This window comes from Pinus tabuliformis, chromosome X (genome assembly GCF_031772625.1).
Source record: "Pinus tabuliformis cultivar Carrire ecotype Pingquan chromosome X, CPIR1, whole genome shotgun sequence".
Classification (NCBI taxonomy): Eukaryota; Viridiplantae; Streptophyta; class Pinopsida; order Pinales; family Pinaceae; genus Pinus; species Pinus tabuliformis.
Genome location: NC_142308.1, coordinates 1,113,381,695 through 1,113,453,783, shown reverse-complemented (window position 1 = coordinate 1,113,453,783; position 72,089 = coordinate 1,113,381,695). Strand labels below are relative to the sequence as shown.

At 37.9% G+C, this 72,089-nt stretch overlaps 1 pseudogene; it reads left to right on the top strand.

The window, feature by feature from the left end:
- The first annotated feature begins 30,202 nt into the window (after window positions 1–30,202).
- On the top strand, window positions 30,203–44,183 carry LOC149143706 (cell division cycle 20.2, cofactor of APC complex-like; annotated as a pseudogene).
- The last annotated feature ends 27,906 nt before the right edge of the window (window positions 44,184–72,089 follow it).

The window sequence follows — 72,089 nt, the reverse complement described above, 5'->3', positions numbered from 1 at the left end:
TAGGTTGAATTAAACTTGCCTCTAGCATTCTGCAACCATACGCTCAATTTCACTCTTTTGGGAATAGGGATATCAGTAAGGTCTGAGGTTTGGCAGAACACTTCCTAGAATCAAGTGAATAGCATGATCATGATCAAAAATAGGTAGGATACCTTTGCGAGTCTCAAATACTTTGGAATGATTGTCTAGGACTCTTTGGAGACTTGGAGAAATGGATGTTTTCGATGTTTGAACATTAAGTTAAAGTCCATGATGTTTTCCATGTTTCATTACTTAAAATATGTACAAGATTTTGATCATGTGATTGATTGGTATGTATTTCAGGTGGAACGAGAGGGAGAGTTCTAGCCAGAGCCACAATGCATATTGCAGTGGAAACAACTCATGCTCCAGAACTGAGCAATAGAGAAAGTTAAAGTGCAGTGGAATCACTTTGGGACTGATGAAGCTACATGGGAGATGGTTGATTAGATGTGTGCATTATATCCTTCTTTATTTGTTGGTCGAAGAAAATGAGTTTTTAGTGTGTGTGTGTATTGTCTTTGTAAATATTTTATCAAGTTGTGTTATAAAGCTCCAATAAGCGGTATGTTTGTCATGTTTTGAGCAATTTTCATTGTAAATACATCATCAAGATGTATTTATAAAGCACTAATAAGTAGTATGTTTTGCTGGTCAAAAGTTTCATAGAACACCGAGGACGGTGTTCCCCCAAGGGGTAGGAGTTTGTAACAACCCCAAGTCATCTTATTCATGGCTGATAATGTCGAGTTATGGTATGTTCTATGCTTAGAGCAGTTTACTTCTTTTTTATTATTATTATCCACATATTAACAATCACATGTACAATAAGGAAAGTGAAGATAGAACATTAAACGATTGACAGAAAAAAAAAGCCAAGACAAGAGACACAAGATGTGGCAGCTAGCTAGGGACAAACCCCAATATGGGGAAACCCTTTGATCAAATCTTCTTTTATCTTCAATAATTCAGTAGAGAGAAATAGTACAAGAGTCTGATTTATATCAGTAGTAGCAAACCCTAGATCAGTGGCATCAACATCACCGGCATCAGTATCATCGGCATCATTGGCATCATCGACATCACTGACATCATCGGCATCACTGGCATCAGCATCATCGGCATCACCAGCATCATCGGCACCACAGGCATTAGCATCATCGGCATCACCGGCATCATCGGCACCACTAGCATCAGCATTATCGGCATCACTGACATCATCGACATCACCGGCATCATCGGCATCATCGGTATCACCGGCATCGTCGACATCACCAGCATCATCGGCATCATCGGTATCACCGGCATCGTCGACATCACCGGCATCATCGGCATCATCGGTATCATCGGCATCGTCGACATCACCGGCATCATCGGCATCAGCAACATCAGCATCAACGACATCATAGGCACCACTGGCATCAGCATTATCTGCATCATCGACATCATCGACATCACCGACATCACCAGCATCAGCATCATCGGCATCACCGACATCATCAGCATCAGCTCACCGACATCACCAGCATCAGCATCATCCTTCCTTCCACACGTGTGAGAGAAGAGTCCCTTTCTGCGTAGTAGGAGAAGAGCCTCTTTTCTGCGCAGGAGAGAGAGAGAGATGTGTAATGAGGAAAAGACCTCCTGTATTTATACACAAATGTTGATGATTGAATAGATGCAACTATTGCGCTTCTGAGCCTACATGAGTTGCTGGCCGACTTGATAATTATTCCATAATCAAAATAAACTCATATCCATAAATACTTATCGGAATCGGATGATCTTTAGATCAATCCTACACCTCTCGACAAGAGGAATCTAATAAAAATATTATCAGCCGTGAATAAGATGATCCACATGGAGTTTGGTGCTAGTTTCCAATTTTAACACTCCATCTCAACTAGGGAGAACTCCATCTATAATTCGTCTATTGGTCACTACTATTCATCCATCAAATGCACTGCCCTGTACAACTTGACCCTTGCTCTGTTCTACTCTATCCTGCTTGCTCTGATATGTTCTATTTTTCCCTATTTTGATCTGGTCTACTTTGCTATGTTTTGCTCTGCTCTGCCTTGTCTAAATTATGATGAAGAAGAAATGATCGAGGATGTATCATACTGACTCAAAGTCAGTCTCAGAGTTTGTACCACTGGTCCTAGACCAGTCCTCAACCAACCCGAAGTCAGTGTCATAGTGGGTACAACTCCTACCACTAGTCCCAGACCAGTCCTCCACTGACCCGAAGTCAGTCTCAAAGTATGTACCACTGGTCCCAAACCAGTCCTCAACCAACCCGAAGTCAGTGTCATAGTGGGTACAACTCCTACCACTAGTCCTAGACCAGTACCATTGATCCCAGATCAATGAAGGTCATCCTAGCATAGGGAGTATGGTAGATACAATGATGTGTCCATCGGTACTACTATGGTCCCTATCCTCATTTCCCTACTCATTGATCAGATGAGAGGTGCTTCCCATGAGTCCCAGACTGCATGGGTAGGATGCCTCGACAGGAGAACTAATCATCTTGTCCACAGGAGAGCGAATCAACCTGTCACACAAGAGAGCGAATCATCTTGTCCACAGGAGAGCGAATCATCCTATCCATATGAGAGCGAATCATCCAGTCCCACAAGAGAGCGAATCATCTTGTCCACGGGAGAGCGAATCATCCTGTCCACAGGAGAGCGAATCATCCTGTCCAGTGGATTCCACAGAGAACTAATCATCTTGGCCCACAAGAGAGCGAATCATCCTGTTCCACAATCACCATGGAGAACACATCATCTAGGCCTCACAGGAGAACTAATCATCCTGCTACACAATCGTCATGGAGAACACATCATCTAGACCTCATAGGAGAACTAATCATCCTGTTACATAGTCACCACGGGGTGTCACAGGGAAAGTTTTGATTCTTTTACCCTATACACGTACACCACCAGGGGATGGTGAGTCACCCTGTGGTCATATGTCACTCCAGTAAGAACCGCAAACCCCCAGAGCTCCCAGAGTTCGATGTATGCACCATGCAGGACCCTTTTACAAGGGTCTCTTGACGACTCCAAGTCGTTTGGGAAGATCACAGATTTGATCTTTCCCCGGGGCTTTGTCAAAATGTCAGCGACTTGTACATCAGTCTCAATGCGATGGAGATGCCTCGCTCATCGACTTACCATATCCCATATAAGGCAGCATCTGATGTTTATCTATTGGAGAAATCATTGAATATATGATTCCTCTATAATTGAATCCTCACCTCAAAATGAACTTGGTGTCCATCTCGGCAATGGAAGACAAAGGCTACAAGGTAATCTTCGACAATGGCAAGGTACGTATATGGAAAAATAATGTTAATGATGCCTTTACTCTTGGGTTTTGAGTTGATTCATTTATCAGGTCGGTGGAAGTCCTCTAGGTGTCATGTCTTGTGACACATCTCTTCAGTACGAACTTTGGCATCAGAGGTTTTCCCACCTTCATTATAAAGCTCTACCCGATGTAAGACAAATGGTGACAGGGATGCCCAAATTCCGAGTAGAGAAAGAAGGTGTTTTATATTGGCAACTAGGGCCAAACTCCATGTGGGTCATATTATTTATGGTTGATAACATTTTTATTAGATTCCTCTCATCGAGAGTGTAGGATTGATCTAAAGATCATCCGATTCCAATAAGTATTTATGGAGATATGAATTTATTTTGATTATGGAATAATTATCAAGCTGACCTACAACTCATGTAGGCTCAGAAGCCCAACAATCGCATCTATTCAAACATCAATAGTTGTGTATAAATACAGGAGGACTTTTCCTTATTTTCACTCACTGATCTCATCACATCTCTCTCTCTCTCTCCTCCGTAGAAAAGAGGCTCTTCTCTACTGCGTAGAAAAGAGACTCTCTCTCACAAATGTGGAAGGAAGGACACAATTTTGGGGCAGCGACTGTAGAACCAAAGTTTGACCAACGTTGACCAGAAGACTCCCTCCTCAGAACTACGTTGTAGGTCCATCTGGATCTCCTCTAAAGGCCACATTTTTTTGGTGGTGGAATCAAGTCGATTCGACGGTCGGTTTGCGAGATATTGTTTGCCCTAGTTTGGGACTGATCTAGGGTTTGTTGCTGCTGATGTAAATCCAATTTATGTACTATTTTTCTCTTCTGGATTATTGAAGATAAAGGAAGATTTGATCAAAGGTTTTCCCCACATTGGGGTTTGTCCCTAGCTAGCTACCACATCTTGTGTCTCTTGTCTTGGCTTGATTTCTGTCAATCGTTTAATGTTCTATCTGCACTTTACTTTATGTACATGTGATTGCTAATCTGTGGATAATAATAAGAAAGATAAGTAAACTGTTATAAGCATAAAACATACCATAACTTAACATGGTATCAGAGCTGAGGTGAAGACAAAGCCCGAGTAAGAGCAAGAGTAAGACAAATCATCGAAGAGAAGATTGGCAAGGCTATCCTAAAAGAACTATGGGGTCCTCATCACTCTTTCCTGTCGAGGACAAGCTCCGTGAGAAAGTTGACGATCACGAATGGAAGATGTCTATCGATCTAACCCTAGAAGATCAAGGAGTGTTGGACCATGTGAGAGGCAATATTGGTGAGCCTCCATCAAATGCATCCGCTGCTGCCAGGAACAAATGGAAAACCGTAGAAGTCAAAGCAAAGAAGATCATTTAGGACTCTATTGACAAGCGCTTGGTGGCCTACATCTCCGACCTGAACACCTCCAAGGAAATCTACGATAGACTGGTAAGTTTATTTAAAGTTAATGATGCAAATCAAGTTTTGTTTCTTAGAAATAAGTTGAAGGAAATTAAGAAGGGTAGAATTGAGAGTATGCAAGCATACTTCTTAAGAATCATCGAGATCAGGAATGATCTCCTATCTATTGGGGAGACTATTATTGATAGGAAAATGGCACTCATGAATCTTGGAGGATTACCATCTGAATGGTACGTGTTCAAGACTACTCTTCTGAACAATAATGTAATTCCTGGTTTTGAGGAATTAATGGCTAGATGCATCCAAGAAGAAACAAGGGTAGAAGAGCAAGAAATGCCCATGCCTAAAGGTCCTCCTGCTACCTTTTATTCTCATGCTAAGAAAAGAAATACTTTTGGGACTAAATCCAAAAGAAAGGTTGGACCTAAGGGTGGAAGAAAAGGATGATGTTACATTTGCGATAAAGCAGGTCAGTATGCAAGGGAGTGCCCTGATAGAAAGGACTCACACCAGGACGATGATCAAAATCCCTCTCATGGAAATCAAAGGAATGGCGAACTCAATAGCAAAGGTAAAAGGAGTGCTGCATGTCAAGGAAGAGGACGATCATTCAAGAAAGCTAGAAATTCCAGGTATGAATCCAACATTGTTGAAAATAAGCAGGATGAATATTATCTACCAGTTGCTCTATCTACCTCTACTCCTTCGGACTCAATGGGAATCTGGCTCATTGATAGTGGTGTCTCAAGCCACTTCATTGGTTACAAAGAAGTTCTCCATAATCTGATAGAGAAAGATACTAACCTAAAAATTGTCCTTGGAGATAATATGAAATATCCCATGAAAGGTGTAGGCAATGTCTCTCTCAAGTTGAATGAAGGTAATACGATCCACTTACAGGATGTATTGTATGTAACTGACCTAAAAAAGAACCTGGTGTCCATCTCGGCAATGGAAGACAAAGGCTACAAGGTGACCTTCAGCAATGACAAGGTACGTGTATGGAAAAATAATGTTAAAGATGCCTTTACTCTTGGGTTTTGTGTTGATTCATTATATCAGGTCGGTGGAAGTCCGCTAGGTGTCATTTCTTATGACACATCTCTTCAGTTCGAACTTTGGCATCAGAGGTTTTCCCACCTTCATTATAAAGCTCTACCCAATGTAAGACAAATGATGACAGGGATGCCCGAATTCCGAGTAGAGAAAGAAGGTGTATGCCCAAGATGTGCCGAAGGAAAGCTCAAAAGGGGACCATTCCCCTCAAGCCAAAGCAAGACCTCCAATATATTACAGTTGGTTCACTCAGGCATATCTGTGTTTGGTATTAAGAATGCGACTACTACACCACATACTCCTGAGCAAAATGGTGTGGCGAGAAGGAAGAACTGTACGATTGTCGAAGCTGTCTATGCCATGCTCCATGATCAAAGACTTCCCGAAGTTTCTATGGGAAAACGATGTAACAATTCCTATTGTGGAGGAACCCATGGATCCTATTTATCCACCTGAGCCTTCCTCTTCTAGGAAGAGGCCTTCATGGATTAGGGGGCTACTTGATGATGCTGAAGGACATGTTGCACCCCGAGGAACCTTCCGTGAAAGTAAGAAACCTAACAGGTATCAGGGATACCTAACCATCATGAGCATGATCATACAAAATGAACCTTCATCATTCTCAGATGCTGTCAAGCATCAAGTATGGAAGGATGCTATAATGAGTCTATTATGAAGAATGATGTCTGGGAAGCAGTTCCCAGACCCCAGGACAAGACAGTTGTCACTTCTAAATGGCTTTACAAGATAAAGCATGCAGCAGATGGAAGTACAGAAAAGTATAAGGCACGTCTTTTTGCTCGTGGTTTCTCCCAGAAGGAAGGTATAGACTATCATGAGATATTTGCACCTATTGACAGATATACGACCATCCACTCGATCATAGCCCTTGCGGCTTCACAAGGATGGAATCTACATTAGATGGATGTCAAGACCATGTTATTGCATGGTTCGATCAAAGAATAGGTCTACGTGGAGCAACCAAAAGGATTTGAGATTTATGATCGAAAATCTCATGTATGCAGGTTGAAGAAAGCTCTCTATGAGTTGAATCAAGCACCCCGAGCATGGTATAAGAGGATCAATAGCTACTTGATGAAGCTGGGATTAACTAGGAGTGAAGCCGATCCTAACCTTTACTTTAAGGTTGAAGATGACAAACCTATCATACTGGTGCTGTATGAGGATGACCTCTTCCTAACAGGTGCAAACCCTCTCATTCATAATGTAAGAGGGAGTTGGCTTCTGAATTTGAAATGAAGGACCTAGGAATTGAAGTGTGGTAGAAGCCAAGGGAAATTTTCCTAGCTCAAGGAAAATATGTGGTGAAGATATTGGAAAAATTCGGTATGGTGGACTGCAAGCCTGTAACTACCCTGATGGAGCTTGACTTCAAGAAGTTAAGTGGTAGTGCTTAGTGCTGCTGGACTTGTTTTACGAAATGCTATTAAGTATCCGCAACTCGTCGAAGCATTAATGTTCTTAGTGAACTCCCGTCCAATCTTGTCTACCTCCGTATTGCATGACCAAATATTTCATTTATTGTTAGTATTATTTCTAGATTTATGCAAAACCCTTGTGAAGGACATTGGTTTGCTTAGATATTCAAGGATAGATGACTTCAGTTTAATTGGATATTCTGTTTTAAATTTTGACACAAATAAAATGAAATGTCAACTTGAAGTTATCTCATGTGCCTTGGGTTAGCAATTGTTTCCTAGGGTCACGTAAACGATCAAAGATTCTGTGATAGAGACAGAATATGTTGTAGTTACATAATAAAAAAAGATACTGTGTGGTTGATCTGAAATGCTCATATGTTAAACTGAAGTAGAATTGATTAATGCCATCAGTGAATTGAATGTTAACTTAAAGTGCTTTAACCGTGAGAATTGTTTGAAAGGAAAGAATTTACGACAGATGAGAAACATAAGCAAGATTCAAACAGAAGTGAAAAATAGAAAAAACACAGCGATACCAGACAGAAAGATTGATTATAGAGTTCATCCCTGATAGACTACGTCTCCGAGTCCACTTTCAAGATGGGTGATCGATTTATTAGGATTGAATCCGAGGAGGTCGATTACATGGCAAATTAACCAGACAGATTATGCACGCAAGCAATTTTGGTCACAGTCACAAGAAACCTCTCTGAATTAGCTTTCCAACACCTGTCACAGTTCTGAATCCCGATGCTTCTGTTACACTGAAAACAAAACTGCTTATAATCTCCAGAATTTGAATACAAAACTCTAAAACCACTCTAATCCTTCATTGAACGAATTATGGATTTATAATGCTTTAGATGCATTCTCACTTCTTCTGTCATGGATTGGCATGAACTACTTCTAATTTGGGTCACAAATGCTCAGTCTTACCACTAGTGGACACCTTAGGCTAAGGGTTCATGGTGGTTGAATTAATGTAGAACAAACTGTAACTAAAAATACCCAAATCAAACTTTGGATTAGCACTGAACTGCTGGCAGTCAGGTAAAGGCGCAAAGTAGTTGAACTATTAACATGTAAACAATTAGGTTCTAACCACCATCGGACATCTGGTGGCTATCCTTAACACTGCGGTAATCACGCTACTCACATGGCACAACCTCTGCCCGACAGTTCCGTTCCCTGTGCGGTTTAGCTGCTATGGTTACACTAGACTGTGTGGTTACTTCCCTTGTTGTTCACATGTCACAACCCCGACACAGTTACAACTGATATCCGCTACAGTCTAAACTGCAAGCTCTGCCCGGTTAACGGTAACCCTTTTCCTGCTCACATGTGCTTGTGCCCGCTGCGGTCTTCTTCCTGCACGGTTAGAGCTCTGTGGGTTTATTTACAATGTTTTTACAATGTTATGTGTATTACAATGTTTTGCAATTGTTTTAACATGGCCCGAGAGGGTTTTGTGTTAGGGTTTTAGTATTTAGGTTTGTTCCTTAGCTTTTTAGGGCTAGGTTTATCATGTCTTACTATAAGCCTTTAGACTTTTACATCATTTTGATAATAAAACCCTTTTTACAACAAATTGTCACTATGTGACATCAAACCCCCACATGATGATTACCATAGACCACATAACTGAACCAAACATCATTGATGATGACTGAATGTTTCCCATGCACTACATGCTGACGATGAACTAAACTTGTGCAACTGATCTAACAAGATCCTCCTGGATCAATCCTCTCCACTTGAAAGCTTTTGGACCACAAAAGTTTGATTTTAAGCAGATACCAGATGAGGGTATAGTTCCCTCACTTTTTCGATCTCCATCCACCTTGCCTTGTTCGAATTCATTCCCTTGAGTACTACTCGAAGATATTCAACATCTCCACTGATCTAGGTGGATTTTGGTGGCCACCCACCTATCCCATTTGGACCCCCACAACTGTCTCTTTCAATTTTTCAGTTTCCTTAATTATAGCGCAGTTTACTATTTTTAGCAGTTTTTCGGGTCCTAAACTTCCGGAGCCGTTTTGAGGCCCTAAACGACGTTTTTTTGGGAAATCTAACACTGGTTTTCCGTCGTATTCCTCGGAGAGATATTTCCAACGGGCTATCATGCGCGTCAAACGGAGATCGTATGCCAAAGTTACGACCCCAGGAAGTTGATGTACCAATTTACCCAAACGGGGCCCATAGTTTGGCGTTTCATCTTCTAGGGTTAGGTTTTGGAATGTTAAGGGTTTTCCATTGTTTCTCAATAATAAATAGGCCTTCGAGCCTCATTGTAAACACAGTTCGAAACAGTTCAGAGGCATGTAGCCAACACATCTCTTCTAAGAGATAAGCTACCATCGCCCTAGCTGGGTTATTTCTATTTGTAAGCATATTTCAGTATTCTCCATTAATGAAATGAAGTATTATTTCCGTTGCATCTCTATTTTTATGGTTATCGCATCTCTGTATTTATGGTTATCTCTGTAATCTATTGCGTTCCTGCTTAAATCCGGATCAGTGGTATCAGAGCGTTCTGCTTTTTCTCTGTTTTTCTTTGCATGTCCCCAACGAGGTCGGGATATAAGGAGTTAGGGCTTGAATTGGTCGAACCTTTGCAAGACCAGCCTCGCAAATCTCGACGACCTCCCATGGCGGATGAGAAGAAAGACGAGGGGGTAGAAGATCCTATCAGAATCTTGCTCGAAGAAGCCCTCGAGCGGCAAAGGAACGCGATGATGGATAGCTTTGCGCAGATCCTTCAGCGGCTACCCAGAGGCAACGCATCGGCTTCCAACAGCTACTCTAGAAATGCCACATTGTTTAAGGTACAAGTTAATTTTGAAATCCCCATCTTCGAGGGTCAAATAAACGCAGATGCCATAGATAAATGGTTAAATCTGCTAGATGGGTATTTTTCTGTTCATGAATTTTCAAGTCGGGAAAAGATTGTTTTCGCTCTTCTCAAAGCAGCCCCCCACGTCAAGGACTGGTGGGAAACATACTGCGAGCAGAAGGATGAAAGTACAGGCTCACTGTTTTCAGCCGCCCCCACTTGGAATGACTTCCGGGATGCCATCAAGGAGCAGTACTACCCTGTCAAAAGCTATGAGGACAAATACATCAAATGGACCACACTGCGACAGGGACGAGACCAAGATGTACCAGAGTTCACAAATATTTTTCATATCCTTCGCACACAATTTGGTATCAAAGATTCTTAGCTGCATCTGGTACTCAAATACCGCGACTGCCTACACAGATACATCCAGGAAGAGATGGAGTTCTTGAACATCTCCTCACTCGGCACAGCATACCGATATGGTGTCAAAATCGAGCAAAATTTCAAACAAAAGAAGTGAGACTTTGGATCTGCAAATCCGAAGCCCAAAGGACAAAGCCAAGGCGGGGTGACCCAAGACAACCCCTCTAAGCTGTAAGAAAAGAACAACACCACGAAGCCGAAGAAGGACACAGGAAAGTGGTGTGAGTTCCACAAGAGTCCCACTCATAACACAAGTGAGTGTCGGACCAAGCAGTCGCTGGTGGCCGAGTTGAAGGCTTCCGAATCAAATGCATGTTCTGACTCTGAGCTGGAACCCGACAAGGGGGATGGCAAAGGGAAGAAAATCATTGATGCGGATCCTAGTGCCACTGTTGCCACTGCCAAGATCCAGAAGAATGAACCCGAAGAACCAGAGGAGGGGGAATGTCTTTTCCACTCATAGATGTAGATGAAGGGTTCGCCGCTGCAATTCATTGTCGATAGTGGCAGCCAAAAGAACCTCGTTTCAGCAGAGGTCGTGAAGCGGTTGGGCCTTCCAACTACGCCACACCCACAACCGTACAGTATCGGGTGGCTTCACGAAGGACGAGATCTCAAAGTTCACCAGCAGTGTCGCCTTCCCTACAGCATCAAGCCCTTCACAGATGAGGTATTGTGTGATGTTACACCTCTGGATGTTTGTGATGTACTATTAGGCCAGCCATACTTGTGGAGGCGACATGTTGTGTATGAGTCAAGGCCTTGCGCTGTCATTATTTCTTTGGATAATTCATTCTACAGGATACCAGAGGTAGCTCCACCTACCACCACCTCTTTGATCACTGCTAAGAAAGGCAGCAAGCTCATCTCACAGACTAGGAAATTTATTTTCTGTCTGGTTCGCTTCCAAAGTAAGGGGAAGATCGTTGCTACATCCATGACCCCCGCAAAGGGTTCCTCCACACAGCAGCAGCAACATAGGGATACAGTCATGACAGAACACAGGAACAACTTCTCCTTACCTAGAGGGGTACCACACAAGTTTCAGGTGGGCGAAAAAGTTTGGTTACATTTGTAGAGAGAACGCCTTACCAGAACCCATCAGAAACTCAGACCGCTTCGACATGGTCCTTACACCAGTAACAAGGTTGTGGGAAACAATGCTTTGAAGCACAACATTCCTCCATTCCTTCGCTTGCACCGATTGTTCAATGTGGACCATCGCCGACCATGCTTCCCACCATTTCTGGACACATCAGAGATTGCAGAACAGCTCACTGGAGACCCAGCTCAGCAGAAGCTTCCTCATCTCAAGGAGGAACTCAACGCAATGGGGACCATTGCTTCCTAAGGGGGGAGGAATGATCCAGGTGGATGTTGGTGGCCACCCACCTATCCCATTTGGACCCCCACAACTGTCTCTTTCAGTTTTTCAGTTTCCTTAATTATAGCGCAGTTTACTATTTTTAGCAGTTTTTCGGGTCCTAAACTTCCGAAGCCGTTTTGAGGCCCTAAACGATGTTTTGGTCTTTTTCGTCGTAGTCCTCGGAGAGATCTTTCCAACGGGCTATCATGCGTGTCAAATGGAGATCGTATGCCAAAGTTACGACCCCGGGAAGTTGATGTACCAATTTACCCAAACGGGGCCCATAGTTTGGCGTTTCATCTTCTAGGGTTAGGTTTTGGAATGTTAAGGGTTTTCCATTGTTTCTCAATAATAAATAGGCCTTCGAGCCTCATTGTAAACATAGTTCAAAACATTTCAGAGGCATGTAGCCGACACATCTCTTCTCAGAGATAAGCTACCATCGCCCTAGCTGGGTTATTTCTATTTGTAAGCATATTTCAGTATTCTCCATTAATGAAATGAAGTATTATTTCCGTTGCATCTCTGTTTTTATGGTTATCGCATCTCTGTATTTATGGTTATCTCTGTAATCTATTGCGTTCCTGCTTAAATCTGGATCATCCACACCTCGAAGATCGAATCTTCCTATCCAAGATGATATCTTCTTGCAACTCATTCATATACTCAGGTGCCAAATCATCAATAGTCGGAATCTGTGTATCTTCCTCGGGATCCATGATCATCGGAGGTTCATACAATTTTAGATTTTCCACATTTACAACTAAGTAAATTCGCATGTAAGGAGGTAAATTTAATCGAAATGCATTATTTCCAATCTTTTCCATAATCTTGAAAGGGCCATACCTGATAGGTTTCAGTTTCTTACCTTCTCCTTTCAACCTATCTTTACTGATATACAACCATACCTAATCGCCGACCTAAAAATGATGATCGACTCGATGCTTGTCATGGCACATTTTATACTTGGCCTGACTCTTCTCTAACTGATCCTGCACTGCTGCATGTATCTGTTGAATGAACTTAACTGCTTTGTTCGCATCATCATGTTCACCCACTTTATCCTCTTCACCGAACATGAAATCCATCGGTGACTTCGGTAGATACCCAAAACATGTTTCGAATGGCGATCAATTAGTTGACGAATGTAAGGCTCGATTGTAAGCATGTTGCACATAAGGTAAAGATTCATCCCACAACTTAGGATGTTTACTGCAATAACCTCAGAGAATATGTATGACTGTCCTGTTCACCACTTCGGTCTGTCCGTCGGTTTGTGGATGAAAAGTTGTGCTCTTTTTCAGCTTTGTGTCCATGAGTTCCCATAAAGTGGACCAAAATTCTCCTACAAAACGAGTGTCTTGATCAGAAATAATGGAAGTAGGTAACCCAAAATGAACCCATACCTGATCGAAGAACATCTTTGCAGTCTATTCAGTTGTCACTTGCTTTTTGCATGGAACAAGAATGCACATCTTGCTGAATCTGTCAACCACAACATACATGTAATCATGCCCTCTCTTGGACATAGGAAGCCCTCCAACAAAATCCATGGAAATATTGTCCCATGGTCGCAAAGGAACTGGAAGTGGCATGTACAAACCAATATTTCGATTGCTTGGTTTGTTGGTTGAACACATCACACATCCTTTAATGTATTTAGCAACAGTTTCATACATACGAGGCCAATAACAATACCTTTGAACTTGTGCCATTGTTTTGCTTACTCCAAAATGTCCTGAAATGCGAGAAGAATGTGCTTCCCGGACAACATGCGCTCTTTCTGTCTGTAGTATGCATAACTTACCCAGATGATATAATAACCTGTCATGAACATGATAATTGATTTCTTCCACCTGAGCACCATGAGTTAGTGATTCATAAATATCTTTGAAATCATCATCCTTACTATATTTTTCTATATAACTTTCATGCTTTAAAGAAATATTATGCAGCACTACTGAAGCATTCAAATATGGTCTAGACAACATATCAGCTACTTTGTTTGTGACACCTTTCTTGTACTTAATTACTAAGTGAAATTGCTGAAGAAATCCCATCCATTTGTAATGACGATATTGTTGCAACTTAGTTTGAGACTGAAGGTACTGAAGCGGCTGATGATCTGTGTGAATCACTATTTCCTTACCCATTAAATAATGTTTCCACTTCTTAACACTTTCAACCAAAGCAAACATTTCTTTATCATATGTCGGATAATTCATTACTGCCTTAGAAAAAGTTTCTGAATGAAAACAAATTGGTTTCCCTTTTTGAAGTAAGACTGCACCCATTGCATAACCACTAGCATCTGTTTCAATTTCGAATGGTTGTTGAATATCTGGTAAAGCTAAGATTGGTGTTGTGACTATTTTCTACTTAAGTGTATCAAAATCTTTTTGTTGTTTATCTCCCCACTAGAGCATGTAATGGTGAAGCAATCAAAGAAAATTGAGCAATAAATTTTCTCCAATATTGAATTGCACCTATAGAACTTCTAACTTCAGTCACATTCTGTGGTCTTGGCCACTTAACAATCACATCAATTTTAGCTGGATCTATTTTTAAACTTCCACCTCCAACTTTCTAACCAAGATAATTCAGTGAAGTTTTCCCAAACTCACATTTGGAAAGTTTAAGGTACAACTTTTCTTTGTGCAATACTTTGAAAACCTGCTTAACATGCCTAACATGCTCTTCCATACTGGAACTGAAAATCAGAATGTCATCTAAGTAGATTATGACACAATTATCAATGTATGGGTGGAAAACATCATTCATAACCTGCATGAAAGTTGTTGGTGCATTACACAAACCAAAAGGCATTACTAACCATTCAAATAGTCCCTGTCTAGTTCTGGATGCAGTCTTCCAGATGTCATTTTCTGCTATGCAGATTTGATGATACCCACTTCTTAAATCTAACTTAGTGAAATAGACAACATTTTTCAGTTGATCAAGTAAATCATCTATCCTGGGAAGAGGATACCTGTTTTTGATTGTTATCTTGTTTAAGGCCCTGAAGTCGACACACATTCTCCATGTCCCGTCTTTCTTAGGAACCAAAATTATGGGTGAGCCACATGGAGATGAACTAGGTCAAATAAAACCTTTTTCAATTAATTCTTGGATTTGTTTCTTTATTTCTTCGTTCTATATAACTGATAGGCGATACATTCCGATATTAGGAAGAGGGGCATCAGACATTAATTGTATTTCATGTTGTATTTCTCTTTTAGGAGGAAGATTTTGGTTCCTTAAATAGATTTTGAAAAGAATCTACCACTTTAACCAATCTATCTTTGAACTAAGATTCACAACTTGAAAAAACATCTCGTTGATCCTTATGTTGTTATTTTACAACCATAAGTACATATCTCTTACTTGAACTTATTAATCACTTCATCTGATTAACTGAAACTAAATCCAAGTGTGATTTAAGTTTATGTGCCCTGACAATAAATTCAATCCCATCTTTCTTAAGATGATATTTATGCTCTTTCCTATAAAACATTGCATCACGATCATAGAGATAAGGACTTCCTAGTACTACTCCACATATGTCTACTGGAATCACATCTAAATCCACTTCATCAATGTAATTAGTTGTTATGGCAAATTTTAACCGACACTGCTTTGTGACATTAATCTGAGTCTCTTTATTTAGCCAACCTAGTGGGTATGGTCTTGGATGATTATGTGTCTCCAAACCCAATTTCTTAACTAAATCTTCAGATATTAAATTTGCCTGTGATCCACTGTCAAATAATGTATCTATGTTTGTGTTCTTAGAAGTTATCCTTATGTGAAATAGTTCAACCCTTTTATCCTCCATTAGATGATTTCAGTTTGAAGAAGGTGCAGAAGTGCTAGAACTTGAACCAATATCAGAAGTTTTACCTGTTGAAACCATTGCGGTTATTTTGCCTTGATCACCTGAGTCGGAGCCCAAATCTTTTTGGATTGTTGCATTGGCCTTCTTTTCACCTTTCTTCTTCTGGAAATTTTTGGTATGAGTTTTGGTTGAAGTTTCCAACATTTGGACTCATCATGTCCAATCCTATGGAAATGGATACAAGTAGTTCTTTCACCTTCCTTTTAAGCTGTCGCCGATCTCTTTCCCTTCAGATTGTCATTCCTCTTACTGTCTTTGGAATCCTTGATTTCCAATTGTTTGGATGGTTTCTATTAAAACTTGAATGGTATGCCACGTGATTCAATATGTATGGCTTGAACCCACACTTCATCAAATTCATCCGGATTAAACATCAATAATGTATGTTGTAAATATGAATGTAAACTGCCGATGTATTTTAATAAAGTTTCACGTGTATCCAATGAATTACCAAGTGCCAATGCTTTCTTTCTAAACTCCTGAGTAAACTCCTTAACACTCTGCCCTTTACCTTGCCTCAAGTGTTGTCAATCAATAACATCTTGTTGCGTGTATCCTAAAGGATAGAATTGTATCCTAAGAACTTTTAAAAACTTAGACCATGAAGAGATGACTTTACCTTTCCGTTTACATCTATTTGAGTTTTAATTTCCTACTGGATTAAAGTTGTTCATCCCCATTCTAAGTGTAGCTAACTGAATTTTTGTTTTATCGTCAGAAATGTTCTGAATACGACAATACACTTCTAACTTCTTAATCCAGTTATCTAACTTTTCAGGATTCATTTCACCATCATAAATAGGTAACTCAAATTTTACATCAAGTTTCAAAAGAGATGTTTTCTTAGGTCTCTTTTCCGTTTCAGATTCTGAACTAGAAGAAGAAGAAGTAGAAGATGATGATGGAGATGATGGAGTTGTAGGAGGTTTATCAGCCTTGCATTTACTTTTGTCCTTCTTCGATGTCTTTGAAGAAGAAGCTGCAACTCTCGCCTTCTTATCTTCGTATAGTTCTCCCAACATCTGCTTCATACTCAAGAATGCTTGCTGAAATTGTTCCTCACTCATCTTAGTTTCAGGATTTTCACCTACATTAGATCCTGCCATGATCAACTTATGAGCGACTCTTCGCTTTCCAATCTCTAGATCAATCCCCTTGAGGATTCCTTCTCCATGTTGTGACTTCAACCTGGTTAACATTCACTGGAAAAATTCTACAAACACAACCTGCTCTTATACCAAATTATATGTTCTGAAATGATCATATGTTAAACTGAAGTAGAATTGATTAATGCCATCAGTGAACCGAATGTTAACTTAAAGTGCTTTAACCGTGAGAACTGTTTGAAAGGGAAGACTTTATGACAGATGAGAAACATAAGCAAGATGTAATATGAAGTGAAAAATAGCAAAAACACAGCGATACCAGATAGCGAGATTGATTATGGAGTTCGTCCCTGATGGACTACATCTCTGGGTCCTTTTTCAAGATGGGTGACTGCTTTATTAGGATTAAATCCGAGGAGGTTGATTACACAACAAATTAACTAGACTGATTATGCACGTGGGCACTTTTGGTCACTATCACAAGAAATCTCTTGGAATTAGCTTTCCAACGCCTATCACGGTTCCCAATTCCGACTCCCGATGTTCCTGTTACACTGAAAACAAAACTGCCTATAACCTCTAGAATCTGTATACAAAACTCTAAACCCACTCTAATCCTTCAATGAACGAATTGTGGATTTATAATGCTTTAGATGCATTCTCACTTCTTCTATCATGGATTGGCGTGAACTGCTTCTAATTTGGGTCACAAATTCTCGGTCTTACCACTAGTGGACACCTTAGGGTAAGGGTTCATGGTGGTTGAATTAATGTAGAACAAACTGTAACTAAAAAAACCCAAATCAGACTTTGGATTAGCGCTGAACTATTGGCGGTCAGGTAGAGGCACAGAGTAGTTGAACTATTAGCATGTGAATAGTTAGGGTCTAAGCACCGTCGGACATCTGGTGGCTATCCTTAATGGCGCGGTAATCACATTGCTCACATGGCACAACCTCGACTCGATGGTTCTATTCCCTGCACGGTTTAGCTACTGTGGTTACACTAGACTGTCCAGTTACTGCCCTTGTTGTTCACATGTCACAACCCCGACACGATTACAACTGATATTCGTTGCGGTCTAAACTGTGAACTCTGCCTGGTTAACGGTAACCCTTTGCATGCTCACATGTGCTTGTGCTTGCTGCGGTCTTCTTCCCGCACGGTTAGAGCTTTGTGGGTTTATTTACAATGTTTTTACAATGGTATGTGTTTTACAATGTTTTTCAATTGTTTTAACATGGATTGAGAGGGTTTTGTGTTAAGGTTTTAGTATTTAGGTTTGTTCCTTAGCTTTTTAGGGCTAGGTTTATCATGTCTTACTATAAGCCTTTAGACTTTTACATCATTTTGATAAGAAAACCCTTTTTACAACAAATTGTCACTATGTGACATCAAACCCCCACATGATGATTACCATAGACCACATAACTGAACCAAACATCACTGACGACAACTGAACGCTGCCCATGAACTGCACGCCGACGATGAACTAAACCTGTGCAATTGATCTAACAAGATCCCCATGGATCAATGGCTGAAGAAAATACTTGAAAAATTGCATGAGCAACAAGTGCATTCTACTCATCTTCTAGTTGACAACAATTATGTGATCAAGTTCACCAAGAATTCGAGACTCCATGATTGAACTAAACACATCAACACAAAGTATTATTTGATTTGATATTGCATAGAGGCCAAGACGATTCATTTAAGGCATTTTTCTACTAATAAAATAATTGCAGACATCTTCATCAAAGCACTTGAAATATAAAAATCTGAATTGATGTTTGAGCTTCAAAACACCCTTTCCACTTTAAAAAAATAATGTTAGACATAATTCTCTGAGATTTGTATCATTCAAATATAATTATAAAAAACATAAAAATGAAAAGACATTTGGAAAATGAAACACAACATCAATCAATTATATAAAATTAATTACAAACTAATTACACATTAATAAAACGAATCATTCACAAATTACTCTAACGCAATTAAATTTAACCACCTTGTAAAAACTTAAAATTAAAATTTCCAAACTCAAATATATTAATCACAACCTTTAATGTCATTTAATTAAAATAACCATGAATACGATCTTCATGTTACAAAATACGGTATTTCTTAATACTTAAGAATGATGGATAATGCCGGCTATGATACATGCATTTTTAGCTACAAAAGAATGGGACAAAAAGAGTGCAGGAAACAACACCCCACTCTATGGTAGTGCCTAACCCCACTTATTTCGAAATCTATCACCAAGAATCTCGACTTGACAGTTTAGGAGACTTTCAAGAAATTGATCTGAAAATCACTCGTAAGTGATTTTAGTTAATTAATTAAAGAATGAAGGTATTACAGACTCGTGTTGGTGTGTGTCTATGCTATCTTAGGCAACGGATTGATCAGATTACAAAATACACAAACACTGGAAAATGGAAAACAGTAAGAGAAACACAATAAACAAATACATGAACACAACAAATTAACAAGGAGTTCACCCAATCATCCTGGGTTACGTCTCCGGTCCAACTTTTAGTGGTGGCCTTTTCTTATTGTGTCTTTAAAGCAGAGTTTTTACAATGAGGAGCTCAATTTGGTCTCCTGAAATAGATGATGCTTAGTAGGGTGGTTCTTGGATTCCCCAAGCCACTAGAGTGCACACACTCTTTCTTCACCAAGTCTCAACCTCTCTGGTCTTTAATGGGATGAGTCCAATGTGGTGCTCAATTCCTGACAGATATTCTCACAGGGATTGTTTGAACCTCTCATGCTTGGTTCTGTCTACTCGATGCTGCCTTAACTCTGCAGGTCAGTGCGACTCTTTGTTTTCTGCTTCTTGCTTCACTGCCTCTTTCTCACTTGTCTTTGTTCTCCTCCTCTTTTGTTATGTTCTCTGTCTGTTCATGGCTTAAAGCCAATTTGTCTCATGACTGTTCGCTTCCTCTTCCGCCCCTTCGGATTGCCTGTTGTTGTTCGCTTGGAGTTCCTTGCCTTTGCGTCATCGCCAACGTCTCACAGGGAAGTGGCCACTTGTCCTCTCACGAACTGCGCCAGCTCTTCCTCAAACAGTTCGGTATTTTAGTTACACTGTGCAATGATTCATCTACCAACTCAACAGTCAAATCGGACTTCAAACTTTATGTGTTGTAGCTTATTTTCCCTTCAGATTCGGTTTCTCATCGGGCGCAATCTCCACCGTCAGATCTGGAGCCCCTAGATCCTATGGTGTTCGCTCTTATCGTGCGGTTTACTTGCTCGACCGTTAGCCCGCGATGAGAGGTGGTTTTCTCTTTCATCTGTTGGACACGCGTCGTGTAATGTATGGAATCACTTGTTCTCCTACTAAATCCGCTTACCGCACAACATGCCTCTGATATTCTGCCGGTTTTGGAGTGAGGGGCCCGCCTTTTGCTTTAGCGCTTTCCTTACAGTTTTCCGGCTTCCCATGCAACCGAGCGCTTCGGGGCTTTTCCTTCTCGAGGGGTTTTGCCCAGCGATGCATGATAAGCGCTAATCGCACATCAGAAACGACCTCCGTTTTCCGATCCGGACTTCCTAACTGCTAGTTTGCATCTTGCGCAGTCTCCATGGGCCTCGGTTAGCGCGCTTTGACCGAGGTCCTCGTCATTCCTTGCTGGCTACAAACTGCCACTGTCCAGAGGTCTTCCTGATAGCTCTTTGTTCACAAGTTTTGAAATCTGTCATGATTTTGATACAGTCATAACACTTTGAGAATTTTTTTATGGATCCAATTCGGATCAGAAATGCTTGCAAATGGTACTGGGCGAGCTCAACGTTGTATATTTATTAGATATTTTGACATTTTGGTTTTTGTCAAATTAGATGTTTAAGTGAATCCAATTGTAAAAAGTTCACAATTCAGAAAATGGTTAGAAAATCCACGAGAGAATGCGGGGATATGCATATATAAAGTTTCCTGGTCAAAGGTGTGAAATGTATAAATTCCACATATATATATATATATATATGGTCAATTAATGAATGCTTGTTGTTTAAGTAGAAATACAGAAACTGCTTCACTGGTTTTTCTTTGATCTCATTAGTCTTTATAGTCAGATTTTATCTCTTCACACTTCTTCATGCAAAACTGGATTTAAATCACAGAGAAAAGTAGAAGGGCTAAAACAACACTGGCCACGGGATATTTCCTGAAATCGTCCTGCTCCTTCTCTGGTCAAAGTGCCTATGGTCCCAGTTCATATTCGGTTACTCAAAGGTATATATATAACCAACTCGTCCTGTTCCTTCCCTGGTCAAAGTGCGTATGGTCCCAGTTCATATTCGGTTACTCAAAGGTGTATATATATATATATATATTCCAAAATAAAACCAAAAATATATATTCATTGCTATATCCAACAGGCTCAAGCAATTAATGGATGCTTGATGTTCAATTATAAATACAGAAACTGCTCCACTACTTTTTTCTTTTATCTCATCAGTCTTTATAGTCAGATTTTCTTCATACAAAACTTGATAAAAAGGAAGAAGGCTAAAAACAACACTGGTTTACTAAATATTTGTTCTATTAACATTATCAGAAATACATCAAGACAGAGGATTCAGTAATTATCTTCATCTACTACAAACACTTCCATCATACCTTCCTATATCCATAGTTCATTGAATACATATTGGAAGAAAACAGATCAGAATTGGGTTCTTACTGTTAGAAATCTGCAATTTCTAAATCTCAATGTGACCCGATTAAAGCATTAAAGCGTTAAAAGCGTTAAAAGCATTAAAGCATTAAAGCATTAAAGCGTTGAATTGGTATATGATAGACGTACCAGATTTAGTGTTAAATAATATAAAAAGGATTGGGTCCTCTCTCCCCCTGCCAAGAGTCGCATTCTTCTCCATTAAGAAGCGCATAAAGAAACAGGGCTAGAAAGAGAAACCGAATTCTGAGAAGAAGAGTAGGAGTCAGAAGAAAGTAGATGGCAGCCATTACATCTTCCGCTATTAATCAAGGTATGTCATCTTAAACAATAGATCATATTGAGTTTTGTTTGTGAAATATTCGGTATTGATGATCTTTGGGCTGTTAATTTGAATTGTTCATAATTAATCAAGAAAAATTTACATTTGGTATCAGAGCCACCAATCAATAACTGAATATTTCCTATGATTGCAATTGATATGTTCTGTGCTTTACTCATGATGTTAATCAAATCCTCCGCATGCCCACAATTTTCTGATCAAGTGATTTGCTTTCTTCGCGTATCTGCTTTAATTGATCCACCATCCACTGCTTTATTACTGAGTAAAATAATTCTGTCATTCCGTGATAAAATATAATAACGAATATGATACCGGCGATTGCTCATATCCGATTCGTTGGTGAAATGTAGAGCTTAGGAATTTTTTTGGTGGAATTTTGATTCATAATTCGATTCATAATTCTCCACGTATTCGCAACCTATTGCGATCAATTTAGTTTGAATATGCGGGCATGAATATTATCTCGAAAGTCTCTTTTAATAGAGGGATGAATCACTTTGTGCTTGTAGTATACCGGAATGCCGCCACTACGGTTGTGCTTGCTCCTTTCGCCTTCCTCATTGAAAGGAAAGTGCGAGCGAAACTCACTTTTCCCATATTCTGCCAGATTTTTGCATTGGGTTTGTTGGGGCCTGTAATCGACCAGAATTTTTACTTCGTGGGATTGAAATTGTTTTGCATAAAGTATGTGTTATAAATCATTTATGCACATGAGATTTATGATTTTGTTAATCACCAAAGTGGTCAAAATCAGAATAGTCATTTAGTGCATAAGTGACATAATGATTATTGATAGAAATTGCCAGTTATAATAATACCAATTAACACTGGCGTCACTAATGATAGAACCTGAGAGCTTACCCAAAGGAAAGTATTGTTCTATAACTAGTTGACATGATGAGGTTTAATAGATATTTTGATTAAATAAATATTGATCATCCAAAGATGTCAGTTCTATTTAATTGAATATATTTATTACCTACTTATGTTTTGGTATTTAATTATGTTAAGTATAAGATAGTATCTACCCAAAGGAGTGCTATATTATGCTATTATGTCTACATCTGAATCGCGTTAGTTATGAGCTTACAGTTATTTCATTTTTTTTAATTTGCAGGAGTTCCCATGAATACGCATGCTTCATCTGTTACATTGTTCACTGGTGTTAATTTTTCTGAATGGAGAGAACAAGTCAATTTCCATTTAGGTGTTCAGGATCTTGACTTGGCACTCCTTGAGGATAAACCTGCTGCTCTTACAAAAGATAGTACTGAGGCAGAAAAATCACACCATAAAGCATGGGAACGCAGTAACAGATTGAGCCTTATGTTTATTAAGATGACTGTTGCTAACAACATCAAGTCAACAATTCCACAAACAGAAAGTGCTAAGGAATATATGCAGTCTGTGGAAGAACGTTTTCATTCAGCTGACAAGTCACTCGCTGGTACTCTTATGGCAGAACTCACGACCATGAAGTTTGATGGGTCGCGAACTATGCAAGAGCACATTATAGAGATGACTAATCTTGCAGCAAGGTTAAACTCCCTGGGACTTATAGTAGAAGATTCTTTTCTTGTCCAGTTCATCCTGAACTCGCTACCTTCTGAATATGGACCTTTTCAGATTAACTATAACACTATAAAGGATAAGTGGAATGTTAATGAATTGGCCAGTAGACTTGTTCAGGAAGAAGGACGTTTGAAAAATCAAGTGAATCACTCAGTAAGTTTTGTGGGTAATAAAGCTGGTAAAGAAAAGAAAGGAAAATCAAGTCATTTCAAGAAGAAAAAGGCACCTGCTAAGAATGGGCAGGATAAGGAAAAGAAGGAACTAAAGGATGTTCAATGTCATTTCTGTAAAAAGAAAGGACATTATCAAAGTGACTGTCCGAAAAGGAAAGCTTAGTTCGAAAAGAAAGGTAATTATCTATCTTTCGTATGTTTTGAATCAAATTTAGTTGAAGTTCCCATTAATACATGGTGGCTTGATACTGGTGCTACAACTCATGTTTCCAATAATATGCAGGGATTTCTTATGATCCGAACCATAAATCCAAATGAAGATCGTTTTCTCTTTATGGGAAACGGAAAGAAATCTTCAATTGAAGGCATTGGGACTTATCGTCTAATTCTAGAAAGTGGATATGTATTAGACTTATACAGTACCCTTTATGTACCTTCATTATCTAGAAACCTTATTTCCGTAAGTAAGTTGGATAATTCTGGTTTTAGATGTATGATTGGATCTGGCTGTTTTGATTTATATAAGAATACTGATAATGTTGGTTCTGGTATTCTAATTGATGGTTTATATAAATTGAAACTGAATGACACTTATGTGAATTCCTTGTTGAATGTAGTAAATAATGTTGGATGTAAACGTAGCATGGTGAATGAAAATTCTGCTTTCTTGTGGCATAAAAGACTAGGTCATATATCCAAAGAAAGAATGATGAGACTAGTAAGTAATGAAATTTTGTCAAATTTGGACTTTAGTGATCTAGAATTATGTGTGGATTGTATTAAAGGTAAACAAACCAAACATAATAAGAAAGGAGCCACCAGAAGCAGCCAGCTTCTTGAAATAATACACACTGATATTTGCGGACCTATGGACACTCCAGCCTTTAATGGAGAAAAGTATTTCATCACTTTTATTGACGATTTTTCCCGTTATGGTTATGTCTATTTGCTTCATGAAAAATCTCAATCTGTGAATGTCCTTGAGACGTTTGTAAAGGAAGTTGAGAGGCAATTAGATAAAAAGGTGAAAATCATAAGGTCTGATAGAGGTGGTGAATATTATGGTAAATATAATGAGTCAGGCCAGTGTCCAGGTCCATTTGCAAAATTCCTCGAAAGTCATGGCATATGTGCGCAATACACAATGCCAGGTACACCACAGCAAAATGGTGTAGCAGACAGGCGCAATAGGACGTTAATGGATATGATTAGGAGTATGATGTCAGATTCTACACTACCTAAGAATTTGTGGTCGTATGCTCTCAAAACCGCTAATTATTTGTTGAATAGGGTTCCTAGTAAAGCTGTTCAAAAGACTCCTTTTGAGTTATGGACTAACAGGAAACCTAGCTTAAGACACCTGCATGTTTGGGGTTGTCCAGCGGAAGCGAGAATTTATAATCCACATGAAAAGAAATTAGATTCTCGAACGATCAGTGGGTATTTTTTAGGTTACCCTGAGAAATCTAAAGGGTACGTGTTTTACTGTCCTAATCATAGTCCAAGAATTGTAGAAACTGGTAATGCAAGGTTCATTGAGAATGGTGAAGTCAGTGGGAGTACTCGAAGAGAAATAGTAGAAATAAAGGAAACAAGGGTAAATGTTACATTGCCTAGAATAGTTCCTCCATCTACTATTACTCCAAATGTTGTTCCAGCTGTTGTAGAACAGCATGATGATAATGAACAACATATAAATGAAGAAGTACTTCCTGAAGGAAATGACTGACATAATGCTGATATGCATGAACCACAACAAGTAGCATTAAGAAGACCTCAAAGAAATCGTAGGTCAGCTATTTCTGATGATTATGTGGTTTATATGCAAGAATCAGATTATGATATTGGAATCAATAAGGATCCAGTTTCGTTTTCACATGCTGTAGAAAGTAAAGAGTCAAAGGAATGGATTAATGCCATGAAAGAAGAACTGAAATCCATGCAACAGAATGAAGTTTGGGATCTCGTTGAGTTACCACATGGCTGTAAAAGAGTCGGATGCAAATGGGTTTTTAAAACCAAACACGACTCTAGTGGTAATATCGAACGGTATAAAGCTAGACTTGTTGCTAAGGGTTACACTCAGAAAGATGGTGTTGATTACAAGGAGACATTTTCTCCTGTTTCGAAAAAGGACTCACTAAGAATAATAATGGCATTAGTAGCTCATTATGATTTGGAGTTGCATCAAATGGATGTGAAAACAGCCTTTCTGAATGGAGATCTTGATGAGGATGTTTACATGGATCAACCTGAGGGTTTTTCTATAGAAGGTAAAGAACAATTGGTGTGTAAACTTAAGAAGTCAATATATGGGCTTAAACAAGCATCCCGGCAATGGTATATTAAGTTCAATACCATTATTACATCCTTTGGTTTTAAGGAAAATACGGTTGATCACTGTATATACCAAAAGATCAGTGGGAGCAAGTTTATTTATCTGGTCCTTTATGTTGATGACATCTTGCTTGCTGCAAATAATTTAAGTATATTGCATGAGACTAAGGAATTTCTCTCAACGAACTTTGAAATGAAAGATATGGGAGAGGCATCCTATGTGATTGGAATAGAAATATTCCGTGATCGATCACAAGGAATATTCGGATTGTCTCAGAAAGGATATGTCGAAAGGATTTTAGAGAGATTTGGAATGAGTAAATGTTCACCTGGGACAGTTCCTGTACAGAAAGGTGATAAATTCAGTCTCATGCAATGTCCTAAGAATGATGTTGAACGAAAGGAAATGGAATCAATTCCATATGCATCTGTTGTTGGTAGCCTGATATATGCTCAAACCTGTACTAGACCGGATATCAGCTTTGCGGTCGGTATGTTAGGGAGGTATCAAAGTAATCCAGGAAGGGAACATTGGCAAGCTGCAAAGAAAGTTTTGAGGTACTTACAAGGCACGAAAGATTACATGCTCATGTATAGAAGATCCAATGAATCGGAGGTGATCGGATATAGCGATTCAGATTTTGCTGGATGCATCGATACTAGAAAATCGACTTTTGGTTACCTGTTTATGTTTGCTCAAGGTGCCATATCATGGAAAAGTGCGAAATAGACTATCGTTGCTTCATCCACTATGGAGGCAGAATTTGTGGCATGTTTTGAAGCCACAATTCATGCATTATGGTTGCGGAAGTTTATTTCAGGACTTGCGGTTGTCGACACCATTAGCAAGCCGCTGAAAATTTATTGTGATAACTCTGCAGCAGTATTTTTCTCAAAGAACGACAAGTACTCTAAAGGTGCCAAACACATAGATCTGAAGTATCTTGTTGTGAAAGATGAGGTTCAGAAACCAAGAGTGTCAATCATGCACATGAGGACAGAACTTATGATTGCAGACCTTTTGACGAAAGGGTTACAACCAAGACAATTTAAGGAACATGTTCAAAGAATGGGTCTTGGTTGTATTAATAATAATTGATGTGTGACATTCTGAGCTCTTTTATGTGTTTCTGATATACAATTATGTGTCTCTTGTTTTAATATAGTAGTACGTATTTTATGTAATTTTAAACAAGAAAGAGTCTTATAAAGATATTATGTTTAATCATTATGATATAAGACATTATGTGGACCATTATGCTGTTTTATATAAATTATGAGTATGAATTGATGGTTTGCTGGTATTGTAGTATATGGAAGGAAATGCATTGAATTAATAGTGCACAACCGCCATAACTCTCAGCAATTTATCATAGTATGATGTTCAACACTTAATATTATGAATAGTCGGGTCAAGTGGGAGAATGTTAGAAATTTGCAGTTTCTAAATCTTAATGTGACCCGATTAAAGCATTAAAGCGTTAAAAGCGTTAAAAGCATTAAAGCATTAAAGCGTTGAATTGGTATATGATGGACGTACCAGATTTAGTGTTAAATAATATAAAAAGGATTGGGTCCTCTCTCCCCCTGCCAAGAGTCGCATTCTTCTCCATCAATAAGCGCATAAAGAAACAGGGCTAGAAAGAGAAACCGAATTCTGAGAAGAAGAGTAGGAGTCAGAAGAAAGTAGATGGCAGCCATTACATCTTCCGTTGTTAATCAAGGTATGTCATCTTAAACAATAGATCATATTGAATTTTGTTTGTGAAATATTCGGTATTGATGATCTTTGGGCTGTTAATTTGAATTGTTCATAATTAATCAAGAAAAATTTACAATTACCTCTCTTTTCTATTTAATAACGAAACAAGAGCTAAAGTTTTAACTCTGGAATTTACATAGTATCCGATTACTTGTATAAACTGATTATTATTTTATATATAGTATCCTATTACTTAAATTATGGATTTAAACTTCATTTATTTATAAATAACCTTACACAGGGTGATCCTCGGCTGTAGTATGCAGTTGGCTTCTCTCTGCGCTACCAGAAACAAGTTCAGCTTCAGATGTCTTTGATGGCAACATCTCATACATCCTTGATCCAGGGACTGTTATCTTACTTGATATCAATCTCAATGCCTGACTCAGCGCCTGCTTATTCCATCTTTGCTGGATGACAATCACAATTGCAAGCACCACAGCAGTCACCGGAATAGCAATATCTCCAAACTTAGAATAGAAATCTGAGCTAGGATCTGCAAAGGAAGATTTGAAAACTGGACTTGCAAATTCATATCCATCTGCAAAGTAAGGATTGAAAACTGGAGGTCTGAAGTAATCATAGATGTGAGGAAGGAGCCGCAAAACAGTGATACCAATGTAATAAATTTTCCTAAGTGGTTTTCGTTCAAAATGCCAAAGAGTATTACCCACAATTTGAGGAAGCAGGAAGAAATCCTGTACCAGACCCACATACTCGTGAAGCTCAGTCTCCCAGTCCAGTTGGTTGTGCGCATGACGTGCTGAATACAGATACGCCGAGGACTGAATTGAGCGGCTACTGGTCTTCATATTATGAACAATCAGCACGATCAAAAAACCCATAGCATGCATAGCAAAGGAAATAGCAAGCACTCGTTTATCACTTGGGATTCTCCATGGCTCTAAAGGACTCCTTGTCAGCAAGTGAAAACGAGATTTCCAAACCTTTTGGAACAGTCTAAGTGTGAATAGACATGCAATCGACAGTAGCAGTTTAACCATGGACTCAATCTTGTCAGACCCTCGGCTCTGAACCGAATAGACAATAAAATTGTCCTGGGGTTGAGATTTCATACTTTGAAACAAGGCATCTGCACTTGTTATGAGAGGAATACTATATCCGATGGCTTGAAGTCCCATCATGACAAGAGAGATGTATGGAGCGACTTCTGTATTCTGTTGACTGTACAATAATTGGCTGAGAATGCACCCAATCATCAGTGATGTTGTCAATATACTCAACACCCCTTCGACAGTTTTGCGAGAGATATTGTCTTCACTCTGCCTCCAATATAGAATGGGAAGAGTCTTGATTTTGATCTGCTTGAAAAAATGTGGGTCGTCATCAGGTCGTTGGCTTTTCACCGAAATCTTCACGGTCGGATTTCTGAACCACCTGGCATTTGTAGGTGGATATTCCATTTTCACTTCAATGAGACAATCAAAACCATCCTGCAGATCCCCTGTTTCATGCAGAAATTTCCATGGAGCTCAAACATCTCTGCATCCTGTAAGGTACAGTATACCCACGCACAATGTCATCATTTTCCATGTACAATGTGATTTCCACGCACAATTTGATCATTTTCCATGTACAATGTGATTTGTTTGTGATAGTCAATTTTTTTTTTTCCATACCCATCAACATTTTGTAATAAAATAATTGAAACAGGCATAGATCAAATTCAAATTTGAAATTCCTACCCTGCCAGTGATATCCTCACCGAACGGTATTTGTTTTCCGGCGGTATGTTATTGGTGTCTTCTCCAAATTGTTCTCCGGATAGCACGTTGTCAACGAAAACGCCGTTACATGCTACGACACCGGCCTATCTCCGTAGAAGCCGTCGGGCATGGCTACGTCTTACCAGAATTTAACAAGACCTTTTGGGTAGAATTGTTTGGTCCATTTTTAATATTGGGAAAATTGTAATTTAAAGTTATTAGTGTTTTTACATTAACGTGTTTTAAAACATTTTTTTTTTTAATATTAAATTTTAATTTTATATTTAAAAATATAATATTAGAATTTCTGAAAATTAAATGGTACGAAAATATTTTCATTTAATTAAAAAAAGTTATTTATAAATTATAAAAAATTGTTGGAAACACATAAGATACAAAGCATAAATAATTCACACATAAAACATGAGAGGTAGCTTTTCTATTGATCGCACAATGTTTACAATGAACCAGGGGAAAGGTACTTAACCTTTTCCAATTAGCCACTTGTCTAAAATATATTGACATGCAACCACACACTAAAAGTCATCTATCATTTAACTGGACTTGACTCAACACTCAAATACTCAACGCTCAATCACTGACTCTCTATGTTTAGCCAACTCATACAAGAATAATTATCTACCTGTAAGCAGATCACTTACAAGGTGAATTATAAATCAATTGAAAGGTGAGTTGTGAGATATGGAATTAACTTACCAGGTGAGTTATAAATCAATTGAAAAGTGAGTTATAAGGTGGATTGTGAGATATGGAATTATTATATAATTGATGGCTTTACTTTTCTAGTTTTAATTTGATGAAAACTATATAAAAAAAAATAACGAGTGGGAAAATCTATCATAATTCAGTGGTTAGATCAGCACTGAAGACAACTATGTGAGATGGCTCTGGCCCTTGGGTTAACATGTTTCCTTAACTCCTAAAAATACAAGCTCTTAGCCAAAAAAAAACAGCTTTAAGACATACTCCAGGCCCAATAAAAATTATAATTTTAACCCTTATAAATTATTACTTTTAATCGATTTTAAAATTTTGAATTTAAGTAAATATTATTAATTTTAATAAATTAAAAAAACTAATGATTCAAATTAGTTTGGATTATTTACATCCATGTACCCAACAAAAATCATGTCAACTAAAATATATGGTTGACGAGTGTGGGCACTCCGTAGATGCGTTCAGGGACCATTTGTCTGTGAGATGGAGACCAAGTTTACTATGATCACTAATCAAGTAAATATATGAATATACGTGGAAGTTTACTTCCGTCCTCAACACGTGGATGCATAATCATTAGTAGATGTGAAGACTAGTTTAAATTGAATCTCTGCCATGAATTAAAAGTAAACATGTGGCCAACGTAGAGTTTTAGAGTTTTCTTCGTTGCATTACACATAGGTTTGGGTTATTATATTTTTGTTTGAACATTATTTTTTGAGTTATTGTATCTCTTTTTGCAGAGAGTATTTTCATTCTTATTAGTTAAATTAAGTTTCTAGTTTTTTTTAAATGCAATTTTCTATAAATCGATCTTTTGTTTTTTAAGAATGTATATATAATTTTTTATTTATAATTATGTCATAAGGTGTTTCTCTTTGAAATAAACTTCCCAAAATGCCTTTTTTGTCCTAATAGTAGCCCTTGGATCTATTGTTAGACGATTGAACAGAAAACAAAAATCAGCCATCTAATTTAATAAAAAATGTAATAAAACATTAAAAAACCTTAAAAAAAGTTAACGTATTAGTTATTAGTTAATATATCACCTACCGAATGAACCCGTCTTGCGCGCGGATATCTGCGTTTGATGTAGAGGAGGGCGGGGGTGTTGAGGAGGGCGAAGTTGCTGCAGAGGAGGGCGGGGCACCTGCAGAGAAGGGAGAAGGGTTTGGATGAGGGTTTGCACATTACTAAGTTTCGGGCTGGAATCGTCCCTATTCAATACAAAAGGCTTGTGGATTTTGTCTGTATCTGCTAGCTTTAACGTTGTTTAGAGTTTCTTGATGTGGGTTTCTAAATATACCCTTGGAGTCTAGTCAAACAGAAGAGTATTTGGGGCTTTCGTTATTAATACACTAGATATGCCCATCTCAGAATAATTGTCCTTGGGCCATTTACCTTTTTTTTCTTAATATTTTAACTTATCCATGTTGATTATAGTCTGCAGATAGAACTTTGGATGCACCAGACCTTGTGAATGATTATTACTTGAACCTACTGGAATGGAACAATGTGTTGTCCATAGCCCTTGGCAATACTGTATACATGTAGGATGCTTCAAATAGTTCTATATCGGAGCTTCTGATTGCAGACGATGAAGAAGGCCCTGTTACTAGTGTTAGCTGGGCACCTGATGGGAGGCACATTGCCATTGGGTTGAATAATTATGTTATACAACTATGGGACTCTTCAAGGTTTTTTCATTCCAATGTAATGGCAATCTCCAAATTTTGACATGGATAAAATTGCAGTTAAGAGCATTGAAAGGTCATCATGCACGTGTTGGTGCCCTTGCTTGGAATGGTCCTATTCTTACAACAGGAGGACGGGATGGGATCATAATCAATCATGATGTTCGTATGCGAGAGCACATTGTTCAAACATACAGAGGGCATGACCAGGAGGTTTGTGGATTGAAATGGTCTCTTTCTGGCCAACAACTTGCAAGTGGGGGGAATGACAATCTACTGTACATTTGGGATCAGAGCATGGCATCCCATAATTCTACCTCTCAATATCTCCACCGCTTAGATGAACACTGTGCAACAGTCAAAGCCTTAGCATGATGCCCCTTCCAAAGCAATCTTTTAGCATCTGGTGGAGGGAGTGCAGACAGGTCTATAAAGTTTTGGAATACTCACACAGGTGCCTGCTTAAATACCGTAGACACTCATTCCCAAGTTTGTTCATTACTCTGGAATAGGCATGAACGTGAGTTACTGAGTTCACATGGATTTAGTCAGAACCAGTTAACCTTATGGAAGTACCCATCTATGGTGAAGATTATTGAACTTACAGGTCATACTTCTCGATTTCTTCATCTGGCACAGGTATGGAAATTGATTTATTTTTGTGAGTACTTATGCATTCATCTTTCGTTTTATGAATGGATTTGTCCTCATGATCCTTCTTATGCATTACCTCTTCAGAGCCCTGATTGGTACACAGTTGCATCAGCAGCAGCAGATGAAACACTCAGGTTTTGGCAAGTATTTGGAGTTCCTGATAACTCAAAAAGGGCGAAGGGTAAAGATGAAAATGGGGCTTTCAGCAAGTGTCATACTTACATCCGCTAATAAGCATCTTTCTGTATTTATGAAATGAGGATGTTTAACTCAAGGTAGTAATTAAATGTTCTTTTTTCTATTTCACATAGCTCTTCTACAGGCTGTTGGATTGCCACGGAGCATGTTCCACTTTCTTCAATGTAATATGCTACAGCTTCTTCTTTATTTCTTCTCATATACCATGAAATTTGAATTTATCTTTTGTGAAACCTGATGGAATAATGTTGCAATAGCTTTTTGAGACAAGAACCACTTCTTCAGCTGCATCGTAAAAATTAAAATGGTCTTGGCAAGTCTTTGGAGCCCCATATTCTTCAATGAAGGCTCTGAAAATGATACATTATAAGTGTCAGCAAGTATGTCATTCACATCAACAAAGAAACCTCCACGCCTTCTCCACTCATGGAATGATTCACATTCTACAAAAAGCCTTCACGCCTCTACTCAATCTTATAGGTAATTCTTGAATGATTTATCTTCTTCATTTTGCTATGACGCACTTATTATGTAATTTCTTACCTGAGATAAATTCTATATCTATATTGCTATAGAATTTTAGTTCTGTATCTATATTTCTATCTCATTTGTATATTTTTTTTGTAATGTTTTACATTGTACCGTAGTTCAGTTCCTTAGGCTTGCAAAATTCATCTCTCACATATATTCATTCAAGAGATTGGTAAAGCATTTTTTAATAGACATTAATCAGAAAAATAGTCACATACATAGGTGCTTGAAACTTGAAAGAACTCCATGAATTACCCTGACTTGTGGCTACAACTCTCAACCTTACAAAAATATTGACTGCGACAGAAGAATTGAAAAACTGACTAAAGACCTCCATGCATACCAGGTATTGATGATGTAGCCATGAATGAGTAGACACTAAATTGAGAGCTTCTAATGTGATGCTAGGACAAGCTATATTCATCATCATTTACTGTGCCCCTATTGCAAGATCCTGTCTCATGGAACTGTTGGTTTGATCAGTTATCTTTGTCCTCTGACACCTTACATATTTTGAATGTTTGTTAAAGTTGTTCATGCTCATTGGTTCTATGATCTATCATATCATTCCTCCCATTTGCTGGTATCTGTTATTGGTCTGTTGGACTGATCAACCATATTTATCTTTTTTTATTAAAACAACCATATTTATCCTATATTCATCTGCTTCCCAAATTAGTTTAAGTTGTGGATTTTTTGTTTTGTCTGATTTCCATCCGGTGACTGTGCTTTGATTTGAAACTTCGTTGTTTGTGTTAATTGTTGTGACTGCTTTCTCTGGGACCCTTGTCAGATTTTGGCCTCTCATACTGTCTGCCCCACTAATTGATATTTTTGCTGGTACTAAAATTTAACATACCCACATGTGTTTTCCAATACCTTTCTTTATGCCAAATAGTGTGGGTTTCAGTGCCAATAAAGTAGATTAAGTTCCATCATGGTTTCATCTATTTATTGCCACTTTCCAGTACATTTTGGTAATGAATTCATTTATTGATGAGTAAGAAATAACCAGATGAAAACCTTGTTTTCCCTATTCCTAAAGTTCTAAGGTAATTGAAAGGAGATACTTGTCAGGTTCCTTAAATTTAATGTGGCAACATTTAGTCACTTAGTTTTATTCAGAGTTTGCAGATGATCTGTAATTTATTATGCATGGCTGATTGGTACTTAGCAAGTTAGCACTGCATTTGCCATATGTCTAACAAATGATTTTTGAAATTTTCATCCTTTTATTCAACAATAAAGGGGATAATGAGGTATCAACAATGAATTCTGTTAAGGATCAATGGAAATCATTAAGATGAAATTCTAGTTTTGCCTCTTTTTAAAGGTACCTTCTTAGGCTATTTAAATGATATACTGTCAGTTATTTTAAGCTAATGTAGCAGAATTCAGTTAATCACAGAGGTTGAGTTTTCATCTACTGTCTAATTTGTTATGCATGGTTATCTAATACTTAAGACTGCCATTTAATATGTGGCTAGTGCTGATGAATTGCTTTTATTACTCAGTAATAATTGTTTTATTGCAGTGCGTCCTTCTGAATCAAAATCCTAGGCAAGGCATAAGGAACATGGGATATTCATCATCATTTGTTGTGCCCCTGTTGCAAGATCCTGTCTCATGGAACTGTTGGTCTGATCAGTTATCTTTGTCCTCTGACACCTTACATATTTTGAATGTTTGTTAAAGTTGTTCATGCTCATTGGTTCTATGATCTATCATATCATTCCTCCCATTTACTGGTATCTGTTATTGGTTTGTTGGACTGATCAACCATATTTATCTTTTTTACTAAAACAACCATATTTATCTTATATTCATCTGCTTCCCAAATTAGTTTAAGTTGTGGCTTTTTTGTTTTCTCTGATTTCCATCTGGTGCCTATGCTTTGATTTGAAACTTCGTTGTTTGTGTTAATTGTTGTGACTGCTTTCTCTGGGACCCTTGTCAGATTTTGGCCTCTCATACTGTCTACCCCACTAATTGATATTTTTGCTGGTACTAAAATTTAACATACCCAAATGTGTTTTCCAATACCTTTCTTTATGCCAAATAGTGTGGGTTTCAGTGCCAATAAAGTAGATTAAGTTCCATCATGGTTTCATCTATTTATTACCACTTTCCAGTACATTTTGGTAATGAATTCATTTATTGATGAGTAAGAAATAACCAGATGAAAACCTTGCTTTCCCTATTCGTAAATTTCTAAGGTAATTGAAAGGAGATACTTGTCAAGTTTCTTAAATTTAATGTGGCAGCATTTAGTCACTTAGTTTTATTCAGAGTTTGCAGATGATCTGTAATTTATTATGCATCGCTGATTGGTGCTTAGCAAGTTAGCACTGTATTTTCCATATGTCTAACAAATGATTTTTGAAATTTTCATCCTTTTAGTCAACAATAAAGGGGATAATGAGGTATCAACAATGAATTCTGTTAAGGATCAATGGAAATCATTAAGATGAAATTCTAGTTTTGCCTATTTTTAAAGGTACCTCCTTAGGCTATTAAATGATATACTGTCAGGTATTTTAAGCTAATGTAGCAAAATTCAGTTAATCACAGAGGCTGAGTTTTCAGCTACTGTCTAATTTGTTATGCATGGTTATCTGATACTTAAGACTGCCAATTAATATGTGTCTAATGTTGATGAATTGCTTCTATTACTTAGTAATAATTGTTTTATTACAGTGCATCCTTATGAATCAAAATCCTAGACAAGGCATAAGGAACATGGGATCGTGCCAACATTCTAAGATGCACATGGATGGATTCAAACTCTCAACAGAAGAATCATACAGAGAAGACTAGCATGGTCCCTCCATTGCATTTTGTATTATGGTGCGCTTGTTTTTTGGTTCTGTACTTAGCTAATCACACTACAATTTTGCAGCACATTTGACTTTTTAAGTAGCCCTTGTTGATACATCTATGTGTCATCTTTATATTATTTTATCATTTATGGCATGAGTTGCCTTGCAACTTCAAGTTCTTGTATTGCATTCTTCCGTCACTGTTACCTGATTGTAGCTCTTCATTTCTGGCATGAATGATCAATATTTATTGATGTCTATCACATTATTTTTCTCGGCATTTATAAATGCCAATAGTAGAGTGGACATTTTTCCACCCTTCAACTTGACTGTTGGAAATCAACTTGACGCTCTTCTACAATTAGTGTTTTAGAAATTGGCAATTACCAAGTGATCCATAAATGGTAGGTCTGCCTGTCTGTCTCACCAACATGGGTCCTTCTCTGTGGAATTAAAAATGTACGTCTTTGCAATCACTATAAAACTGAGTTCAAGCTTCTTCCAGATCATCCCGTGATGAATAGCTCTGTTCCAGATCTGGTTTCAAGGCTACTTTTATTTGTTTATGGATTGAAATTTAAGGAAAATATGGGTTTACTGTAGCATATGAATGGGATGCATCCAAGCATTGAAATTTCAGAAGTTGGGTTTATTGTGCATATGAAATGGCATGTGTTCATGCTTTTGAAATTTTACTCAGAGAAAAGAAAAGATGGATTTGGTATTGCACATGAATGAGATGTATTCTTCGTATATGCTTGGCCATCTATAGAGGTTTCTTGATTTTGGGTAATTAACTTAACCTCTTGATTTTGGGTAATTAACTTACTCTAAAATGAAATAAGACATTCAATGTGTTCCTCATCACCAACGTTGGTGGAGCAGGCGACGTTGATAGCTGTAATCCGGATTGCCTAAAAAATTTGCAAAATTTTCTTAAAATTATGCCAGAATTTCTATTATTTTCTGGGCGAAACCCTGGCCTCGTTAGACTACGACATTGTGGATATTACAAAGTGCACTTCTATGGCCTCTACTTTTTTATTTGGCTTGGGATTCTAAATCAAGTGTGCAATGGAGTTCTTCCAAAAGGGTTGGATTTTCCATTCCTGGATAGTTTAACATTGTGCTGAGTAAGTGTGCAATAGAGTTCTTCCAAAAGGGTTGGGTCATCCATTCTTGGATAGTTTAACATCGTGCCTAGTTCTCTCGAAGATTCAGATTTTAAAGGCAGGTTCTATTGTTTATCCAGTGCAGCTTCATAGTTTTAGTTCCGTTTCTAAGGTGTCTTTCCACCTAATTTTATAAGTTCAGACCATGCCATGCTTCCTCTTTCCTTTAGCTGTCAAGCCCTAGGCTTTGTGCTTTTCTTTGATTGCTTGAGCCTTGTCCTGAGTATAAGAGGGAAAACCTCTTTATATCTATTTGGCATGTACGAGAAAGGAAAATGTGTAGGGTCGGACACTTTCATCCTCAAAGGGTAGCAAAGATCTCCTCCAAAAGAGGAAGATATGAGGAGCAACCTACCAAGCAAGAGGAAGATATGAGGAGAAACCAAAGAAGCGAGTGGTAGACAGAATGGGCACCTTGCTCAAAACTGGAGGCAGAGTGGGAACCCAAAATAAAGAACAGGAGAATCCCCAATGTATCCCCCACAGACCCATTCCCCTGAAACTTAAAACAGAGAATTGGGACGTATTTTTACTAGGCTGCATTGGACTCTCATTCACATTCATGATGACCAAGCTAGCTAGTCTATACTTGGCTGAAAATGTGTTATGAGGCACAACACAAGCACACTGAATGGACCATCAATCCTGCAAATGAAATTTTGGAGAATGGAGCTCTAATGAAAGACTAGAAGGAAGAAGTGGAATTAAGGTTGTACAACTTGAGGAATCCCATCATGCGTGTATCCCACTGAGATGAGAAAGACAAAGAAGCCATCCTACAAATAGAGACAAAACAGAGTACATACATTGCAAACACAACACTGATAGAGAGAGAAGAATGAAGCAAAAAGGACCGAGGCAATGGGAAGGTTTTGCAGCCATTTAAGAAGGTTTTCTTATGTTATCAAAATATTTATCATGGGTTGCAAGATGGGGCCATCCAAGGTATTAAAATCTTAAAGGCTATCAATCTGATCTCTAGAAAGCAAATCAGTCCAACCATTAGGAGGCCAATTTTGTTACAGGGCAGAAATATATATTGGAGAAATTCATATCATGCCATTGTAAAGATGGCTAGAATATCATGCATAAAAGCTTTAAAAGCCACTTCCAAACCACAACAGGGGGATTGGCTCTAGCCACCCCAGTTTTGTAATAAATTTTTTAGATCAGTAATAAGTATTAAGAACATCTTTTAATTACCAAAATAAAACAAGTTCGTATCACTATTGATATCAAAGAACATTGTAGAGCAAGGCAACTTTGCAGAGAAAAATGTAGATCTAAATAAGAGAGAAATCATGTTTAAAATGTTAGAAGGTGGTGATGTGAAAGGAAAAGGAATGCATACCAGGCTTCACAGAACCCTCATGTCTGGCCTTGGTTCAAAGGCCATAGCACTGCCTTTCCATAAAGTGCAACAATGGAAATTACAATTTGAACTCCATATAATAAATTTCTTTTGTTGATTTCTAACAGGCAGGTGCTAAAAATGTTATCTCAGCGCTAGGCAAGGATGTGCCTATGTTTGTTGTTGGGGTTAATGAGCACCAATACAAATCTGATTTGAACATTGTTTCAAATGCAAGCTGTACTATACAGAACCCAACTGTGCCACAGTTGTGTAACAAAAATGCTTAGCCAGGTGGATGGGATTAAAACAAAATTGAAAAGGCCAACTCATGTTTGTTTTCACTTTCTTTGGAGAACAATCTATTCTATGATTTTTTTTGTGGTGCATGCAAAAATATTTGAAAGGCTATTAACATATCTAATTTTGTAAATTTCAAATGGTATAATGTGCAACAATGGAAATTACAATTTGAACTCCATATAATAATTTTTTTTTGTTGATTTCTAACAGGCAGGTGCTAAAAAAGTTGTTATCTCAGCTCCAAGCAAGGATGTGCCTATGTTTGTTGTTGGGGTTAATGAGCACCAATACAAATCTGATTTGAACATTGTTTCAAATGCAAGTTGTACTATACAGAACCCAAGTGTGCCACAGTTGTGTAACAAAAATGCTTAGCCAGGTCAAAAAGCAATAAATTGGATGTCACAAGATGAAAGCTAAAGATAAGACAAAAGAATACTAATATGGAATGGAATTTCAACAAAGGGATATGCCATTTTGGAAACATACCATATAACATCACACAAGTGACAATCAAAAGCTGAAGATGGTCCATGAGACATGCCATTAAAGCCGCCAGCAATGATGGCACTGCACAAAGGAAGTTTGTGCAAGGAGGCTATCACATCAACCCAGGAACTTGCACTCCAAAGCCAGCTTCCACCTCTTTATATCTATTTGGCATGTACGAGAAAGGAAAATGTGTAGGGCCGGACACTTTCATCCTCAAAGGGTAGCAAAGATCTCCTCCAACAGAGGAAGATATGAGGAGTAACCAAAGAAGCGAGTGGTAGATAGAATGAGCACCTTGCTCAAAACTGGGGGCAGAGTGGGAACCCAAAATAAAGAACAAGAGAATCCCCAATGTATCCCCCACAGACCCATTCCCATGAAACTTAAAACAGAGAATTAGGACGTATTTTTACTAGGCTGCATTGGACTCTCATTCACATTCATGATGACCAAGCTAGCCCGTCTATACTTGGCTGAAAATGTGTTATGAGGCACAACACAAGCACACTGAATGGACCATTAATCCTGCAAATGAAATGTTGGAGAATGGAGCTCTAATGAAGGACTAGAAGGAAGAAGTGGAATTAAGGTTGTACAACTTGAGGAATCCCATCATGCGTGTATCCCACTGAGATGAGAAAGACAAAGAAACCATCCTACAAATAGAGACAAAATAGAGTACATACATTGCAAACACAACACTGATAGAGAGAGAAGAATGAAGCAAAAAGGACCAAGGCATTGGGAAGGTTTTGCAGCCATTTAAGAAGGTTTTCTTATGTTATCAAAATATTTATCATGGGTTGCAAGATGGGGCCATCCAAGGTATTAAAATATTAAAGGCTATCAATCTGATCTCTAGAAAGCAAATCAGTTGAACCATTAGGAGGCCAATTTTTTTACAGGGCAGAAATATATATTGGAGAAATTCATATCATGCCATTGTAAAGATGGCTAGAATATCATGCATAAAAGCTTTAAAAGCCACTTCCAAACCACAACAGGGGGATTGGCTCTGGCCACCCCAGTTTTGTAATAAATTTTTTAGATCAGTAATAAGTATTAAGAACATCTTTTAATTACCAAAATAAAACAAGTTCATATCACTATTGATATCAAAGAACATTGCAGAGCAAGGCAACTTTGCAGAGAAAAATGTAGATCTAAATAAGAGAGAAATCATGTTTAAAATGTTAGAAGGTGGTGATGTGAAAGGAAAAGGAATGCATACCAGGCCTCACAGAACCCTCATGTCTGGCCTTGGTTCAAAGGCCATAACACTGCCTTTCCATAAAGTGCAACAATGGAAATTACAATTTGAACTCCATATAATAAATTTTTTTTGTTGATTTCTAACAGGCAGGTGCTAAAAAAGTTGTTATCTCAGCTCCAAGCAAGGATGTGCCTATGTTTGTTGTTGGGGTTAATGAGCACCAATACAAATCTGATTTGAACATTGTTTCAAATGCAAGCTGTACTATACAGAACCCAACTGTGCCACAGTTGTGTAACAAAAATGCTTAGCCAGGTGGATGGGATTAAAACAAAATTGAAAAGGCCAACTCATGTTTGTTTTCACTTTCTTTGGAGAACAATCTATTCTATGATTTTTTTTGTGGTGCATGCAAAAATATTTGAAAGGCTATTAACATATCTAATTTTGTAAATTTCAAACGGTATAATAATACAGAACCCAAGTGTGCCACAGTTGTGTAACAAAAATGCTTAGCCAGGTCAAAAAGCAATAAATTGGATGTCACAAGATTAAAGCTAAAGATAAGATAGAAGAATACTAATATGGAATGGAATTTCAACAAAGGGATATGCCATTTTGGAAACATACCCTATAACATCACATAGGTCACAATCAAAAGCTGAAGATGGTCCATGAGGCATGCCATTAAAGCCGCCAGCAATGATGGCACTGCACAAAGGAAGTTTGTGCAAGGAGGCTATCACATCAACCCAGGAACTTGCACTCCAAAGCCAGCTTCCAATTGGTAAATCTTTCTGTGCCAGCAATGCTTTATGAACCGTCTCAAATACTGAGATTCAAATGTATTGATGCCTTATTGGATTAATCCGTACATTCTTTCTACAAAGGCAATGATCACTAAATTGAGAATTTATATCAACACAACAATGTGTTGCAGGTAGATATTTTTCCACAGAGAGCAGTTTGTGTAAAATGGATCTTAACATGTCAATTAAGGTTCTCGCACCTTTTTCCACAAAACATACGCATTCATCACTACGTTGAGAATTAATTTCAATACAACAATGTGTCACCAGAGCAAGGTTGAGTTTGGTTTGGGGCTTGGTTTAAGGCCAATAAAGGAGATCGAGCCATGTTGATGTAACCCTTGAAGGAGGTTGAGTGCCTTAGCATGTGTGAATAGAGTGCACAAGGGCAAGATTGAAGGGTTTACATGAGAAAAGAACCAAAATAGCAACTCATTTGTGTCTACATTAGCCCAAGAAGGAGATGCAGAATCTTAAGAGCAACTGCAGCAAGAAGAAGCATAAGTTTATGGTATGTTTTTTGGCTCTACAATCTAGCAGCTCCACAATTAATCAAACTCACCTCAGAAACAGATCTGCACAAAAACCGAGAAGAAACAACCTACAGGGAAAACTGTATAGCCTGCTATATGGTCTGTTGTAGTACACCATACTGTTGTACAGATTTGTACAACCAAGGTATTAAAATCTTAAAGGCTATCAATCTGATCTCTAGAAAGCAAATTAGTCCAACCATTAGGAGGCCAATTTTTTTACAAGGCAGAAATATATATTGGAGAAATTCATATCATGCCATTGTAAAGATGGCTAGAATATCATGCATAAAAGCTTTAAAAGCCACTTCCAAACCACAACAGGGGGATTGGCTCTGGCCACCCCAGTTTTGTAATAAATTTTTTAGATTAGTAATAAGTATTAAGAACATCTTTTAATTACCAAAATAAAACAAGTTTGTATAATTTCAACAAAGGGATATGCCAGTTTGGAAACATACCCTATAACATCACATAGGTCACAATCAAAAGCTGAAGATGGTCCATGAGGCATGCCATTAAAGCCGCTAGCAATGATGGCACTGCACAAAGGAAGTTTGTGCAAGGAGGCTATCACATCAACCCAGGAACTTGCACTCCAAAGCCAGCTTCCAATTGGTAAAGCTTTCTGTGCTAGCAATGCTTTATGAACCGTCTCAAATACTGAGATTCAAACTTATTGATGCCTTATTGGATTAATCCGTACATTCTTTCTACAAAGGCAATGATCACTAAATTGAGAATTTATATCAACACAACAATGTGTCGCAGGTAGACATTTTTCCACAGGGAGCAGTTTGTGTAAAATGGATCTTAACATGTCAATTAAGGTTCTCGCACCTTTTTCCACAAAACATATGCATTCATCACTACATTGAGATTTAATTTCAATACAACAATGTGTCACCAGAGCAAGGTTGAGTTTGGTTTAGGGCTTGGTCTAAGGCCAATAAAGGAGATCGAGCCATGTTGATGTAACCCTTGAAGGAGGTTGAGTGCCTCAGCATGTGTGAATAGAGTGCACAAGGGCAAGATTGAAGGGTTTACATGAGTGAGAACATAACCAAAATAGCAACTCATCTGTGTCTACATTAGCCCAAGAAGGAGATGCAGAATCTTAAGAGTAACTGCAGCAAGAAGAAGCATAAGTTTATGGTATGTTTTTTGGCTCTACAATCTAGCAGCTCCATAATTAATCAAACTCACCTCATAAACAGATCTGCGCAAAAACCGAGAAGAAACAACCTACAGGGAAAACTGTATAGCCTGCTATATGGTCTGTTGTAGTACACCATATTGTTGTACAGATCGAAGGTTGGGAAACACTATGAGCTCTCTATCACAGTACTTGGACCGGACCGCAGTTCTGTCCCACCTTCGCACTCCTGGATTGTTTAATGATTAGCTTCTGCTGCTTATGAATCTCGGCGCTGATTTCCATTTCTGACTCTGGTTTCTTTCTTGACAGATAATTCGAATTGGGTATGGGATGTTACACCATACTAATTCCCTGAATGCTTTTCAAAAGATGCAGAAATGTCCACAAGGTGTCGGGTGGTGTTGCCTTCATGGGCAGCAAAGCGTTGTACTAATTCCATTAATGGGTTTAACAAATGCAAAAATCTCCACAATGTTCAAGAGATGGATATAAAAAAATACTGCGCCTCTTGGGATTGACTTAATGGACAACAATACTATGTGCTGCGATGTTGATGGCTATGAAACAAGTAATCAATAAAACCATTGAATTGCGAATCAATTTTACAGAAATATTCTTCAACCAGTGGCTCTCACCAGGCCTCTCCGAGTTGCAATCTGCCTAGATTTAATTCACAGAGGCATAAATTCCATTCGCATAGATCCTCTACTGCCAATCTCACTGTTGGATCTGGGCGATGACCATCTCATCTCCGTGATAGAAAATGCCAACAATGGTCGAATAGTGGCCACTGGGAGTGACACTGCTGCAGCAAAGGTGGCAGATTTTGGCAAATTCTTCGGAGAGATATCAAAAGCAGCTTTGATTACAGCTGGGCATGTAGCTTGCAACGCAGGAACAACAGCTGTCAACAACAGTTATTTTGCAACAGGAGCACTGATGGTTGTTGGGGTTCTTGATAGGGCAGCCAAAGCTGCTGCTAATTTTGGTAATAGGAATAATGCAACAAAGAAGTAGACTTGAAGTATTATGGCACTATCAAGTTAGAACTGTAATGTAGTGGTGTTGGCCTTCAGGTTTATCTGTCTCATAATTAAGTATGTATGTAATGTTGTAAGTTCTTGTCCATAAGGACATGTGAGTGTGTAAGAAACTGCTAAAAATATTTGAAAGCATCTTCTGTAATCATGACCATGCAGCTATGTGGGGTAGAGTCAAAGTCGTTGGTGGGAATGTGTGATATTGTGTAGAATCAAAGTCATTGGTGAGAATATGTGATATTGTGGAATATCTACGACCTGCAAATAATATGTCATAAATAAGGATGGTTCAAATGGCAAGATCACATAGATTAAGGATTCTCTTTAAATTATTTAGGTAGTGTAAATGAAATTTATTAAATAAATTGGTTTCAAATATATGTTATGGAAATGAAATTTAAGAAACAGGGAAAATAAAACCGTGCAAATATCGCCTCTGTGGATTCATCTATCAGAGGTAAGCATTTTCTTCAATGACTATGCTAAGCTTGCAGGGTGTTATACAATTATTGTTGATTGCATATTCTTTATCAAAGTATTCTTTTGTTGTATTTGTGTTCTTCAATTCATGCCTTACGATGTTTCCTTTGCAACATCTGGTGCAAATGATAGTTAATTTATATATGAATATAGTTGTTTAATAAGCACATGTTATGAGGTTGTTATGGTTTTTTTCCTCTATTTTATTTTGGCAAAAAAAATTATGGAAGATTTTGAGACTAATGTTCTTGTTTCTATTTTTTTTCATCTTAAGTTGTGGAAAATGTACGTTGATGATATATTTACCATTTGGCCCCATGATCGTGATAAGCTTGAAATCTTTAAGCAACATCTTACTAGCCAATCTAAATTTATTAAATTTAGTATAGAGATTGAAGTCGATGGCAACATTCACTTTCTTGATGTCCTCATCACCAAGAAGAAGGATGGCTTCATCTTGTATCAACTTTTTTGCAAGAAGACTCACACCAAGCAATATCTCCATGCCAATTCTCGTCATCTCTCTGCCAAGAAATTCAATGTTTTGAGCACCCTTACTACCAAAGCCCTGAGGAATTTAAATGATCTTTATATCAATGATGAGAAAGCTCATCTTTTAGAGATTTTCATGAACAATGGTTATAGAAAGCATCAGAGCCTGAAAGCCTTCCAAAAAGCAACAAAAGGACCTAGAGTTAAGGCTAGTCCCAATGATCTTATTACCACTATTCATCTTTCTTTTATGCAAGGAACCTTCGACTCATATTCTTAAGAAGAACAATATCTCTATGACCTCTAAGTCGCTCAACATTATTTAGTCTTCACTCAGGGCTGTCAAAGACCGAATTGATCTTTTTAACACTAAAGGGGTTTATATGATTATGTGTTCATGTGGAAAACTTTATATAGGTGAGACAGGTCGGCCTATTAAGCGTAGAATTCATGAGCATGTTGTGGACGTTAAGCACAATCACTCTTACTTGTCGGCTCTTGGTTAGCATTTAGCAAAAACTAAGCATCACATTTGTATTGAGGTTGTTTCTGTTCTTGCTAAGATTTCTCATTATCGCCATAGAAACTCAAGGGAGGCCATTGAGATAGAGAAACATGGCACCAACAATGTTAATAAAAATGACGAAAAAAAAATCAGTGAAAATTAGATCTTCACTCTCTCCACTAAACACTTTTCTTCTTAACTTAATTTTTCTTTTTTCTCTTGCTATTTCTATTTATTCTCTTATTTTTACCTCTAGTTAATTTCTTTTTTATTTTACTTATAACTTCTAATTTTTTAATTATTTTATTTTTATTTTTCTTGGTTTTAACTTTCTTTTCTTTGCATTAATTTATTTAATAGCTTTTAATAACATTCAAAGTATTACATATTTAATTCTAGACTTTTTTGAACATTATATTTAGATTTTTTTAATAACTCTATTTTATTATTTATATATTTATATATTATTTGACACTATTATTAACTTTAATTTAGTTTTGTAATTTTTTCTATTTTTAATTTTCTTATATTTATTTTTTTTGTTTTTAGTGAGATTTTTTGGAAGTTCCAGTTTAATTTCTCTAAAATCTGGCATGAATTTATTGAAATCACAAGCTTGATGGGTAACCCCTACATAATTGAAGTGCCCCAGGTGTTTTTTAGGGTGATAAATCCATATACACAGTAAAAAAACCATTTCAAATAATACAAATCAAGATTTCAACTCACATTTTTCCGCTAGATTCTCGCACTAGAAAGTCCAAAAAGCCTCACTAAAGACAACTCTGAACAAAATTGCTTCCCTTAATATAATTTAATACTTTTGACTGGACACTATCTAGATTTTGGGGAAGAGCACAAGCTTTTGCCAGTAAGCCGTCAGAGTCAAATTCATAATTCGAATCACTAGCCAATTGTGAAGAGATGTCAATTTCATCAAAATAACTTGAATTAGAGTGTCGATTGAGACTTATCACTGTTACTAGAATCTCCATGGGAGTCAAAGAAAGCTTGTTCAATAGCGCAATTGCAACGATATATACAATTTTTTACATAAAGAAAAGAGTAGACATGAAATAACTATCGATAATACATTAGATGGTGAGTAAGTGGTTAACATTGTACCTCCAGGACAACTTCTTATTTCAAAAGATATCGATCAACCATTAGCAAATAACCCTACCATTAGCAAATAACCCTAATGTAGGTGTATTTGGTAAAAAATATATAGAGATAGTATTTCAAGATCCATTACGTATTAAATTTTTTTTTATTGAATTTTATACTTATTTAAATCTCACTAATAATATATACTACCCCACATCAATGACTTATATAACATTATATATTGGTTGCCTTGAGAGCCTAACAAAATTGTCAACAAACACAGAGATTAAGAACAACACGGTTAGTTTATCTCCGTAGCGGCAGAAATTGACAATACCTTTTGGATAGATTGTGTGCTTCATTTTTCCAATAGCCTGAAAATTGTAATTTAAAGTTTTTAGTGTTTTTAAATTAATGTGTTATAAAAATATTTTTTGGATATCAAATTTTATTTTTATATATAAAATTTAGCTTAAAGAATTATGAAAATTATAATTTAAATTTTTTGAATTTATATATTTAAAAAAATAAAATAATAAATTTATTTTCATATTTAAAAATATAATTTAAATAATAAAATATTATTATTTAAAAAAATAAGTAATTCAATTATGCCATTTGATTTCACGCAAATCAAACCTTTTTTTTTGATAAATATGTCTCTCGCTTTATTTTTCAAAAGATTATTACAAAAGATCATTCTATATGCCGGCAGATCATTCTATATAGTTGGTGACTTGACCTTTCTTGGCACGCTCCCAACAGAACATAGAAGTAAAATTTTTTTTATCTACTATATTAACCTTACATATTTGTAATTATCAATACAATCCATGTTAATCCTTATGGTTGACTTCACATATCAACATTAATCTACGTTCCACTTATGATAACCACATATATTATAATAACACTCATAATCGCATTATATATTATGGCAATAATTATAATCACAACATATATGATAACACGGTATTCGTTTTATGCATGGGCAATGAGTATCGCTTGACCCTACCATATATGAGATTCACGGTACATAAATACATTCCATTGTTTAACTTTACATGTACATATGTTGACTTGGCAACACGTCACACAGTTTGCATTGGTGCTTTAATGGTTTACTTATGGTTAGCGGATTCTTCATATCCCGAGAAATCTGTGACCGGTCCGGCCCTGCCATCGATCCAACTGGTTTGATCTGCAGCGTCCACTTGGATGGATTAACGGTTATGTGTCAAGCTGCCATGTGCGCTTGGAGTCTACGGCCTGACACATTGGGCTTGCCACCTTCGCGCCAGAACTATCCCGAAGTCCACCGGCTATCAGACGGTGACTACAAGGTCTACACAGATCTACGGTTCTGGTTGAGCCACGAATCGGTAAGGGTTTCATGTTATATATATGCTTGTTTATGTTTTCGGCTCTATTTTCCCGGTTCGTTCATTTCATTGCAGCAACAGCACTGCATTCACTTCAGCACTGCTCTGCGTTTGCACAGCATTCTCCAGGCCTCGACCTTCAGCCATTGCTCCAATGTTCAACCTTCCTTATCCTTGGAACTACTCGTTCTGTGACATACGACATCAGGCTTGTTAAATCCGGTATTGACATTCCTATTCCTCTGCGTTTTGTTACAGGTTTTCATTATTCGCACCAGGTTCATCTCTAATACAGTTGTTGACTTGTGCAGGTGGTTCATTACCATTCCGTCAGGGTCGAGGCTTCGATCATTTCGCCGGATTGTCGTTACCAGGTAAGGGTTTAACACTATCGCCTTTTTCCAAGTAATTCATCCGGTCCTTACTGAATACTTATTCCCTTTGACAGGGATGCCGGCTTTGTATTTCGTTTACTTGCTCCTCTGCACCAGCTCAGAGTCCCGGCTTAGTCGGAACTACTCAGCTAGGAGGCATATTGTTTTAAGTGCGCTCATAGTCGAGCCTCATTTAGATACAGAACTATTATTTTGGTCATGAGCTGTTCACTGGAACACAGTCGTTATGTTTAATGTGTTGGTTAACATTTGTTGTAATATCACACAGTACTCGGAAATACCGAGGTTACAGTATTATTATTATGTTTTCATCCGGTTTAATGATGTTTCCATTCCGGCCTGTTATCGGTCTCTGTTAATGAAATTATATGCTGTTTACAGTGAATCTCTGCTGTGTATCCTCCACTTATTGTTGCATGCATATGTGTTATGTTACCGGCCTTGGCGCCTCGGCCAGCATGCACCAGTTGCGGCTCGGTACGAGGGGGTTCGCCAAAGCGGAGAGTTTAATGGATGAGGTTGCATGCAACCAAGGACACCATGTTTCTTCCACGGCGTTTTTACTTATTGATTCTTATATGATAAGCTGTGAATGTATAGGGTTTTCCTTATTGCATGAGACCAATTTGCAAATACTTCGAATATGTTATACTGTAGACATGATTCGTTTAAAATCTTTGTAACTATTTGCGGTTCAGCTGACCAGGTTAAGATAGGGTTTAGTGTTTGCCTCATTTGCTATTTTGATAAAAGCACAGTTATATTCTCGGCGATTACTTAGCCCGTGAGGATTTCTAACTCACGCAAGATTATATATGCATTAATGTATCAAGGGTTACTGCCATTTTTGTTAGCGGCGAATGCCTGTACAATTTCTCGTTTTCTATATTCCAAAGTGAAGATTCTAATCTGTACTGTCACTTTTACATATAATGAGGGTTTATACCACTGATGTTATGATAAACCGTTTATTACATTTGCTATTGTTTCTTTAAGGAATCATGCAGACTTAACTCTGTCGCTATTTTTACTTCATGTAAACTATATGGTTCTTTTATCCAGTTTATACATACAACTTTGTTTCGGCATTCGATTCTGTTCGTATATTTGACCTTCGGTTCTATTCTATATTTTCAACAGTGGGTTCTGTTCTACATTTCATACCGAATACAATACTTGTTTTTCTTGATACTGTTTAAGGAGAAATAACTAGATACCCTACCATTTATCTTTCCTTTTCTGTACAGTACAAACAGAAAACATTCCAGCAGATATATATATATATATATATATATATATATATATATATATATATATCTATATATATATATACGTGGTAAGGCATACCTGTTATTCTGCCAAACCTTTAGTAATGCTTGTCATTCCACCCGTCCGTAGGAAGAGTTCTTCTTTGACCTTCCACCCCCAAGCACTTGCAGGTCCTACTCGACCGCAATTACACTGGTCTCGCCAGTAAACGCTATCTGATCCTAACCAGACATAGCGTACACAGGAAAATTCTTTCCTCTTAAGCCATCTGATCCTAACCAGACATAGCATGAATCTCCTCTTTTTCCTCTGCCATCTGATCCTAACCAGACTTGGCATTTCCCCCTTTTCCTCTGGGGTCTCAACTACCTCAAGGTAGTTAGGGTTCCAATGTAACTGATTCCTCAGTTACTAACCATGATTAATCATAACTCAATTCAAATAGTACCAACACAATTTGTCTTTCATTAACATAAAAATTAATAACAGGATTATATATATTTTAAAATAAAGTCTTTGTTCAATAATTACTTTCACCATTTACTAATATTAACTTTTCACAAGGGATGTTACATCTCCCCCTCCTGAAAGTCTACATCGTCCCGATGTTGCTGTTCATCCAAAAACAGTCTGGGATAAGTATCCCTCATCATTTGTTCATCTTCCCAGGTGGCCTCTTCAGGCCCAAAGTGTTGCCACTGCACTTTAACCTGGCTGATGACCTTTTTCCACAGCTCGACTCTTCTCCGATCTAATATGTTCACTGGTTCGACCAGGAACTCTCCTTCCGGTTCCACCTGAAACACATAACAATTAAATCAGCTGCTTACTAGTATTCTATTTCAGTTTATATTGTATAACAGTCTTCCCTTACCTGAATGTCCTGCCAACTTATTATATGCCTAGGGTCATACACATATCTCTTTAAAAAGGATACATGGAAGACATTATGAACCCGAATATGGCTGGGTAGGGCGAGCTGATAAGCTACCGACCCTACTCGTGCCAGAATTTGGAATGGTCCACAAAAACGCGGTGCCAATTTGGCACAGGCATTCCATTGGAGGGTACTTTTCCTAGCTCGAATTCTGATGTACACATGTTCACCCACTTGGTATTCTTTAAATGTTCTCTTCCGATCTGCAAAATTCTTCTGCCTGTCCTGTGCCATCTTTAGATTAGCTCGAACTTTTTTCACCATGACCTCCATCTCTTCCAACATCTCAGGACCCAGCAAGAATTTGTCCTCCGGTCCACCCCAACTGGAGGGTGTGCGGCATTTCCGGCCGTAGAGTACTTCGAATGGGCTCATCTTCAAGGATGAGTGATAGCCATTGTTATAGGCGAATTCCACTAGGTGTAGATACTCCTCCCATCGCGTAGGTTGCTGCATCACATAAGACCTCAGCATGTCCTCCAACACTTGATTCACTCGCTCAGTCTGTCCGTCAGTTTGCGGATGATATGCGGTGCTGAAGCTCAATTGTGTTCCTAGACCTTCAAATAAGGTCCTCCAAAAAGCTGAGGTAAACTTAACATCACGATCAGATATTATTACTTTCGGCAGCCCATGAAGTTTAAATATATTTTGCATAAAAATGTTTGCGATTTGAGCTGCACGATAAGTGGATTGAACCGGTATAAAGTGAGCTGACTTGTTGAGTTTATCCACTACCACCATTATAGAATCATTTTTCTTTTTGGATTTCGGCAAACCGGTAATAAAATCCATGGTTATGGTCTCCCATTTCCATTCTGGTATGGGTATTGGCTGTAGTAGTCCTGCAGGATGCTGATGTTCAGCCTTCACCTGTTGACACTCCAAACAGCGCGCCAGGTATTCTACAACATCCTTCTTCATGCCTGGCCAGTAATACTCCTTCCTTAGTGAGGTGATTAATTTCTGGTAACCAGGATGTCCTGCATAAGGACTTCTATGATTTTCATCCAGAATCTTTTCTTTAATACTGCTCTGATTGGGTATATAAATCTTCTTCTGATAGCACAAAATGCCGGCTGTATTCAAGGTGTAACCTTGTTGTATGGAACGGGTATCTGAATTCTGCACTAAATGCTTCTTTTGCAAATAAATCTGATCTTGCGCCGCAGCCTCCTCAATCTCTTTGTCCAGAGTGGACCATCCTTGACTGATACCAATCTCATAAATGCAATGCACCTTTCGGCTCAGTGCATCAGCTACTCTGTTCTCCTTTCCCTTTAAGTGCTTAATTTCGAAATCGAAATTTCCCAAAAAGTCTGCCCATCTTGCTTGTCTTGCGTTTAAAGTGGGTTGACTAAAGTAACTAGTCAAGCTGTGGTGATCCGTCATTAACAGAAATTTCCTCCCTACTAAATAATGGCGCCACATCTTCAAAGCATGGATCACAGCGGTTAATTCCAGATCATAGGCAGAATATTTCTGCTCATGTTCTTTTAACTTTCTGGATTCATAGGCAATCACTTTACCTTCCTGCATTAGCACTCCACCCACGCCCTCCTTACTGGCATCTGTACAAACTACATACTCCTTTTCAGGATCTGCCACACATAACACAGGTGCTGTGGTAAGTAAATGTTTGAGCTGTTCGAAACTCCGTTGACAGTCTGCTGTCCATTTAAACACTTTTCCCTTCTTTTGCAAAGAGGTAATAGGGTAGGCAACTCTAGAAAAACCTTCCACAAACCGCCGGTAATATCCAGCCAGCCCCATGAAAGATCGAATATCTGCCACATCCTTGGGTGTAGGCCATTCCATTATAGTTTTAATCTTTTCGGGGTCTACAGCTATACCATCCTTCGTAATAATGTGGCCCAAATACTGGATCTGTTCTTTATAAAAATCACATTTGCTGAATTTTCCATATAACTGATGCTCCCTTAAAGTCTGTAATACTATCCTTAAATGTTCCTCATGCTCCTTCATATTCCGGGAGTATATAAGTATATCATCAATGAAGATCAATACAAATTTGTCTAGGTATTGATGAAACACACTATTCATCAAACACATGAATGTTGCAGGTGCATTGGTTAATCCAAAAGGCAGCACCACAAACTCGTAGTGTCCATAACGAGTACGAAAAGCTGTCTTGGCTATATCCTCATCTTTGATTCTGATTTGATGGTAACCCGATCTTAAATCAATCTTTGAGAAGATTGTCGCCCCCTTTACCTGATCAAACAGCTCGTCAATGCGGGGTAGTGGATATTTGTTCTTAACTGTCAGTTTATTCAGCTGTCTATAGTCTATGCACATTCGCAGAGTCCCATCTTTTTTCCTCACAAATAGCACAGGGGCTCCCCAAGGAGAGACACTGGGGCGGATATACTTCTTTTCCAGCAGCTCTTGCAGTTGCATTTTTAACTCAGTCAACTCCGGCACACTCATCCGATAGGGTGCTCGGGACACTGGGGCTGCTCCGGGTATCAGCTCAATGGTGAAGTCTAAATCCCTTTTGGGCGGCAGCCCTGGAATTTCTTCAGGAAATACATCTGCAAAATCTTGCACTACTGGTATATCTTTAACAGTTGCAGCCTTATCCACGGAATCTGCAAACCCCACTTGTACTGCATAAATCTGGCACTTATTCCGAATACACTTAACCAGCTGTGAGGCTGTGATCGGTCGAATCTGTACTGGTTTCTGGATGCCTTGAATCTCTTTTCCCACACCCAGTTCATCTCGGTAAGAGACTGTTTTTGTTTTACAATTAATTACAGACCATCGCCGTTCCAACCAATCCATTCCTATCAGCACATCGTAGGAACCAAGAGGGAGTACATTTAATTCAGTTGTTATTGTTTGGCCAGCTAACCTTAATGGACAATTGCTGACTTTGGTTAGTACTCGTCTTTTGGTCCCAGTGGCCAGCTGTACTAGCCAAGGGCTTTTAAACTTAGTGGTTTGCAAACCGCAACTTTCTACAACTTTGGGACTTACATAGCTTAAAGTAGCTCCTGGGTCTACTAAAATAGAAACAGTTCGATCAAAGATCTTACCTTCGAACTCTATCATGGTTGGCTGATAGTCAGCTTGTCGATCCTCCAGTGCTGCATTTATTCTGGGCATAGATCGAGCCACATCTCCTACTGTTGAAGCTTCATAGATCTGGGACAACTGATCGCTGTCCTTCCGATGAGGGCAGTTTCTAATATAATGGGGTCCACCACAACCCCAACACTGAACAGGTGGCCGAGCTGAGCCTTCATTGTCCAATCTAACTTGCTGTTCACTGTATTTGGATTCTGCAGGAGGCTTGAATCTGTTTTGATTTTTAGTTGGATTTTTAGTATTGACTCCTTTCGAAAATCCTTTTTGGAAGCTGTTGCGTGCTCCCTTACTACCCATAGGCATTTTACTGCCCCGCTTATCTGTCCAACGCTTCCCAGAATTTTCTCCTTTTGATTTGTTCTGCTGATAACACAGTCTTGCTTTTCGAATCGCTTCATCCATGGTCTTCGGATTATCGAACTCTATCCTTTCTCGCATGGTCAAAGGTAAGCTGCTAACAAATCTTTGCACCTTAGCCTTCTCTTCACGAATATAGGGCACGTAACGAAGCAGGGATGTGAATTTAGTTACAAACTCATCAATGGTCTGCTGTCCAAGCCGCAGATCATGAAATTCTCGCGCTTTTTCATCATAAAAGCGTTCTGTCAGATACTTCTCTTTAAAATATCCTTGAAACTTTTCCCATGTCACATCCTGTTCACTTATTCCCCGCACCATCTTGACCTCCTCCCACCATAGCGTGGCTTTGGCCTGCAACTGGAATATAGCCAGCCTTGCCTTAAGATGATGATCATATTCATACACCTGAAAATACTTATTCATATTAATTAGCCATGCCTCTGCAGCTTCTTCTGATTCCCCGTCGAAATGAGGTGGTTTAATTTTCCGAAACTCCCCTTGTAGTTCCATCCGGGGTCTTTTTGGGGTTTGATATTCCGAAGCATTGACAGACTTCTCTCCTCGCGTCTCTGCCCTGCCCTCTGTTTCTTCTGGTTCAGTATGATAGCTCTGTTCATCTGTTATTCTTGGCTGTTCAGGTCTCGGATGTGACTGCTGTTGATGTTGCTTATCAGATAAGCTTTTCAGAATCCTCTCATGTTCAACATTTAATCTTTCGTTATCTGCACGCAGCCGGGCCATTTCGTCCTTTAGCTCCTGCACTGTCCTCAATAGCGTCGAGTCATTATTGCGGCCTGCTGCTCCCAGTTGTACCCAAAGCTCAGGATTTCCCTGAGGTTGTTCCATGTTATCCGGTGGTTCCAGATTTTCATAAGGAGCACTATTTGCTCTGCTCATTCTGCTACTACCTGCTTCAGAATAACTTATTAAACAGATTTAATTTATCTTTGGCGTATGATACTATTTATATTCATGTTACTGTAATTTTTAAATTTTTCCCAAAGGTCACAGAGTTGTAAACCTTGGGCTCTGATACCAAATTGTCACGCTCCCAACAGAACATAGAAGTAAATTTTTTTTTATCTACTATATTAACCTTACATATTTGTAATTATCAATACAATCCATGTTAATCCTTATGGTTGACTTCACATATCAACATTAATCTACGTTCCACTTATGATAACCACATATATTATAATAACACTCATAATCGCATTATATATTATGGCAATAATTATAATCACAACATATATGATAACACGGTATTCGTTTTATGCATGGGCAATGAGTATCGCTTGACCCTACCATATATGAGATTCACGGTACATAAATACATTCCATTGTTTAACTTTACATGTACATATGTTGACTTGGCAACACGTCACACAGTTTGCATTGGTGCTTTAATGGTTTACTTATGGTTAGCGGATTCTTCATATCCCGAGAAATCTGTGACCGGTCCGGCCCTGCCATCGATCCAACTGGTTTGATCTGCAGCGTCCACTTGGATGGATTAACGGTTATGTGTCAAGCTGCCATGTGCGCTTGGAGTCTACGGCCTGACACATTGGGCTTGCCACCTTCGCGCCAGAACTATCCCGAAGTCCACCGGCTATCAGACGGTGACTACAAGGTCTACACAGATCTACGGTTCTGGTTGAGCCACGAATCAGTAAGGGTTTCATGTTATATATATGCTTGTTTATGTTTTCGGCTCTATTTTCCCGGTTCGTTCATTTCATTGCAGCAACAGCATTCTCCAGGCCTCGACCTTCAGCCATTGCTCCAATGTTCAACCTTCCTTATCCTTGGAACTACTCGTTCTGTGACATACGACATCAGGCTTGTTAAATCCGGTATTGACATTCCTATTCCTCTGCGTTTTGTTACAGGTTTTCATTATTCACACCAGGTTCATCTCTAATACAGTTGTTGACTTGTGCAGGTGGTTCATTACCATTCCGTCAGGGTCGAGGCTTCGATCATTTCGCCGGATTGTCGTTACCAGGTAAGGGTTTAACACTATCGCCTTTTTCCAAGTAATTCATCCGGTCCTTACTGAATACTTATTCCCTTTGACAGGGATGCCGGCTTTGTATTTCGTTTACTTGCTCCTCTGCACCAGCTCAGAGTCCCGGCTTAGTCGGAACTACTCAGCTAGGAGGCATATTGTTTTAAGTGCGCTCATAGTCGAGCCTCATTTAGATACATAACTATTATTTTGGTCACGAGCTGTTCGCTGGAACACAGTCGTTATGTTTAATGTGTTGGTTAACATTTGTTGTAATATCACACAGTACTCAGAAATACCGAGGTTACAGTATTATTATTATGTTTTCATCCGGTTTAATGATGTTTCCATTCCGGCCTGTTATCAGTCTCTGTTAATGAAATTATATGTTGTTTACAGTGAATCTCTGCTGTGTATCCTCCACTTATTGTTGCATGCATATGTGTTATGTTACCGGCCTTGGCACCTCGGCCAGCATGCACCAGTTGCGGCTCGGTACGAGGGGGTTCGCCAAAGCGGAGAGTTTAATGGTTGAGGTTGCATGCAACCAAGGACACCATGTTTCTTCCACAGCGTTTTTACTTACTGATTCTTATATGATAAGCTGTGAATGTATAGGGTTTTCCTTATTGCATGAGACCAATTTGCAAATACTTCGAATATGTTATACTGTAGACATGATTCGTTTAAAATCTTTGTAACTATTTGCGGTTCAGCTGACCAGGTTAAGATAGGGTTTAGTGTTTGCCTCATTTGCTATTTTGATAAAAGCACAGTTATATTCTCGGCGATTACTTAGCCCGTGAGGATTTCTAACTCACGCAAGATTATATATGCATTAATGTATCAAGGGTTACTGCCATTTTTGTTAGCGGCGAACGCCTGTACAATTTCTCGTTTTCTATATTCCAAAGTGAAGATTCTAATCTGTACTGTCACTTTTACATATAATGAGGGTTTATACCACCGATGTTATGATAAACCGTTTATTACATTTGCTATTGTTTCTTTAAGGAATCATGCAGACTTAACTCTGTCGCTATTTTTACTTCATATAAACTATATGGTTCTTTTATCCAGTTTATACATACAGCTTTGTTTCGGCATTCGATTCTGTTCGTATATTTGACCTTCGGTTCTATTCTATATTTTCAACAGTGGGTTCTGTTCTACATTTCATACCGAATACAATACTTGTTTTTCTTGATACTGTTTAAGGAGAAATAACTAGATACCCTACCATTTATCTTTCCTTTTCTGTACAGTACAAACAGAAAACATTCCAGCAGATATATATATATATATATATACGTGGTAAGGCATACCTGTTATTCTGCCAAACCTTTAGTAATGCTTGTCATTCCACCCGTCCGTAGGAAGAGTTCTTCTTTGACCTTCCACCCCCAAGCACTTGCAGGTCCTACTCGACCGCAATTACACTGGTCTCGCCAGTAAACGCTATCTGATCCTAACCAGACATAGCGTACACAGGAAAATTCTTTCCTCTTAAGCCATCTGATCCTAACCAGACATAGCATGAATCTCCTCTTTTTCCTCTGCCATCTGATCCTAACCAGACTTGGCATTTCCCCCTTTTCCTCTGGGGTCTCAACTACCTCAAGGTAGTTAGGGTTCCAATGTAACTGATTCCTCAGTTACTAACCATGATTAATCATAACTCAATTCAAATAGTACCAACACAATTTGTCTTTCATTAACATAAAAATTAATAACAAGATTATATATATATTTTAAAATAAAGTCTTTGTTCATTAATTACTTTCACCATTTACTAATATTAACTTTTCACCAGAGATGTTACATTTCTGATTTAAATTTGGTGTAAAACTATGCTTTTAACCATTATCTATTGTGAATTTTAATTAATTTTAAATTTTAAAATTTATATAAATATTATTAATTTTAATAAATTAAATGAATATATTAATTTTTTCAAATGAAAATTACTGACATTTATAGCACACCCACACAAAAGAAAATAATGTCAGCTAAGGTTATTTACATCCATGCACACCCCAAATAGAAATTAATGGGTACTTGGTACATGCATTAAGGAACCATTTCTCAACGAGATGGAGAGCAAGTTCACAATGAATATACGCGTCGTTTACTAGTTTTTAAATTTTAAAAAATCTTGTATTACGAATTTTTAATGAAGTTTTTAATAATGGAAATTGATTTAACATCATTTAAAATTTAAAATTTTGTAATTTAATAATTATCATTTAATTATAAAAAATTTATGCATAATTTTATATAAATCAAACTAAAATTTCCATAATTTTTTAAATAAATTTGAAAATTAAATATATGAATATAAATATATGATAATACCTCGTAAAGAATTAAATATATGAATATAAATATATGATAATACCACATAAAAGAGATTGTAAAAAGTTACTACGCCCTCAACACGTCTTTGGATGCAGCGTAGGGAGACGGTAATTTCGTCCCCAACACGTTTTTGGACAGAGACTCATCAATAGATATGAAGACTAAGTTTAACCAGGTAATATGTAGGATCATTGGTTAGTATTTCGTTTTTCTATTAAAAAAAAAATTATAATTTTAAATAATAATAATTTTATTAATAGATTTAAATTTACACAAAAGGTTTTTTTTAGAAATTATATGAGATAATTATAATTTTAAATAATAATAATTTTATTAATAGCTTTAAATTTACACAAAACGCTTTTTTAGAATTTATATGAGATAATTTTTTAGTGACGCTTTTCGAACCAAGTATTATAATTTTAAATTTATATATTTAATATAATTTTAAATTAATATAATATTAATTATAATTTTAAATTTATATATTTAATATAATTTTAAATTAATATAATATTAAAAATTAATATAATCAGAATTTTTCATATTTTTTACAAAATCAAATTTTTTATTTATAATTAAATTAAAAATTTATATATAATAAATTTATTTTAAATTTAAGTGTATATATATTAAATTTTATTTTAGATTTAAATTTATATATATTAAATTTTATTTTATATTATTATTTAAGAAAACGTAATAGCTTAAATAAAGAGAGGGTGGTATATTTATCTGGTACTTTGATTTTAAAATAAGTTATGGTTTTTGGGAAAATAGTATTGATAAGCTATGGTAGCGGCCCATGCTAACAAAGTCTATTTTCAAGTTAATAATATCTATGGTAGAATGAGTAAATATCTATAGTTAAAATTCTTGTTATATTGTAAATATTAAGTTTTAATTTAAAAAATGTTATAAAATTAAATTAAGATAAAATATTTATAAAATATTTTGATTTTGAAATGAGTTATGAGCAATACATGATATTGTAACAAAAACCAGATTATTATAATTTTTAACTTTTTTTAGAATTTCTATTTTTTAATCTAATTTTTATATGCCATAATCAATTTAAAACCTATTAACCAATTAAAAAAACACAATTTGCATTTTAAATATTTTTTTTAATATTTAATTTAATATTCATTTTTTTTTCCAAATTTTAATAATTTGTTTAAAATTTTTAAAACTAATTGAAAATCAAAACTTTTTTACCAAAGTAAAAAACAATATAACCTACTTTATTAAAAAAAATCTCTAACACATTATTTTTCATATTTAATAATTGATTTAAGTTTATAATTTCTTAAATATGTGTTAAGTGCATTTTTATGTGATGTTGTAAAAAATGATATTAATAGTTAAGCGATAATTATTTTTTTAAGAATGTACTAATAACTTCTTAATCTAGATTTGTTTTATTTTAGGTGTTTTTATATATTTTTATTAAATAATTTTGATGGAATTGTTTGTGTAATGTAAAATATTTTAAATATTAATTTGTAGTTTATAGTTATATGAAGGTTAAATTAATTAGATTGTGTGATTAACAATACAATTTATCGGGCCTCGAGTATGCTCTAAAGTTGTTTTTACTTGTCTAAGAGCTCGTCTTTCTCGGACATGAGGAAACAGGTTAATGACCCAAGACCTAGAGGCATCTCGAAGTAGTGAAAGCTTGCCCCCCTTATGGACCATCAACTGGTTATTCCGGGTGGTGTGGTTTTCGTTGATTAACAGTGATGATTTAGCCTGTATTCGCGGTTAGCAGCCATAGATGGTTGTCCTCATTGTTGGTTTGACAACTAAGTTATGATAGGTTTTCCCACCTGTGAAGAAAAAACAATACAATGTTATTATGGTTCTTGTTAGTTGTGATTGACAACAATAGTAGCTTGTGTTCATATAGTGTTAGGTCTTGAAAGTATGTATTGTGAAATTAATGTAGATATAAACATGTAAAAGTGTGAAATAAGAATTTATTATATAGTATTAGAGCCAAGTTGAGGATATGGCTTCAAAAACAAGAGAATAACATAGCCATCTTTTGGTTCCAGAAGTTAGAGTAATTAAAGTTGAATTGAGATTTTGTTTTTAGAAATTACAGCACATAAATTTTTTAGAATTTTGTATTGAGTGGTGGGAAAGTCAATTACATTTCTCAACAAGGGATAGCTACAATAAATTGGTATCCTCACCACCCTGTTGAAAATAGCAACAAGAAATGATAAAAATAGAATCCAGAAATTCCAATTTTAATTTTTCCTTGAATTAAAACTGAGAATTAAAATTGAATTTAGTCTCACCAGCTGCTTGGAAATAATTAATTAATTCATTATGGATTAATTAGTTGGAGAAATTCAAGTTAGAAGTCTTTCTGAAGTCATGCAACAGTTATCCCTTAAATTAAGGAGATTATCCCTTAATTAAGGAGATAAGATTGAGATATATTTGAGTCGTAATTAGTTAGCTCAATTTATTGAGTTAAGTCCAGTTAAATTAGTTCCAAACTGTTTGAGGAACTAATTGTGAGTTATCAGTCAGTTGATGCATGCATGCACTCAACAAGTGTACTCCAGATAACTGAGGATTCCCTCATTAGAAACGCATGCATGTCTATTCTGAGAAAGACCCAGTTGAGCTAAATGTCAAAGATAGTGTGCTATCAGTTGCATGTTTTCTCCTATAAAGGAAACTAATGCATTCAGTCAAGGTAAGGTTCCTTGAGGATTGCGCAATTCTGACAGTGTGTTAGAGTAGTGTGAGAGAGCAATGTTACACTGGGTGAAGGAGATCATCCCAAAGGTAACTGCGCAAGGAAATATGAGCTTGGAGGGTAGAGGAGAAGCTTGTGAGAAGCCAAGTTTGCCTGTGAGCATCCAGGAGGATTGTAATGAGAGCTGGCTAGCTGTGGGATCTAAGGCTTTGTATAATTTTGACGTATTTCCACCTTGTATGATAATATAGCTAGTGGGGTTTTTAGCTGAGGCTTTCCCCTGAGTATTTTTTGTGTTTCATGTGCATTGATTCTTCTTCTTCTGGTTATATATGTTCAGCTCGATCTTGCTCAATCTTTAAGCTTCCGAAAATTGATAGTAGAAGTAGGTTATAGTATTTTGCTTTGGTATATTGCATTATCGAATTAATCTATAGACATATTTTCTATATGGCCACAGAGTGAGATTTGTACAGAATTTGCAGAATTTCTACATGGTATCAGAGTTAGCTAATATATAGAGAAATTTCTACATGGTATCGAAGCTGAGTTTATCGGAGTTGTGAATAGTATACGAAGAAGAGAATTCGAAGTTTGAAGTTCGAGGTTGCAGGTGCAAATCGAATTCTTATCATACTTCAAGGTTGGCCAATGGCGTTCTATGGATTGAGACTCGAGTATGCCTTAGAAGGCAGCTCGAATTACATAGAATGGAAAGATTGCATGGAGGCTGTATTAGAAGACAACGGCTTGAAGGATTTCATTGATCAAGGAATCCCAAAGCCAGGTTCAACTAATGCACAAGAGTTGGCTGAGTGGAAGAAGTGTGTGGCGAGGGAGAGACGGATCATCCTTGAGGGAATTCGAGACCATATTGTCTTGAGCCTCCATGGGAATGATACTCCATATTCAATGTGGAAGACATTGAAGGACCTCTACCAGAATAATAGCGACCAGAGGAAATTGGTGCTCAAGGATAAGCTTTGAAGAATCAAGATGGAGAACGACGATACTATTTCCACATATCTGAACAAGCTCACCACTTGTAGAGATGAGCTTGGAAGTGTGGGAATAACTACTGTCGATGATGATATGGTGAGCCTCACTCTCCTTGGTCTTCCAAAGAGCTGGAATAGCTACCAAGACTTTGTGAATGGAAGGGAGAAACTGTCGGATTGGGAACAACTGTGGTCGGATCTCATGCAGGAGGAGATCAAGAGGAGCACACAAGATGGTTCTTCATCCAAGGATGATGATGAAGAAAATCTGGCCTTAGCAAGTAAGGTAAGGAAAGGGAAGGGAAATGATCCAAAAATGGATCCTGGATAAACCTCTAAGTATAAAAGACTTCATATAAGAGGTAAAAGGTGCCAAATGGCACAAATCCTTTGTAAATTAGAGGAAAATGGAAGTCGCAGGCTACTCTCGGAAATAGTCTCATTGCAGAGATCTCCTCATTCTGAATCCAACACAACTTGAATGGGAAAAAACAGACTTCAGGTGAAGAAGTTATCACAAAAAGAAGTTCCCCTTTGTTCTTTGGGAAAAGAGGCAAAAATCTTTTAAAAATGGGCAAAAGACCCTTATAAGGTAAAATCGCATCGCATGAGGCAAAGAGGAGGACTTAAGGTCGGGCGGAAGGCATCCTCGATCAGAGAACTCTGATGATCGGATCGACGGGTCGGATTGGAGGTATGCAATGTATACCCAAGGCAAAGGTCCCGGGCCGATGCGATGGTGCGATCGCCGAAATCGGTGGATCACAATCAATGATTCCACGAGGCAGAGGCGGGACCCCAGGCCAAGCGATACTGCGATCACTGATATTGGCATCGACGGATCGCGTTGGCATAGGCCACGCCATATGACTTACCCCGGGTCCACACGATATATGCGATGCGATGAAAATGGACCCGAAAGGGTTTGCGAATGAAAACATATAATCTTTCAAATCCGGCTAAAGCCATTTTGATGGGATTTTGCAATGTTTAATGTATTTTTAAAATACAAAGGGGAAACCATGAAACATGGGCATTGTGACTTGTGATAGCGATTTTAGGCAGACCCGATGGAAAATAAGGTGGAGTTCATAATTTTTGAAGTTCGATAGATGTGTTTGGGCGGATTTTTATAGGCTTTCTGTGTATTTTCCTGTGTAAGAAGAGAAATGATATCTTTGGGATTTCGACGCACCAGTGGCATTTTTCCATTGCAAAACAGGTGGCCACCATCCCTGAGGGCATTTAGCAATGATTTCTAATGCTCACAGGGGGATTCGAGCAGACGGAGGCCGGGAAGCCAGAGAGCCCAAGAGGGAAAATGAACCGACAACATCGATTTGGCTTAAAAAAGCCACAAAACGACAGAGACGGGGGTTGTTGAAGGTTGTTGGATTTGTTGCTGAAATCGAGCCTAAGCAGAAAACGAAGCCAAAGCAAGAAGCTAAGGCGTAAGAGAGCAGCACAGAAAGGTAGCAGCAAAACAAGCAGCTCAGAAAACAAAGGTTGAAGCGCATGTAGCCAAGGGAGTCACTTGGAGTTCAAGTGGAAAGCCAGAGGGCTATAAACTGACAGAGAGCTGAAGAAGCGAGAGCCAAGAGCCAGAGCCAAGAGCCAGAGCTAGAGCCGAGAGCTAGAAAGCCAAGAGCTTCAAGAGCTCGGGGATAAGATGGTGTCTGAACCCACTGTTTTTGTGTAAAACAGTAGGAGTTGAGCCAAGAGCTTGTAAAACGGATTTATACCATAATCCCAGAGAGCCTAGTTGAGTTGACTAGAGCTCACAGAGACATAGCCCAGGAGTTTTGGGTGAACTCCTAATTAATATTGTTGTTCTATGTGTGTTTTATTGCTGCATTATCTCTGCTACTTCATTTACTGTTATATGTATTTATATACCAGTTCAAGCACATCAACTTACAACACAACAACAGAATTTAAAGCATATAATAAGTTAAAAACAAACACCAGCATACACCTATATTTTCAAGCATTTTTTTATTCCGCATTGGCTAATCATTAAGACTTGGGAAACTTTAAATCTTTGGAAGTGGGAGAGGTTCTTGTAAGTTAGACAAGAAGCCTAAGTGCCCCATTTTCAGATAAGGTGGTATCAAAGCTTGAGATTGATTAACCCCACCTTCAAAAAAGGTATTATCAGAATGCTTGATTAACAAAGCAAAGACTGCTTGTCTAAAAGGTGTTTGAACAGAAAGAGGTTGATTGTATGCTTGTTGTAGATTGACTATTTTCTAAGTTTGCAGAGGTAAAGGGAAAGCTATTGATAGCTCAGTCTAGGAAGGACAAGAAGGAAGAAGGGTTGAAGACGTTCTTATCCCAAAGGACCTCAAGGCAATCCTTGGAGCACAAGAGGTTTGTTGCAAAAGGTTGCTGAATAAGCTCTTTATTTATCTTGTTGAATTTTTTTGTTTGTTCATTGGCATAATGACAACTTCTACAAGTGAATCCTCAAATTCCTCCTTCATCACAAGATTCTTTGATGAAGACATGAAGCAATAATTGTCCACCATGATGGATATGGTGAGAGAAATGTATGAGGATGGAAGGAAGAGTACCATGCATAGAAAGAAGCTGAATTCCATGAAGGAAGAGAAGCAGTTGCTTGCTGACAGACTGCAAGAAATGGAGAGGCAACTTCATATTGCAAATATGAACCTAAAAAATATGCATGAGTTGGAGACAACTCTTTGTTGCCCAAGAAGCCTTAGTCAAGTATCAGCTTGAAGAAGAGATAAACCATTCCAGTTTGTCTTCAAATTATTCTAAGAATGCTTATATTGGTTCTTTTGAAAAACATACTAGAGGCATAGGTTCCATGCTAATGTCCAAGATGGGCTATGAAGGAAAGGGCTTGGGAAAGCATGCACAAGGTATTGTTGAACCAATAATGGTTGAGGAAAGGCCTAAGTATTTGGGTCTTGGCTATGGACAGTTTTATGGAGAGAGTTCCAAAGCTACCATGAAGGCCATCAAAATAGCTCCAAGAAGGGTTTGCATTGCAGAGAGTGAATATTATATTCAAGAGGAATGCAATGACTTGAAACATCACTTGCAGGATGCAGGTGTTTAGAAGCACACACTTGAACTAGAGAGTTTTGGAAACTCTAACAGCCTTGAAGAGATTGATGGTGTTCCAAAGGGAGCCACTTCTTCATTTGATTCACCTCCTCACGAAGGCAATAAAGGTGAAAGAGAAAGGTATAAATCTGGTTCTAAACATATTCCTTTTGATTGTGCAAAGCATGATAAATTTCCACATATGTGTGGGAAAAGAATTGCATGTTCCTTTTGAGGGTTGGATAACCATAATGTTTCTAGATGTTGGAAGAGAATGGCCACATACAGGAAAATTTTGAAGGAAAAGAAGCAAAAATCCAAAGGTCCATTGGACAAGGCAAATCATGTTGTCAAAAGGATGCACATGTAGTGCACTTACTACCATAAGCAAGGACATCTTGTTGCAAAATGTTGGACTTTGAATCCAGCAATGCTTCCACAAAAGCTGAAGAAAGTGGAAAGAGAAGATGGTAGAAAGGGAAGTGAAGATTCCATGAATGATGTGTCTGAGGATGATTCACATGATGATGTTGATGTGTAGACAAAGGTAGTACCTTTGAAAGGGATTGGTGAGAAATGGCTAGAATTCTTATCCAATTAAGGTTGCATGTCTATTGATGCATCTATTTGCATTTCTTTGTTAATGAGATGCAAGTTGTAGGTTCTTATCAAGAAGGTGAATGGAAAAAGTTGAGTAGGAGACTCACTTTATTGCTGCAACATTATATTTCATTTCAGCTTCGAAAGTACAGTGTGCTTAACTGAAAGTTGAAGTATGAAATGCATGGATGAGCAGGAGATGCATGAAAACAGGGATGTTGATGATTTCCTTGTTTTTGAACATGTATGTGTAATTAACTTGCAGGGTTGATTGCTTTGACATGCATGTGATGCCATGTTGACTTGGGAGAAGCTAACTTGGTCTCCAAATGGAGATAATGATGAAGTGTTTCATCTTTTGAAAAAGAGTCCTAATGGTATTTTTCTACATGCTTGACTTGAAGGGTCATTTGTTTAAAGGCATGTTTTGTGGGCTTGTTATCTAGTCCATCATTTGTATGCAGATGAAGACATGGAGGTGTTCACAAGCTGTGAAATCTGTTTCTTTTGTTGAAGTAGGAGTTTAGGCCATCCAGTTGTTGTTTGTATTTTTGTTGTTGTTGACAGCTTTTCAAATAGGTACAAGTGAAATTTTTGTGGAGCAGATGAACTTCACATTTGTCTAAGCCACCTTGGATCAATGATCAAGGCAAAGAAGTTCAAACCACCTTCTATGACCATTTCAGCAGAAGTTCTGCAGGAAGGCAAGGAGGAAGACAGTTCTTCCCAAGAAGACTAGCCCATCCAGAAGGGAAGTGGTCAGAAACTTTGATTTCGAGGCACTATGCAAGGCAAGTGTAGGGAGGCTGAAAGAAGAGGGTGTTGTTACTCTCAGGTACTGTTCAGATCAGTATATCAGTCTTTTGGAGACCAAAAGTTCTTTTAGTGGGAAGGCGTGATCCAAAAATGGATCCTGGATAAACCTCTAAGTCTAAAAGACTTCAGATAAGAGGTAAAAGGTGCCAAATGACACAAATCCTTTGTAAATCAGAGGAAAATGAAAGTGGCAGGACACTCTCAAAAATAGTCTTATTGCAGAGATCTCCTCATTCTGAATTCAACGCAACTTGAATGGGCGAAAACGGGCTTCAAATGAAGAAGTTATCACAAAAGGAAGATCCCCTTTGTTCTTTGGGAAAAGAGGCAAAAATCCTTTAAAAATGGGCAAAAGACCCTTATAAGGGAAAATCACATCGCATGAGGCAAAGAGGAGGACTTAAGGTCGGGTGGAAGGCACCCTCGATCAGCGACCTCCAATGATCGGATCGGCGGGTCGGATCGGAGGTAGGCAGTGTATACCCAAGGCAAAGGTCCCGGGCCAATGCGATGGTGCGATCACCAAAATCGACGGATCGCAATCGACGATGCCATGAGGCAGAGGTGGGACCCCAGGCCAAGCGATATTGCGATCCCCGATATCGGCATCGGTGGATCACATCGGCATAGGCCATGCCATATGACTTACCCTGGGTCCATGCGATATATACGATGCGATGAAAACAGACCCAAAAGGGTTTGCGAATGAAAACATATAATCTTTCAAATCTGGCTAAAGGCATTTTTACGGGATTTTGCAATGTTTAATGTATTTTTAAAATACAAAGGGGAAACCATGAAACATGGGCATTGCGACTTGTGATAGTGATTTCAGGAGGACCCGATGGAAAATAAGGCAAAGTTCATAATTTTTGAAGTCCAATAGATGCGTTTGGGAAGATTTTTACAGGCTTTCCATGTATTTTCCTGTGGAAGCAAAGAAATGATATCTTTGGGATTTCGATGCACCAGTGGCTCTTTTCTGTTACAAAATAGGTGTCCACCATCCCTGAGGGTGTTTAGCAATGATTGCTAACGCTTAGAGGGGGATTCGAGCAGATGGAGGCCAGGAAGCCAGAGAGCTCGAGAGGGAAAATGAACCGATAGTGCCGATTTAGCTTTTAAAAGCCACAGAACGACAGAGATGGGGGTTGTTGAAGGTTGTTGGAGTTGTTGCTGAAACCGAGCCTAAGCAGAAAACGAGCCAAAGCAAGAAGCTAAGGCATAAGAGAGTAGCGCAAAAAGGCAGTAGCAAAACAAGTAGCACAGAAAGCAAAAGCTGCAGCGCACACAGCCAAGGGAGTCACTTGGAGTTCAAGTGGAAATCTAGAGGGTTGTAAACTGACAGAGAGACGAAGAAGCTAGATCCGAGAGCCAGAGCCAGAGCTAGAGCTAGAGCCAAGAGCCAAAGCCAAGAGCCAAAGCCGAGAGCCAGAGTGAGAGCTGAGAGCCAGAAAGCCAAGAGCTTCAAGAGCCAGGGGATAAGATGGTGTTTGAACCCACTGTTTCTATGTAAAACAGCAGGAGTTGAGCCAAGAGCTTGTAAAAAGGACTTATACCATAATCCCAGAGAGCCTAGTTGAGTTGACTAGAGCTCACGGAGACGTAGCCCAGGAGTTTTGGGTGAACTCCTAATTAATATTGTTGTTCTGTGTGTGTTTTATTGCTGCATTGTCTCTGCTACTTCATTTACTATTATATGTATTTATATATTAGTTCAAGCACATCAACTTATAGCACAACAACAAAATTTAAAGCATATAATCAGTTAAAAACAAACACCAGCATACACCTATATTTTCAAGCTTTTTTTATTTCGCATTGGTTAATCATTAAGACTTGGGAAAATTTAAAGCTTTGGAAGTGGGAGAGGTTCTTGTAAGTTAGACAAGAAGCCTAAGTGCCCCATTTTCAGATCAAGAAAGGCGTCCCATTCCGAATTGAATTCTTCTCATGGAGGGAAGAAGGCTGACAAGTCTAAAGTGAGATGCTTTGATTGTTACGAGATGGGTCATTATGTGACTAATTGCACATCGAAGAAGTCTAAGAAGGGATCCTCGGATGGATCGGAAGGTGAGGCATTAGCCTCTCAGTTTGAAATTGACTTTACCCTCATCACATGCATGGTATCATCGATGATGGGTTGTGTTTGGTATCTTGACAGTGGAGCCTCATTCCACATGACCGACGATAAAAGTTTATTCACTGCCTTGGAGGAGGAAGACCTCAAGATGTGCATAGAGATGGGTGACAATGAAAGGTTTAGTGTTTTAGGAGTGGGTATGGTTGCTTTTCAGAGGGAGCATGGAGCTCCTATCACCTTGACAGATGTGAAGTATGTGCCTGGAATAAAAAAGAACTTGGTATTAGTCGCGATGTTGGAGGACAAAGGCTATGATGTTGTCATCAGTAAGGGAAAGGTTTTCCTTAGACACATCACGACGAGACAGGTGAAACAGATCGGTTCACGAGTCAAGAACCTGTATGCTCTTGAGGTTCAATATGCATGCAAAGCCCTGAGGAGCAAGGCAAATGTTAGAGACTTGGTGATTGAGAGGGAGAGTACATTACCTCTCAACATGCAGTCCCAGAAAAAGTCTCAGACAATTGTGGAGGAGCCACAATTAGAGTCAATAGAGGGATCACATGCAGCCATACCTCTAGGTGTGAGATGGGGCGATGTGAAGTGGTAGTCCCTAGAAGGCTGAAATTGGGCAGGGCCCATTGAGAGGTTTTATCTCATGGATCGTACCTTGTTATGGGAGCCCAAAGTACATAGTAGTGGGAGGAATCAGTGGGATTGATGCAGTCAGAGATCAAAGTGACAGAGGCTAGAGTAGTTAGATACTGAAGAGCGCAGAGAAGGATTGACAATAGTTCAGAAAGGCAGAGTGATTTGAAGCGCAAAGTTTTCAGTTGACAGAGGCAATAACAGTCAGAGACTTTGATGACAAATGCATCATATTGATTCAGGTTGGATGTTTTTTTGTTTCTGTAGTTGCTGGAGCAACAACACTAGAGAGAAGTGTTGCATGCATAACATTCCAAAGGTTCACGATCGGGATTGAGTTGAATTCCTTTCTTGTTGAGAGGGAGTGTTGAAAATAGCAACAAGAATGATAAAAATAGAATCCATAAATTTCAATTTTAATTTGTCCTTGAATTAAAATTGAGAATTAAAATCGAATTTAGTCTCACTAGCTGCTTGGAAATAATTAATTAATTCATTATGGATTAATAAGTTGGAGAAATTCAAGTTAGAAGTTTTTCTGAAGTCATGCAACATTTATTCCTTAAATTAAGGAGAGTATCGCTTAATTAAGGAGATAAGATTGAGTTATATTTGAGTTGTAATTAATTAGCTTAGTTTACTGAGTTAAGTCCAATTAAATTAGTTCCAAACTATTTGAGGAACTAATTATGAGTTATCAGTCAGTTGATGCATGCATACACTCAAAAAGTGTACTCCAGATAAATGAAGATTCCTTCATCAGAAACTCATGCATGTCTATTTTGAGAAAGACCCAGTTGAGCTAAATGTCAAGCACAGTGTACTATCAGTTGCATGTTTTCTCCTATAAAGGAAACTAATGCATGCAATCAAGGTAAGGTTCCTTGAGGATTTCACAGTTCTGACAGTTGTTAGAGCAGTGTGTGAGAGCAGTGTTACACTGGGTGAAGGAGATCATCCCAAAGGTAACTGCGCAAGGAAATAGGAGCTTGGAGGGTAGAGGAGAAGGCTTGTGAGAAGCCAAGTTTTCCTGTGAGCATCCAGGAGGATTGTACTGAGAGATGGCTAGCTGTGAGAGCTAAGGATTTGTATAATTCTGATGTATTTCCACCTTGTATGATAATACAGATAGTGGGATTTTTAGCTGAGGCTTTCCCCTGAGTATTTCTTTGTTTCATGTGCATTGATTCTTCTTCTTCTGGTTATATGTGTTCAACTCGATCTTGCTCAATCTTTAAGCTTTCGCAAATTGATAGTAGAAGCAGGTTATAGTATTTTGCTTTGGTATATTGCATTATCATGTTAATCTACAGTCAGATTTTCTATATGGTCTCAAAGCAATATTTGTAGAGAATTTGCAGAATTTCTACATGGTATTAGAGCTAGCTGATCTATAGAGAAATTTCTACACACCCTACTTTTTGAGATGAAGTTTGATGGGAAGAAGTTTGGCATTTGGTACTTATCATCCTACTTCTTGAGATGAAGTTTCATGGGAAGAAATTTGGGATTTGGCAATCAGGGATTTTGATTTTGTTCATGAGGTAAATTTTGTTGAAATTGTTGAATGGGAAAATAACATCTCCATAAGTCAATGTTGATATGGAGAAGTAGAAAGTTTGAGATGAAGATGCAATCTATATTCTAGGAGCTTCTATAATGGGTTACATTATTTTGCAAATCCAAAGCATGGATCCAAAAATAAAATCTAGAATATTAGTGTAGAACTTGTATGAGATATCCACTCATGCAATATGTTGTATATAAGGAATTAGAATATGCACTAAAGGTGAAGGATGGAGAAATTGTTATAATTATATGAATCTCTATATATGAGATTAGTTGGTTACAATTAGGGACAAGACCACAAAAGGGAGTTTGTTATATTGATAGCTAGTGGCTTGACTATATCATTTTAGTCATTTGTCACCATCTTGAATATGCCAAATAGGGCTTAGTCTCAATGAGCTAGAAGATACATTGTTGATAAAAGAATAATTCAAAAATAGAATTGGACATAATGCCTTTAACAAAGCAATAATGCCAAGTTAAAGATAAAATGTATGTAATAGAACAAAAAAATGTGTAAGATTGAGGAGAAAACATAGAAAGTTTGGAAATCAAGAAAATAAGTAACTTACTTCAATGGTGAAAATAGAGGTCATAATTAGAAGTGGCTACTATAAGTATAACTAACTAGAACAGAGTAAAGGAGGACATAATCATGATAATTTTTTAACAACAAAAAGTAGGAAAGAAGGATGTCAAACATCATTTCTAACATCATTGATGACCACAAACTCCTATAATGATAGAATGATGTCGAATACATTGAATTGAGCACGACTGATCATATGATAGGGATGGATGAAAGGATTGAGAGATTAAAAGAAAAATATCTTGGTAACTTTGTTAATTTTAGTGATAGTTACACTCTTAAGATTAAAGGTAATGATAACATTTTATTAGTTATGGACATAAAGACATTCCAATTGTATCACACACTTTTTAATTAAAAAAAATTATATTAT